Source organism: Lissotriton helveticus, chromosome 12 (assembly GCF_964261635.1).
Source record: "Lissotriton helveticus chromosome 12, aLisHel1.1, whole genome shotgun sequence".
Taxonomy (NCBI): domain Eukaryota; kingdom Metazoa; phylum Chordata; class Amphibia; order Caudata; family Salamandridae; genus Lissotriton; species Lissotriton helveticus.
In genome coordinates, this window is record NC_136073.1 from 407,863,717 (window position 1) to 407,935,805 (window position 72,089).

Consider the following 72,089-nt stretch of genomic DNA (forward strand, 5'->3'; position numbering starts at 1 on the left):
ATTTGTGAGAGGGTGTGGATGTGTCAGTCTCTGATTAGGTCTGTGAGTGGGTGTCTGAGTTTCTAAATGGGGCTGCCAGTGTTGGAGTGGGTGCATGAGTCTCTGAGAGAGTCTATGAGTGGATGTGTGAACCTCTGTGTGGGCCTGTGAGTGGGAGTGTTAGTGTCAGAATGGGCACATGAGTGGGTGCATGAGTCTCTGACTAGGTCTGTGAGTGGGTGTTTGAGTCTCTGAGTGGGCCAATAAGTAGGTGTGTGTCAAAGTCAGTGTTTTTTAAATGTTTTGATCAATATTCACAATGATATCACAACATTCGCAAAATCCCCACAACAATGCACAGCAGTCGGGGTGTATTCATGTAAAAAAAGAGAAGGGCTGTGAAGCACTCCCCAATTCAAATTGTGAGAAATCTTGACAATCACAAGAATATGAAATTAACAGGATCTATGTTACACATATGCAAACTATTGTCAATTACATGAACCAAATTTCATCAGGACAAATGAGCAAATCACGATGTTTAGATGTGTAATTTTCTTTATTCTTTGTTCATATTAGACATGTTTTGTCCGTACACAATTAGTACTCGGACTTTCTCAAGGCTGTAGAAACAGACAATATAAAAATAGGTCAAAACATATAATAACACGTTAGTCAACAATAGAACCTTAACTAATCAGAAATCAGTAAGATCCCAAGTTGAGTAGGAACACGAGAAATCGTGCTAGTGAAAAAGAATTAGTGGTAAAAGAATAGACAAAAAGATACAGTAATAAGTGCGTATAGAAACAATGGTGCCTATAAGACAAAGAAGTAGAGAGCATTCGCAAATTTGCCACGAAACTCGCAAAATAGTCACAAAGCACCCACGGCCATAGATATCACTAACTAACTAACTGTATTATCTTTAATTTCTCATGAACTACTGAGCGGATTTACACCATATTACAAAAGGCACAATCTGCGTACCCAAATCTACATTTCTGGCAAATTTGGTGAAATTCTGTCCAGCAGTTCAGGCTGCAAGCTTCTCCAAAGGTTCTATGGGAATTAAAATGGGAAAACACACTTTTTGTGACACCCCTTTTTCTTGGCTCCACTTGAAGGATAACCCGGAACCTTCCATGCACAACTAGACCAGACTTGACACTTAAAAAAAAAACTTTTGTGAAGGTTCGTCAACCGGCATCAAAGTTATAGGTATGTAAAAAAATACTTTTCCTATGGAAACATAGTTCTTACTATAACTACCTACTGGCGGCCCTCGACATAAACAAAATACTCCTCAAAGTAGTAAGGACTTGCTGAAATGCTCCTTATGAAGTCAGAATCCGTATTTATTCAAGATTGCCTTCTCCTGGCGTGTTTTGGCCGTAGCCTTGCTTATGGGTGCCGTGTGTGTTGATAGATAGATAGATAGATAGATAGATAGATAGATAGATAGATAGATAGATAGATAGATAGATAGATAGATAGATAGATAGACAGGCAGATAGACAGACAGACAGACAGACAGACAGACAGACAGACAGATAGACAGATAGATAGATAGATAGATAGATAGATAGATAGATAGATAGATAGATAGATAGATAGATAGATAGATAGATAGATAGATAGATAGATAGATAGATAGATAGATAGATAGATAGATAGATAGATAGATAGATAGATAGATAGATAGATAGATAGATAGATAGATAGATAGATAGATAGATAGATAGATAGATAGATAGATAGATAGATTTCATGGGGAACCCCCATACATTTATGACTATGTGTGTGTGTGTGTTTTAACCATTTTTCTTAAAATGTAAAGCCTTCCTTCCACCCCATAAACCCCTAAATACCCATTAACTTTACTCACCCTGAATACTAAACACCCTTACCACACTGTACTACTGCTCGTGTCTGAGTCATAAAAAAAACACTACTCCAATCCATATCCATCCACTTACCACTACCCTTGGTTAAACCCTTAATGACCCGTACTACCTTTTAAAGCTGCCTATCCCTGAACCCTTAAAACCTCTTACTACACTTTTACTCTAACCATCCCTAAAACCTCTTTGCCTACCTGCGATACAGGATATTGCAATGTAAAGGTACTGAACATGACCCTTGATGTACTTAACTGGCATTTAAAAAGTTAGATGTACTTATCCTGCGATGTACTGATTGACTCCAATGGTAGCATACCATCTTTGGTAATGTTCACATTTCCGGTTTAAGCAATACCATTTCTCCTGCCATTAGCTAATACCATGTGCAATATGGCCTTGTGCTGATTCAAAGAGTAACGTTCCTCATTACCATCCACAATAACTACGTTTTCGTATCATAGGATTAAAGTGGCTGTTCAATAAGACGCACTTCATTTATGTATAGCTGACTTACTGTGATCTCCTTGACAATCGTCCAGGTCGGGACTGGATGTCTAGTTTTTTAGGCTTTGGCACAGAAGCCTCTACCATTTCTCAAGTCTGAGGGGATTAAAAGACGGTTGTTTAAAAATTCCATCAAGGCCCTCATTGCAAGTGGTCCATTCTTTTCCGATTCCTGTGCAAACTTGTCTGCACAGGAATTGGAATTGGAAGGTTGGTGGTAGTTACCACATGCCTCACAATATTTCCCAGGTAAGTTTTGGCAGGTGAAACTTGCCAATTTTTCCTTAAAAATATGTATCTTTATATATGTTAATGTACCAGAATAAACACGATCAGGTAAGCACATTTTCAAGTGGAATACTTTTGCTTTTAAAATGTGGACACAGTGCATTTTTTCAGATGCGGCAATGTTCAGCGATATCTTCCTGGAGCACCTGGCAAAGGGCTCCCGCAGTCTTTTTACTTAATCCTTTATTCACCACGCCGATAACCACTGAGATACACTGCTAAGTCACTGCTTTTAATTTGCTTGTAAACTTGCTTGCTCTCACCTTAATCACCCTCTTCCCCGGTCCACTGCTGATTATTCAGATTTTTGTGGAGGGAAGCTGGATTCTAATCGCGCACTGGAAGTGATTACTACTTCCTCTGCCAGCAGCACACAGGTCAGCAGGCTAGTTGTTCTGCCCCTTTACAACCTAAAAAAAGTGATGCCTTTCCTTTCGCACAGAGGACGCGTGCAGCAAGAGCGCCATTAGCGTGCTGAATACTCCCTTGGACTGACCATAATGCAGTCCTTTTTGATATCCAATCCAACACTAATTCCCCTCCTCACCTAAATCCCTCACTCCCTAGACTGTTCAAAGCTTGGAGCAACATCGACCCCCTCGAGTTCCAATCTTCTTTACTCGCATCTCAGCCTGACCTTCCCACCAATGACCCCGACTTAGCTGCTAATCACTACACACTTTGGATCAACAACGCGGTCAACTTGGTGGTACCTACCAAAAAAAGGTCCAATAACAGAATCACTGTTTCTGCGCCTTGGTTCAGTGAGCCCCTTAGGCGGGAAAAACAAAAATGCAGACATCAAGAACGTCGCTGGAGTGTAAACTATGACCCCACCCAAAAAGCCCTCTATAAACAATTCCAAGGTAATTACAAACGCCTCCTGATTACAGCTAAAAGCTATTTTTACTGTAATCAAATTAAATCTGCAAAAATTCTGTCAAGCAACTGTTCCAAGTCATCTCTAAGCTCTCAGGGTAAGGGTCAACGCTTCCCATCACCACATACCAGACACTCTGTACCTCACTAGCCACATACTTCCAGGAGAAAGTCAGCACCAACTACAATAACTCCCACTAGCACACACCACCCCCCATCCTTTGAGGAATTTAATCAAATCTCCCCTGATCTCATCACCCATCTCCTCTCCTCAATGAAATCAGGATCTCCAGATTATCCATGTCCTCCGGCCACCCTTAAACTTAACCCTGTCATCATAGGATCCAACTTAGCTAACATATTTAACTCTATGTTCAAAACCGGTAAATACCCTTCCATCTGGAAAAAGACGGTCATTAAGCCCCTTATCAAAAAGACCAACCTTGACCCAGCTGACAAAACTAGTTAGAGGCCTATCGCATGCTTACCCTTACCAGCAAAAATTGCAGAGAAAGTTATGAATACCCAACTGACGCCCAATTTGACTTCAGAAAGGGACACGGCACGGAAACCGCCCTCATTAAAGAGTCTGATGAAATTTTAAAAATTCTTGATGCAGGAGGAGCTGCGGTTCTCGTCCTGCTTGATCTTTTGACAGCATTCAACACGGTCGACCACACCACCTTGATCGACTGTGTCATTGCTTTGGGTGTCTCTCAGATGGCCAGGGCCCTCCGTGCATCAATCTTGGCCAACCGTTCACAATGGATGTATGACATTATAATGCATACTTTTACAACGCATGCCTTTACAATGCATTTTTAACAACGCAACATCCTTTACAACGCATTCCATTACAACGCATGCCATTACAACGAATTGTCTAAAAATGACCTTTACAACGTATTCCATTACAACGCATACTACCTTTACAACGCATACCAATACATCGCTTACCAATACATTGCATGTATGGTAAGTATTCGATAGTATAGGAGTAAAAATTACTATTCTAACTCCAGGGGGTGCAACAGTAGGGTAAGTGTTGGACAGTGTAAGAGTAAAAATTACTATACTAACTCCAGAAAGTGCAACAGTAGGGTAAGTGTTGGATAGTGTAGGGGGTAACAATTACTATTCTAACTCCAGGGGGTGCAACAGTAGGGTAAGTTTTGGATAGTGTAAGGGTACTATGCGTTGTGATGGTATGCATTGTAATGGTATGCGTTGTAATGACTGCGTTGTAATGACATGCGTTGTAATGGTATGGGTTGTAGTGTCATGCAATGTAATGGTTGCTTTGTAATGGCATGCGATGTAATGGATCTTGCATTGTAAAAGTTTAGTTTTAATGGTAGTGGGTTGTAAAAGTTGCATTGTAAAGGTTGTTTCCCGTTCACAATCAGTCACGCTTGGCAATTTCACCTACCCTCCATTCATCTTTCCTTGTGGTGTGCCTCAGGGATCCTCGCTAAGCCCAACATTGTTTAATATCTACGTGTCGGACCTGGGGACGGTCATTAAAACCTACAACCTGGGTCTGACATCCTACGCCGATAATACCCAACTTTTGTTGGCAATACACAATGATGGTGCTAAGGTTGCAGCCAACTTCCAGCAGGGAATGCTTGCTATTAGCACTTGGATGGCAAACAACTCCCTCAGACTGAACTCCAGCAAGATGGAAGTGATGATCTTCGGTAATCTTACAACCTCCTGGTCCTCTCTTTGGTGGCCAGCTGACTTAGGAACACCTCCCTCACCAGTTACAAAGTTAGAAATCTTGGAGTCATTTTCGACACTAAGTTGTCGTACATGCACCATGCTAATTCAGTAGTCTCCTCAGCCTTTTACAGCATTAAAATCATAAAGAAACTTCTCCCATACCTCCCATTCACAGCAGCTAAAACATTAATCAGCACACTTGTCATGTCCAAAGTAGATTACTGCAACAGCCTATTCATTAATGCGCAAGAAAGAGTCCTTAACAAACTCCAACTAGTACAAAACGCAGCGGCTAGGCTTCTGACAGGCACTCCCAAATTTAAACCTATCTCTAAAGTGGTTCGCCAACTCCAATGGCTTCCTGTCAGAAGCAGATTTAAGTTTAAGGCTCTTTGCATTGCATACAATGTCATTCATTCTTTCGGACCTGACTTTCTCAAGCAATCCCTTCGCCCTTACAACCCTCCAGACGATTACGCTCCTTCACTGCCAATCTTCTTGTTGTTCCTCGCACAAAAAAAGCATCCTGGGGTGACAGATCTTTTCTGTGAGCCACCACCAAGCTTTGGAACAAGCTTCCCCCCACATCAAGAACAGTTCTACCCTGCTCACATTTAGGAGGCAGATAAAGACATGGCTTTTCAATCACTAACTCCTCGTATCTACCTTCCTTGGCTCCAGTCCTCAGCGCTGAGACACCCATGGGTAGTTGCGAGCTTTACAAATTGTATAAATAAATAAATAAACAGGCGGAGTTGGGAAGTCTACAGTGGGCAAGTCTAGGGTGGGCTTTGTCTCATGAAGGCTAGGGACCACTCTGGCACTGTTGGCCCAAATGAGCTCGGGCTAGGCGACATGGGTGAAGTGGCGCTTTCAGGTGCCGGGTTTTCGCAGTCCAGAGTGCTCTTAGGTCTCTTTGGGTGCCTCCAGGATGCAGAAAATCAGCTCCGCTACTCCACAGGAGTTCCTGAGTCTTGGCAGAAGTGATGGCAGTTCTCCCAGGCTTTCGGAGGCACAACAGCTTGCAGGATCAGTTGATTTTGGCGCAATCGTCAGGGACAGCAGACAAGTCAGTTGCTACTTCCACTTACTTTTCACCGCTATTCACTCCTTCTTCTTTTGGTTGGCAGGATCTGATTTCCTGGTGCCAGGGTTCGCCTAAATACTGAATTTCGGGGCTTTAGGAGAGTGTAGGGTAGTAGATAATGGACTACCTACCCTTGCGGTCACTATGCCCCATATATGACCCTATCCCAGAGGAGCTGGTCATAAACCTGTCCCAGAATTCCAAAATTTGCCTTCACCAATATGGCTAACTTTAAAAGGTTGCCTCCACTTCATGTAGTCAACTTTAGGGGTGGCATTAGCCTGAGGATGGACGCGCCTATCTGACTCAATCATTTTCCTGTCTGTCCAGGTGCCAAATGATTATGTAGAAAGGAGGTCTGCTTCTTCCCCTTTGAGAGAAACCAGATTCACGCCCGTTAGGCGGCGGGAACTTTGAAGTTCCGCTGCCTTGGAATGTTAATCTGCAGGTCATCCTGTGGGAGGAGGTGAAAACACCCCCTGCCCAAGAAGGCCTGGTTTTTGGTCTCCAGAGAGCAAAGCCCCTCACCCTTGGGGACCTGACACTTGGTACTGACGGCAGGCTGACGAAAGCTAGTTAGGAAGCACCGGGGACTGATAGGTTTTCATGGTCACCTCTGGGTACATTTATCACTAACTCTGACACTGGCATCCATGTGGGTTTATCAATACGAGATGTTTGATACTAAATACCCCTCTTTTCAGTGAAGTCATCATGTAGCTGGTGTACTCATTTTCACCAGTGTCCAGCACATGTTTTAAAATGGTTTCCTTGATCCCTTGTTGTACTGGTTGCACTGGAACTGATCAGCACAAGGGCATATCTGCTCAGACAGCTATGTCCTCACATGTAATTTAAGGCACCCTGCCTTTGGGCTGTAAGGCCTGCTGTAGGGGTAACTTGGAAATATTACATGCAGGGTTAGGGGGCATGGCACACAGGGATCAGTGTCATATCATGTTTTTACTTTTGGGTCTGCACCAAAACATACAGCTTACAATAGCAGTCTTGCCTGGGTTTGGTGAGGGCTTCCTTTGGGTGGCACAATTTGTGCTGCAGCCTTTAAGGACCCTCTTTAGTACTTCAGGCCCTAGGTATCAGAGGAACCATTTACTTGGGACTCACTAAAGGTACGACAAGAATTCCCAATGGGATAAACAATAGTGCAGTTTTAGGAAAGAGATATGGCAATGGGGACCTGGTTAGTAGGAACCCAGGTCCCCAGTGCAATTTACAGTCGAAATCACATCAAATACCAGGCAAAATGTGGGGGTGACCATGTCGAAAAGGGCATTTTCCTACAGTGATATTTATGGCATCTTATAAATTTTTATCCCTGTGGGATTGGATTTCAAAAGGTGCCATAATAATTGATTTCTAGACGGGCCACTCATAATGTGGGCCCCTAGGCTCTTTTTTGTACACTCTAAGACCCTAATTACAAGTTCCAGTGGATCAGAATTATGAGTTGTATGATAATGATTACACCTTTGCAAATGTCCTCTGATAGATGCCGGTATGTCAAATCTACTGAATTTTATTGAGCGAAAATGCCTATAAAAAAGGCAAAACATGCAAAATTCGGTCTGTTGAATATATAAATTATGCACGTTCTCCCCATTTACAAGTTAAAAATTTGAAATAGGAGGTATTTACCATATGTGATAAATACCTCACCGTGGGTAATGGAATTTACCACATGTGGTAAATACATCACTATATTCTGCCTAACTTGCAATGGAGCTGTAGAGGTTTAGTTGTTCACAGACAGTAAAAAGGTAGGTGAAAACATGTTGAACGTGCAACATTGGAGAACTAATCTATTAGGGGCCTATTTATGAGGCAGTTTGTGTCGCTCTTGCACCCTGCAACGTGGTGCAAGAGCGACACAAACCTTCAGACAGATTTTTAAAGCCACACAAAGCCATTTTGCATGTCTCTGAGTGGCTCTAAATACCTAGAGTTATGCAATACAAATCGCTGCGCTGCGTTACCCTGCAGTGGAAAGGCATTTCATGGGCACTGCGTGGGTGTTCCCACGCGACTCCCATTGATTTTGACGCATCCCCAGATTTACTAAAAGTTGTGAACCTGGGGATGCGCCAAAATCTTACACCTTCCCAGCGGAGGGGTAACAAGTTTCTTCCTCTTTCTATGTATGCTGCATTCTGGTGCACACATAGAGTTATGCCTCGTAGTATTATTTTTGTGCAGGCATGCGCCCCTTCCTGCACCACAAAAACAATCCTGCATGCAACATAGGTATCCTTGCACCATGGTGCATGGGGGCATGCGTTGGAGCTAGGCTGCCAAAAGGGTGGCAGCGCAAGGACAGGAATGCACCATATTGCGTTAATTACAACAGATGTATTACATTACAACGCATGCTTTCACAACGCATGCCTTTACAACGCGGTTTTCACAACGCATGCCTTTACAACGCATAGTGCTTTGGGGCGCTGGATAGTGAATTGTTTAATTTACTATTCCAACTCCAGTCCTCGTGGATAGTAGGGAAGGTGTTGGCTAGTAAATTTAACCTATTCCCTATCCTAGAGCGCCCCCCAGCGCAATGCGCTGTAATGGTTTGCGTTGTAAAAGTTGCGTCTTAAAGGCACTGCGTAGTAAAAGTTGCGTTGGAAAGGATGTCTCCCATTACAACACATTCCTGCCATTTCTCTGTCATGCAGTGCAGCGCACGAGGTGACTTCATGCGCTGTACTGCAAGCACTATTTATAAATGTGGCCCTGAGTGTATATTTCTGTGGTCTTGTAGGTAAGCATATGCTACTACGAAATGCTGGAATGGACTTGAATTGTTATTTAAAAATAAGCCAATTTTAATGTAATATGTACTATCATGTTAGCAATTGGAATATATTGGTGGCATTGGCGGTGTTATGCAAATAGATTTATGGAAGTTATATGTCAATCTGTCAGTGATAAAAGCAGAGGCGATATTGTAATTTGCTCTGTGAAATATTTATTGAACTATCGCAGGCAACAAAGTAAGCTCGTTTTGCGGTACAATATGGTGCTAACTTCAAGCACTGTGCAATTTATTGCTGAGAAACTAAAATACGATGACAGATTTTAACCTGACAAGACCAAGTCCCTTTGGCAGAAATCTGTTAGCGATACGGCCAATACCCACAACAAATTACAATGCTGCCAACACAAAACTGTCAGCGACCGAACATCTTCCTACATACATGGACGTAAATATCAGTAAATGTTTCTCCTAGTGGTGAAGTAACCCGATTTAACTGGAAAACAAACAGAAATTGCTTGTACGCTCGACTAAAGAAGCACCGTTTAATTGCACAACTTGGAGACAGTTTAAAGAAGTAATCTTCAATTTTTATGGTTTATGGTTTCTTCATCTTCATATACATAATTAAATTTCGAAACTGTCTCTTTGTTTGTCTTACCATCTTTTGCTTAGCATTTATTCTGAAACAAACAATTACTGCACAGTTCAAAGGATTTTTGGTACATTTGTTTCTGATTTTTTAATTGTCCTTTTTTCGTAGAAAACAAGACCTATCTGTTCTTTTTCAATTTACACGGCACTGCCTACAATCGACTTTTGAAATCCATAACTAATTCACATGGACTCAATAAAATGCTTAGGCTAATAAACATAGCAGGCCCGTCAAATCAGACATACACTAAAGGCCTTCAGGTTTGACCTTATAATTTGCCTTCTACCACCCCTTTGTATAAATGCTCTTCAATGCAAATCTAATTAAGCCAGTCCAGTGGTCGAAGTGGGCGGGATCGGCAGGGCACGGCGTGCCCCTACTTCTTCAATTTAATAGATTCCGTTCCCCTACCTTTTTATTTTTTTATTTTAAACACGTCCCAGGACGGCAGAAATTGCCACGGTGCACAGATTAGGCCGTGCATTCGTGGCGGTTCGGGGATGGACGGGCAGAGAAGGAAAAGGACTTTGTCTTTTCCTTCTTGCCCAGAGAAGACAAGGACTGTGTCCACTTCTCCTGTTCTGCGCTGGCAGCTGCCCCCCCCCTCTTTCTTCATCTTATTCCCTCTCTGTCTAACTCTTACACACTTACCAAAAACCGTGACATTTATTTGTTCCTTCAAAATGGATTAAAAAAAAAACACTATTGCTGGAAATGTCTTTTTCTGACATTTTTCTATTCCAAAGTGCAGCCTTGGGACACAGAGAGATCAAAGGTTAAAATGTGAAAAATAACTAAATAAAGCAAGACTGAGTGGATACAAAGTGACCAGATTTATTTTATTCACACCCAGAGCACATCAGCACCACTTTACAGAGTTTGCCAGTGTGGCGCTACTTTTGTTTTCTCGTCCTTTAAAAAAACATGTTTTCCCAGGGTGGGGAAATGCACTAATCCTGGAGGTACTGTAATACCTGCTTGATGGGTGGATTGGAAAACAAATTGTGTACTGTGGGTCTGTGTTTAGGGATGTGTTCTTTTTAAAGCCTACGGCTTGCGATTTGTAAGGATGTAAGCAATGGATATTGAAACGGGTCCCATCCGGGCCCTGTAGTCATGTCTTTAACTTTTCAGGCAAAACACTCACTGCTTTCTGAATATTAAGAGCAAAATCATTAAGGTAACGTTGTTGTACCTGATTACATTTCACATGCTTTACTTTAATCTTTCATTGCCTTGAGTGTTTGCTTTTTCAAGGATGTTGTTAGGTTTTTTTTAGGCAGCATATTAATCTTGTCTAATGCATTCACATCTAGGTGTTTATAGTGGGGAACAATTGGGTTGTAGCTGAAGGCAGTGCGAGTTTTGTCTCAGTAGGGAGAATGCACTGCAATAAACCCCCTCCCCCAGCGCCATAAGATCCTCACGGGTGAGTAGTGCACTTCACAATTCCCTGATTGATTGATTTAGTGGGGCAGTATGGTATTCAGTGGGGGAGAGGATGTGGCACTATGGTCAAGGCTGCCAAATTTGAAACTGTGGAGCTAGGTTCTGCCTTCATGACCAGTCCCCCAGATCACTCTCCTGAGGGAGCACATTCCCATGCAAGACCTAGAAGGCCCCGCAAGAATTTAGAATCCCTGGTGTCTTAGCACCAGCAGGTGGACCCTAGCAGTGGCAGAGGTGGGTTAGCCTTGAAGGCCTGTCCACCACAATCCATACTGAAGTTCACCTCCAGTCTTGTGGGCAGGTCAATGAAGCAGCACACCCTAGAGCGACAGTGACTCTGTCACTGAGGTCACAGGACCCTTGAGCAGGGCAGCTCTAGGGCGATGCAACCGCAACGGGCACTGACTTTGGGTGGGGGCATGTGTTTGCAAGTATATTATAGTTTTAAAAGCACTGTATGCCTCCATCCTGGCCTCCAGCAATTTTCGGCAACATTAAAAATATCAAGATAACTCCAGTGATTAATGTTCTTCCTAGAGAGAGATGGAGTTTTGTGAATTGGAAGTTTTGGCTCGTGGAAAGGCAGTGCAGAAGGTTAATGTGCCTGCTGCAAAGAACATGTACCATGCAGATCACAAAGTGCACATAATGTAAATAGGTCAGTGGGTTACTGCTTCTGTCATAGAAATCCTTTTGTTACTTGCAGTTTATAAGCAAAAACCATAACATAGAACAGTGAGCTATGAACTGTCATCTAAGAACTGCAGGCAAACTGCAAGGTATAAATTAGACCGTAATGTTTTTTTCCTGAGTCTTTTGATTATCCTAATGTTGCAAAAAGGGGTTCATTTGGATAGATATAAAATCTGGTTATTAAAGAGAACCGCCAACCATGATATTACATTTTAAATTGAGAGTTTGTGTTTCTCCAGACCAATCACTATTAAACTATACTGCCTACTAGTGTGGTTGTCATGTGACTCCTATACCTGTGTAGTCCTTTGCCTTATGTAACATTTCCTATGCAGTGATTTACACATGTATGATTGATTGTCTCTGTGCAATGTGTGTGTTGTAAAGTGCCCTCACACCCTACACAGGTAGCGGTGGTGCTGTAAATCAAATTAAATGCATGTGAGTGGGAATGTGGTCATGGAGACTTGAAGGGCACTGTTAAAGGGTGGTAGTGAGGGAATCTTTGGCTGTGGGTGGTCATGGGGAGGCACCAACAAACATTGTTGTACATAGCTCCAACAGCGCTCAAGCCGGCCCTGCCTTTGAGGCCAGTCCGCCTCACCCATTGGAACCTCCATTGGCCTTGTTTCAGCAGGAGTAGCTGCAACTCACCAGGGATTGTCTATGCAGGATTTGCACACACAGCAAACTAATTTCATAAACTTCATGGTCTCTCTGCTTCAGGCTCAAGCACTTTTAACATGTGCTGTCTGCTTGGGGCCACTGGAATTATGCAGCAAAGGAGGACAAAATTCTGCTGCACTGTTGACTAAATTATGTAGCAAAAAAAAGGCTGCAGCTTAATGCAGTATATTTTCTGATACTTTATTATATTGACATTTTTACACACTTTAGCAGTCTCTGCAAATATGTTCGCCTATTATTTCCAGTGAAACATACACATGCAGCAGTGAGAAAGATGATCAGTCAACCTTTGCAAAGGGCCCTCCACTTCGCAGAAACACAAGTCACATTTTTAGTAGCTTTTGATCCATTTGAGCTACGAACAATTTATTAGTTAAAATCATCAATTTATGCAGCAGATGATGCATTATGTGGTAAATATTGCAGAGCCATAATTATATAGAAAACATTTGCAAATTGAGATATTGTGCCTTTCATGTTTTAACTGCTCTTGTGGAAAAAAGGGTGGAGAAGTGCTGATGACAGAAGCTGCATGGCTCGGAGACAAATGGCTTGTGCTTCCACATTATCTTTTATTGTCAATTTTATTGATTTTGCAAAGAGATAATAACAAAAATGTAAGTATGTGCTTCCTCTTTTAAGCGTATTATGGACATTATGTGATTGGAAACGAATCCCACTTTGTAAATGAATTATCATGTCAATAACTCATATTAAACCTTAAAATAAACATGTATCCATTGTTTGAATTGAATAACGTAATAAGCTGTAACTGGGAAGTGAAATGCCAAACAAATACCAAAACTTGGTATGATTTGCTCTTTCTGGCCACAACTCTGATCCCGCCCACTGACCCAATTCTCTAGTTATTCCCGCTCTCTGATTCTCCGCCCACAGTTCCCCGACTTTTTTCCCCCCACTTCAACCACTGAATTAAGCATTATAGCCCGCTGTTTGCTGGCTATGGTGATTGTAAAGGCTCCTAAACCTAGTTATAGTCCCGGATAGGGTGAGGGCCTTTATCAACCAGTATAGCCCGAGGCAGAAGGGCTATGATGCTGTTAGAACATTCTACCCACTGGTCAAAGCACATGCTATGTTATGTTATGTTACCCACTGGGGAAAGCATGTTGTCAATTAAAAAGGGAGAAACAGAAGACAAATAATGTTTTTTTGGAGCAGAAAACCAATATTATCCTTTTTTGCCCCTGAGCCCCTCTGTTGTTTTAAATGGAGCTCTCAGAATTCCAATGTTCTGAATGTATATATTGGCCCTTAAGGTAGATCAGACTGTTTTACACTGATAATATAAATCTGTGTGCCTTCCAGTCATCATTTCACTGTTAGACTACACAATACGTCTCAAAACCCTAGTTTCACTTAAATGAATTGAAAGCAATGGTCAATATTTGATGGGCTACAACAACATAATAAAAATTGGTTTTCCTTGGAAGTTGGAACATCAAAGCTCATTAAAGCTGAAACTGTTTTTGATCAGTGTTATTGTTGTTTTGAGCCGGCGGCCATGCTGTTATGATTTGGGTTGCGTGTTTCTAAATGACAACAAACTGAAAGGAAATCGTATCCTCTAAGATAAGGCCAGCAGCATCGCTGTAGACAGGACAGTTCTGTGTGACTTCATGAGTAATAATACGCTGCATTGTTTCGAGGAGCGGTGCTGCCATATCAGTATCGTGACTCACATGAAAACAGCTAATGATCTACCCACAAATTGAGAATACAAGTGCGTAATGAGCAATCTGATGCAGGCTTTCCTCGGACTTCCTGTCATGGGAACATGCAAAGTCACAAAGAGAGAATAGCTACAGGCCACGCCTCAAGGGCAAAGAAAAGGCACTCGGAGAATGTCACAAGGTTGGCTTAGTGAAAACAGAATGTAAACACTCCATAACTTAAATATTTTAGTGCTGAAATAAGAAACAAAAATCAAAGTAGAGGAAACAAATATTAATTTTCGAGTTAGGAATTATTTTTCCACTTAAGGCTAAAAGAATAGTTAATGTTCATGGACAATTAAATTGGCCAGTTAGAAACGGAAGAAATAGCTATCCAGCTGGTTAGCTTCTGTCAGGTCAAGGATCAAAATATGCAAGTCACAGGATCTCGAATCTGCTGCTCATACTGATCCAGAATGGGCCTGACCATACTATCAGCACTCCACTAGGAACAAAGATGGCACCAGCCGCGGTCGGTGCAGGTAACAGCGGTGGGGCAGTGGGGCGGTGTTAGGGGGATTTCGAGGGATGATGCAGAGGGAAAATTAAATAAATAAATAATTTTCCCTCAGCATCGTCCCTCGAAATCCCCCCTTACACAGCCCCACCACCCCACCGCCAGCCGCGGGCCGTGGAGGGAGTTACGGTGGGGCAGGGAGGCGGGGAGGGGAAGGGGCAGGGTGGAGGGTGCTAAAAACAGGCATATGGATCATTGCAGGTAAGTACACAATTTAATTAATAAAACGCAATTCGTAGCGCGCACTGCATGGCAAAAAGCAATGCTGTGCGCGCTACGAATTTCGTTTTATTAATTAAAATGTGTACTTACCTGCAATGATCCATATGCCTGTTTTTAGCACCCTCCACCCTGCCCCTCCCCCTCCCCGCCTCCCTGCCCCACCGTAACTCCCTCCACGGCCCGCGGCTGCCCACCGCTGTTACCTGCACCGACTGCGGCTGTATGACACATAGGCTTTGGATAGGAGGAACGGGCATTCCAATGCAACCTACACACTTCAAGCACCAACAAAGTGATTACTCCTGAGGAGACTATATGCGAACCCCCATACAGGAGAGCAACAACAAATTGAATTGTATCAGATTGTCGACTTTTAAATATCATGCTACAAAAATAATGTAGAAAACTACCAACAAGATTAGCCTATATAACTATAGGTTTACTATAATTAACTAAGCATATATGTACGTTGGAGATATATATTTTATCTAGGTGTGTAGATGTGAAGATGCGAATTGTAAATCTATACTCATTATTATAAACTTACCTTCACAATCAGTCAGTCAGGCAAATATCTTTTTTGGGTCGATATTGACCATAAAAGCACATATAAAAATGACAATTAGCGTGAAAAAGAAGAAACTCATCAATAAAATATATGTTAAAATATAAAGTACAGACAGAGGGAATTTACAAATATGAATCAGGCAATGGTGACAGTGTGCAAACAAAGCTGTCCTCTCAACATATGCCAGATAACAAAAACCTCAGGAGGGTCCGCTACGCTAACAGGTAAAAATCGGCGCGATCATAAACACTGTAAATCCGCCTGGAACATAATTTGATTGTAGCATAATCATAATAATCTTTTTTGGCCATTTTTAGAGCCATTAAAATATAGAATAAAACAGTTTAATATTCAGTTTAAAACAAATACACTCTTCAACATATTAAAAAAAATTATCATCACTTTATTGCCTCCGAAAGAGTTAAAAAGCATATTTTTTCCCTAACTTAATAGCAGCAACAGGATCACTGACATAATATCGAGGGACATAATATCGACTATCAAAAATATCGGCGACAAAATATCGACAGACAGAATATCGACTTTGTATCTACAAACAGGTAAGTACAAAAATATCGACTAAAAAATATCGTTTTCAAAAATATAGTTTATAAAAATATCGACTTTATTAAAAACAATGTTAAATTAAATTAATATTAAAAATTAATTACTAAAATATACTTAAAAATACTTAAATTACCTTATAATAATTAAATAATTAATGAAAGTTATAAAAAAAATGTACAATCATATTTGTTAAAACATATATATATAGTAACATAATATAATTAAATAATATCCAATATTATTACCGTAGGATACCGTAGGGCTAAAAATTACTATTCCCACTCCAGAGAGTGCAACAGTAGGGAAAGCGTTGGATAGCGTAGGGGTAAAAATTACTATTCCCACTCCAGTGGGTGCAACAGTAGGGAAAGCGTTTGATAGCGTAGGGGTAAAAATTACTATTCCAACTCCAAAGAGTGCAACAGTAGGGAGAGCGTTGGATAGCGTAGGGGTAAAAATTACTATTCCCACTCCAAAGAGTGCAACAGTAGGGAAAGTGTTGGATAGCGTAGGGGTAAAAATTACTATTTCCACTCCAGTGGGTGCAACAGTAGGGAAAGCGTTGGATAGCGTAGGGGTAAAAATTACTATTCCAACTTCAAATAGTGCAACAGTAGGGAAAGCGTTGGATAGCGTAGGGGTAAAAAATATTATTCCCACTCCAAAGAGTGCAACAGTAGGGAAAACGTTGGATAGCGTAGGGGTAAAAATTACTATTTCCACTCCAGTGGGTGCAACAGTAGGGAAAGCGTTGGATAGCGTAGGGGTAAAAATTACTATTCCCACTCCAAAGAGTGCAACAGTAGGGAAAGCGTTGGATAGCGTAGAGGTAAAAATTACTATTCCCACTCCAGTGGGTGCAACAGTAGGGAAAGCGTTGGATAGCGTAGGGGTTAAAATTACTATTCCCACTCCAGTGAGTGCAACAGTAGGGAAAGCGTTGGATAGCGTAGAGGTAAAAATTACTCTTCCCACTCCAAAGAGTGCAACAGTAGGGAAAACGTTGGATAGCGTAGTGGTAAAAATTACCATTCCCACTCCAGTGAGTGCAACAGTAGGGAAAGCGTTGGATAGCGTAGGGGTAAAAATTACTATTCCCACTCCAGTGGGTGCAATAGTAGGGAAAGCGTTGGATAGCGTAGGGATAAAAATTACTATTCCCACTCCAAAGAGTGCAACAGTAGGGAAAGCGTTAGATAGCGTAGAGGTAAAAATTACTATACCCACTCCAGTGGGTGCAACAGTAGGGAAAGCGTTGGATAGCAAAGGGGTAACAATTACTATTCCCACTTGAGTGAGTGCAACAGTAGGGAAAGCGTTGGATAGCGTAGAGGTTAAAATTACTATTCCCACTCCAGTGAGTGCAACAGTAGGGAAAGCGTTGGATAGCGTAGGGGTAAAAATTACTATTCCCACTCCAGAGAGTGCAACAGTAGGGAAAGTAAATACTTGTTATATTATGTAAAAAAATACAAATTAATATCTATCAAAAATTAATTAAAAGTAATTACCAATGTATTATAATATAATATTTAATCAATTAAAATTACAAATTACAATTAATTGTTACTATTAGTTACCTATTCAAAATAATTACAAATTAACAATTAATGAATTACCAATTAAAAAATAATTAACAATTAATTCCAATTAAATAACTTGAATTATTTAATTATGAATAAATTACTTCCCACCCTATTCCCCTATAACCTCAAAACCCGCTACAGAAAATAAATTAGTAACATTAACATAATTAGCAATTAATCAACTAAATAAAATTAATTGGCAATTAACATTTAATTAATTACCCATAAAAAATTAATTACCAAATTAATCCTAAAAAAAACAATAAATATTTTTACGTATTTAATTAATTATAAATAAATTACTTCCCACCCAATTCCCCTATAAACCCACAACCTGCTACAGAAAATAAATTAGTAAAATTAACATAATTAGCAATTAATCAATTAATAACATTAATTGCCAATTAAAATGTAATTAATTAACAAATATAAATTAATTAACAATTAGTTAAAAATGAATACCAATATATAAATTTACATATTTAATTAATTATAATTGAATTACTTCCCACCCTATTCCCCTATAAACCCACAACCCGCTACAGAATTAAATTACGCAAAAATTAAAAAAGCAAAATTCATTAATTAAAATTATTTATAACATAAATACACACTTTTCACACATATAATAACATAACAAAGACTATAAAAAATTCGATATTATTAAAAATTCGATAATTTTAATAACCTATATTATATACTTCGATATTTTAACTTTCTATATTTTTAACATTCGATATTACATTACTTACCTTCAAAACGATATTTTTGATGTCTATATTCTGTCCATTCGATATTTTGTCCAGCCTATATTTTGGACGCGATAGTATGTCCATTCGATATTTTGTAGTCGATATTATGTCTGTTTACCGCAGCAACAATATAGTTCAAAACAGCAGTGCAATTTTTAAATGAAGATAGGCATTGCAAATATACTAATCACTCTGTATATGAAGTAAAGTGCTTGTGCATTACAATAGGCCATAAAAACGCTGTTTACAAGTATCAACAAGGAGCAGGAAAATAAGAAGGGTGTAGTTGATTGTGCTGATGTACCATCGCAGGGACAACACAGGAGAAATTAAAACAATGTGTCAACTAAAGGAAAAGCTACTAAAAAATGAATCGTATTCAGTCTTTACCTTGTCAAGTATAATCTATGCTCTGGGTTAACAACCCAGAACAAATAAGGTTCCACCCCTATAGTTGTAACAATTTCCAGGTACCTAGTGACTGAGCTCATTTCAAGTGTTCTTCTTAGTCTCTTGTCCTCTTTATGTGAATCAAAACTCAGTTTAACTATTTCTTTAGACTTAGTAGTAATACTTTCAGGTGTATCAAACAAATGGCTAAGACCCAAGGTATAAAAAGTATCCTTGACATAAGTTAGCCATGGAATGGCAAGCATATTTTCTAAACTAGGGCAATCCATTAGCACCTGTCCAGAAAATTCCGCCCTAGGGTTTTGCCTTAGCTTTAACCACAATAATAGTGGTGCAATTTTGATTTGGTTCTCCCCATAGCCTATGCCCAGTTCCAAATGTGAAATAAGAATTGTGGTAGATTTTGGAATTGCTAAAAGCCTGCAAAAACAACTATTTCCGGCTACCTATAGCTTCCCGGAGTGGGGGGGGGGGGGCGGCAGCATAGCCTCAAACTCTAGCTCCATCTATGGCGACTGATAAGCATTTGCTTTTATACAGTTGGACCATCTCCTTAATATGCTTATGGCTCAATCTTTTAGCAAATCTTAAAACTGAGTCACATGTTGCCCCCATTTACTGCACTCTCTGAGTTAATAATCTATCCCGTGATCCGTTTGCTTCTACCAAAATCCCAAGATAATTAGAAAAGAGTACCTTTTCGATTGGGGACCCCCTTATACAAATAAGTTTAGATTTAGTGTTTTTCAGCCCACGTGTCATAACAAACAATTTTTGTTGGTTCACTTTTAGCTTCAGATTGGTCATAAAATCCATTTAGTACATTTTGAAGACCGTTTGCGGGTAAAGCTAAAAGAACCATGTCATCCACGTAAAGCAGAGCAGGAACAGGTTGCGACCCAGTTCTGTGGATATCCTTGCTGTGTGCGGTTAAAACTTCACACAAAGAATTAACATAAAGTAAAAATGAGAAAGGGGCTAAAATACAGCCTTGCCTTACCCCTCTAGTAACTTTAATAGGAGCCATGCAATCCTCATTCTTCGTAAAATGAACTGTTGTATTAGAGTCCCAGAGTAAACGTTTTACGAGATGTAAAAGGGGGTCTCAATACCCGCTTTGGCCATCAAGTCCCTCAAAATTTCCCACTTGCAGCACTCTTAATTGCCTCAGTGACAGAATTAAGATCTATAAGATTTGTTAACCAACTCTCTTGAGGGACGAGGAAGTCAGCCAATTGCCCCCCTCCTGCCACATTATTTCGATTAAATATAAAAGAGAAGAGGCTAACCCATTCTTGTTCTGTAATAAGATACTCAATGCAGGCATGCAAACTTCCTTAAAAAGGGCCAATTTATTATGTCCCAGAAACTTTTGGCGTCTTTCTGTAAAGCAGCTTCGTTCAGATCCTCCCATGCCCTCCGTCAAATCTCCTGTTTCCTATTCTCAGTAGGCCACTTGTAGATGTTTCCTGCTTCCCTGACTTCGTGTATGTCACGGGGTGTTGAATTAGTGGCCAACGTTAGGGCTTTCAGGGCTGTGGTGCATTCAGGGCCATTCATGGGGTTTTCCTCTTTTGATAATCTGGTTGAAAATTGGCCCCTAGAAATAACCCCCAGAAAACTGTTAAGGATTTCAAAATGCTGTGTTTTTAAAGAGAAGCAGCAAAAATATAACTGGAGGCTTTCTTAACCAGTTCAATGAAAATGTTTGACGGGTCAATAGAGGCCCAATTTATAAGTAACCCCTTGTTTACTGAGTAACTGATCTTAGACTGAATCCAACAGGAAAATCCTTGAAAACTGGGAACAGAAATACTCAATGTAATAAGGTTATGGTTAATGTGATGAAGTGGGTGCACTTCATAACTCATCAGGTTCCGAGCAAGATCCCTTAATAAAAAAATAACATCTATTATACTAACCTTGCCTCTTCCTTCACAATGTTTCTGGTGTTATTTTTGCTATAATGTTATTGTAGCAGCACATTTCTGTAGCTGATATTCTGACCAACAACCCACCCAACAGGAACAGGCTGACACAAAATGCATCCAGAAAGAAGACAATAAACAATTGTATTTGTCACTTCTTCTCAAAATTTTCATACACAGTACTGTGCCTTTACATGCATGCAAACCCACATGAACATACACACACGCATACATATTTGACCTTCCTCTGAACACTCACACTCTGCCTTTCTCCCCAAATATCCGGATTGAAATAAGTATGGAATACATGCCATTGATTGAGAGGCAAGCAGCTCAAGACATCAGACTTTGTTCTGAAAAACGGATCTCACTGCATGGTGCAAATATCAGCATGAGGTACCTGGCTGCATATCCCAACGCATTCATAATAATACACACACAACAACCATAACAAGGCTGAACAACACATGCCAAGCGTTTAACTGAATCCAAAAATACTATTAATCTGACACCAGCACTGAAATCAACAACATTTCCAGGTCATGATAACCAGATATTTCCCCCAGATGCCACAACCAGAAGAACTGGTGAAGAGCACAGCAATCAACGGCATCTAAAAGGAAGGTGCACTACACTACATGAAGATGCCATGCATTACCAGGACTGGCTCAACTAAAACTATCTCAAAAAGCACTAAAAGTGATGGAAGCTCAGAGCCAGGGCCAACTGCTGAGGAAGATGGCTGCTTGTTGAAGCGACTCCTACATCTAACAACCTGCATCTCCTACCATCTACACACTAATCCAAGCTCCAGCACCACAGCTAGTGCCTTAAACATGTAATGGAGTGGGGAGACCGACAAGCCACCGAAGAACATCAGAACAGAAGCTGGGTCCTGCCAGTAGGCTGCGGCCTACATTCACATCTGAGTCCCGAGGCTAAATTATGAGATCAACAGATCCAAGAGAGAGAGGGAATCTGACCTCGTAGCCCTACCAGCTCCCAAGAGAACAGAACGCCGCAGTATCACAGGTGGCTGAGAGTAAGTCCAGGAGCCCCAACACTGAGGAGGTGACCGTAGCAAGCGATGTGCCCTCAAAAAATATCCGGCCGCCAGGACTCGATTGCCAGAGATGGAGCACAGAGGGGAAGGAGTGTGGAGCCGACAGTTTAGCCCTCCAGGCTCCCGAGTGACGAGGGCTCTATAGTTTGACTGAGGACCTAGGGGGTGGCCAGGGAGCCACAAAACTTAAGGAGGCAGTTGGAGCTGTCACCGGAAGAGTCCAGAAAAAGCAGCAAGCTACCGATATACTAGACAGTGAAAAATTGCGACACATGAGGTCCGCTGAGTCAGGGTGTCCTTAGCCCAAAGGAGCAAGCAAAAGAAACACCCAGGATAATTCTTAGCTCACCCTGAAAGACATAATGGAGGCAATTCAGTGTGTCTGAGACTCATTGGGATCTAAAATTGACTCTGTTACAAATTAAGTCCTACTTCTACACGCAGATGTGTGTAAACTGTGTGACAGGTCTCAGAAAACAAAGCCCTGCTGGCCATGCTCTATGCAGAGATGCAAGCCCTCAGACATCAGGCAGCCATCTCACTGTTAACCCGGAATGAGCGGAGCATTCTAGTGTGGATCTATTTCTGAAGGACATGATTATAAATACACTGAAAGTGAGAGGACTCACTAAGTTTTTTTTCATTAGCAGCATGCACACAGGGCAACTGTCCCGCCACCCGACCGGGTGCCCCGTCTCAAACCAATATAGCCTGTTTCTTCAATCACCGGAATCGGTAAGCAATCCTTCAAGCTGCCCAACAAAGTTTCCCCCATTAAATGTGGCACCACCACCACCAGCATCTTTCTGGATATCGCACTTCATGTGCAGAGGCTCTGGTGCAGCTTTGATGAGGTCATAAAAGTGCTGAAGCAGACAGACCTCAAATACTCAAAGATGTTCCTAGCAAAGTTGACAATAGTGCCTAAGTGAAAGACATGGTACTTTGCATCACCTGGTGAGTGCTGGGGCTGGCTTGATGGATCTAGGTCAGGCTGGGGCAGGTAGGTTCATCAACAACGCTCCACAATGCCGCACAGCACTGCATGGGATACTGGTTGACTCGATTGGGAGTCCAGGGAGAACTTCAGTCTGCATACGGTGCCCAAGGAAGTAGGTGGGGTGTCCGGATGTGGAGGTCGGAATGGACAAGAATGAAGCTGCCCACTGGTGTACAAACAGCTTTCTTCTGACAGAGTCCGCCAAAGTGGTTGGAAATATGGACTGAATGACCAACGTTAACCTGTGCTGAACTCTAAGATCACAGAGACCATGTATTTCTTTTAATATAGACTACCACATGGAAATGAATGGTGATCCGTAATGTAGAGGAGCTATGTTTAATCACTAAAGATGGTCAAGAGACCTCCTTGATGCACACTGGCTTTGGGGTGACAGTTCTAGACCTCTTCTGTAGGGATGGAGGGATGGTGGAGTTCTGTGGAGGAGTTGCCTATCTCAAGTACTTTCTTTCTGTTGTTGGATTTCAGTGTTGAACTACACAAAAGAGGGAAACGTTTAGACCCTGAACAGGCTAGCTGCTGAGTCTCAGACTGTGAGAACAAGACTGGGTGACCCTCTGGCAAAGGACAGTATTGCCTATTCATGGCCAACGTAATGTCGCTGAAAAAACGTTCTTGGAAAGTTAGTGGCCTGGAGACAAATAGGGGAATAATCCTGCAATACTTTAGAAGACAAGCACCTAACATGCGGATGGTTCAAGAGATGGGTAATACCGGGAAAGCTTTTGATAGATTGGCCTTCAAAATGTTAGCCCTTGCTGGGTACATCTTGGTTTCCAGGGAGGTGGACATACTAGTTAAAAAAATGGTTCATATAATCCTCCAGCAGACATGGACAGGCCTACAGGGCAAGTATGTGACTGTCCCCGGAAACTTTAAAGCCTTGACAGTAAATATATGCTCTACCCACACACACCCAAACTACATGCACTAGCACTGCCAGACGTGAGCTCCTTACACTTGCAACTACCGGAAGGCACATTGGTAATGGGGGGGGCAGGGTTAACATAGTTTTAAGTGTGGCTGGGATGGATTGAAAAGTAGGATGACACAGGGAAAACCAATCCCACTCCACAACTTTTTAGCCACCATGTTGGATTTATGGAGAGTCCACATCCCTCACAAGAGACAGTATACATACTTCTTGGCCACACATGGCAGCTTATCTCGTATTGACTATCTTCTTGCCTGCCAAACACAAGCACACTTGTACTCGGAGGTGTGCAATTGACTAGAGACATTTCTGACCATTCACCAGTATGGGCAGTGGTTCATAAACAGCGTGACACTTGAGGGAGAATATGGCAAATCAGTCCATGGCACCCTAAACACCGGAAGGTCATGGAGAGACTTTGTAGTTGTACAGACCACTACTTCACTGAAAACAAGGGAACATTAGACTCAGGCCTTACACTATAGGAAGCATTCAAAATGTTATGTTATGTTATGTTATGTTATGTTATTTGTTTTTTGTACCGCGCACAGCTGCCCCAGCAAAGGGGCGTCCTGGCGCCTTGAGACGGTAAACACAACACAACATCTAAAAGGAGCGAGCTCCGTCAAGTGGATTTAGAGAAACAGAAAAGTTTGTATTGCTCGCCTAAACTGCAGAAGGTTATCCATCGCCCGAAGCTCAGCAGGAAGGGAGTTCCATAGCTTTGCGGCCACCACTCGAAAAGAGCGTCCGCCCAGTCTGCTTAGTTTAAAGCGAGGGACCGTAGACAGGTGCATACCCAGGGATCTCAGGGGTCGCAGAGGTACGTACGGACTTAGGAGGTTAATCAGAATTTGTGGGGCCATGCCTTTAAGGATTTTAAAAGCCAGGCAGAGTACCTTAAATTTAATCCTCTGGCTCATAGGTAGCCAGTGTAAGGAGCGCAGAGTCTTAGAGACAGAGCATCGTTTAGGCAGTCCCACCACCACTCTAGCGGCGGTGGTCTGTACTCGCTGTAATCGGGTGAGTTCTGCCTAGTTGATCCCGGCCAAGAGTGCGCTGGCATAGTCCAACCTAGACAGGACCGACGCCTGAACCACCAGCTGTCTGGTGGAAGCATCAAAGAACTTAAGTATTGGTCTGAGTCCTCTGATGACGCCATAACAAGAGCCTGCCACTCTCTTGGTATGGCACGTAAAACTAAGCGCCGGGTCCAACCAGACCCCAAGATTTCTTATCTCAATTACAGGAGAGGGAGTCGTCCCCAATTCCTGCGGCCACCAGTTATCGTTCCACAGCCCAGCCTGTTTTCCCAGCACCATGACCTCCGTTTTTTTAGTGTTTAATTGGAGACAGTTCTGATTCATCCAATTTGCCACGGCACTTATGCCCTCGCGAAACATAAGGGCCTCCACATTAGAGTCCCCACTCAACGTGACCGCCAGCTGCGTATCATCCGCATAGGAAACCATTGTCAGGCCCCAGCGTTTGACCACAGCAGCCAGCGGTCTGACGTAAAGATTAAATAGAGTGGGGCTCAAAGATGACCCTTGTGGGACCCCTAGTGTCAGTGGGTATGATTTAGATTTGCCGGGTGGGATAGCGACCTGGAACGATCTGTTCGACAGAAAGGAACGAAACCAACACAGCGCGGAGCCACTAACCCCCACTTCCTCAAGTCGCTGCAAAAGGATACCGTGTGAAACCGTGTCGAACGCGGCACTCAGATCTAATAACAGGAGTGCCGCAGTTCGACCGGAATCCAGCAGGGAGCGCAAGTGCTCGACCATAAACAGTAGAGCAGTCTCCGTGCTGTGACCTGCACGGAATCCATTTTGCGTGGGATCCAAGATGTTAGCTCTGGCAAGATGGTCTGCCAGGACCCCATTCACATGGGCCTCAGCCACTTTGGTAACCCATGGCAGCAACGAGATGGGGCGGTAGTTCTCGGGCTTAAGAGGGTCCAGAGTAGTCTTTTTTAAGATAGGCGTGACTACCGCCTGTTTCCACCTAGTGGGCACAGTTCCGGAGGCCAGCGACAGATTAATAAGATCCAATACCGGAGCACGACACACCGCCGGCATATCCCTCAACAAAGCCGGTTTAAGTGGGTCCATAGGGGAACCCGACTTAATTTTCCTGCTCAGAGAGTTAAATGTTTCCATGGATAGGGGGGGTAGCGTATCCAGCTCCACACCACTATCCTTGGGCCCACTACATGCTTCTGGAGTCGGCAGGACGGTGGGGAAAGTGCGGTAAATTGCTTGCACTTTGCTAATGAAAAAAGATGCCAAGTTTTCGCAGTGGGAGTCTGAACATATTTCTGTAGCAGTGCTTCTCTTAGCCAGAAGGTCTTTTAACACCTTAAATATCACTTTAGAGGGGTTGGAGCTATTCAAAAATTCCTGTGCATAGTGGGCTGCACGCGCTCTACATACCGCTCTGTGATATGCTTTGGTTTTCCCCGCGTAGCAGATTTTAAGCGCGGGGTCGAAAGATTTTCTCCAGCGCCTTTCGGCTTGCCTGCACTCTCTCTTGAGAGATGCAAGCGTGCTGTCATACCAAGGGCTATGATCTTTGACCCGGCGTTTCGACCAGACCAATGGGACAAGAGAGTCAAGCGCATGAGAAATCCATTCACAGAACGAATCATAGCCCCATCCACATTCGTGAAAGGAGCTAGCGGAGCCTTTTCCAATAGAAGATAAAAATCCTCTAGCTTCAATTTATGCCACTGTCGAGCGAGAGTGGTTATATTCTGAGGAGTAAAAAGGGGCTCTGACATGGGGATGATCGCTTTCACCAACAAGTGATCGGTCCACACCAGCCGAGTGGGGCTAAATAACTGGACTCCCTCTAAATTGGTGAAGAATGGATCAAGCACATGCCCATCTCGATGTGTAGGGAGAATCACCAATTGGGAGAGCAGCAGAGCTTCTAAGTCCGACACAAAACTCCGAATGGAGGGTAGGGATAGACAATCAAAGTGCAAATTAAGATCACCGAGCACATTGAAGTTTGCACATCCCAACGCCTCGGAGCTAATATAGTCCGGGAGAGCGGCCCTAAAGGCAGCATCGCAGCCCGGAGGACGATAAATTAAAAGACCAGAGAAGGTATATGGTTGACTAAAAGAAATTTTAAAGCGGGCACATTCACAACCAGAAAGCTTCACGTCCTTCCAATCACAGGGGAAGCACAGCTTAACCGCCATCGCGATTCCACCCCCTCTCGTGCCACGATTAAGAGTGAACACCGCATATTCCGGGGGGAAGGCCAGGTTTAAAACAGAAGTGTCCGCATCCTGCAGCCAGGTCTCTGTCATAAAAAGAGCGTCAGGAGACTCATTAGTCAAAAATTCATGAATCTCCGCATAATGCTTAACCAGGGACCTGACATTCAGGTTGCAGATAGTGATATCGCGCACCCCAGGCGATCCTTTGGTCAAAGCTGGTAGCTCAAAAGATCGTATACAGGACGAAGATGGTAACATCCAGCTGCAACACGTGCAGTGATATGGGCCACATAACGGGCCCACTGGGGGTGGGCAACACTCAGAAGACCGGCCTCGAATTGCCAGCAGGTCATCCCTGAAGTACCTGATCGCCGTTGTGGTCATCCTAAACGGTGAGAGTCATAGAGTCCTGCCACGCCCCGCGCTTCCTTTGCGCTGACGGGCGCAGACGGGCAGGACTCTGGCAAGACTCCGGCACAGCGCAGGCACACCAGCTGCGCAGACCAGCTGCGCGGTAAGGGGAGCTTTAAGTAGGCGTCCCTCGCCTCAGCCTGAGCGCTAGAGCGCTCGCCGATGTAGCCCAGCCGGGTCCACACCACTCCAATATGGCGCCCAGATCCCAACCCACCCGAGGGTCCTGGTGGGGGATGCCGATTAAAGTGCAGGTAAGGGGGCGCTAAGATGTCCCAAATGAGCGCGCTAATTAAAACAACAAAGATAAGCTCCAGAAATGATTTTAAAATCGTAGCGCTGCACAGGTAGCGCTTAGCGCGATGCTGCACGCAAATACCTTCTCGAGGGAACAGCCACTGTGGTCGCCTTAAGTAGGCGTCCCTCGCCTCAGCCTGAGCGCTAAAGCGCTCGCCGATGTAGCTCAGCCGGGTCCACACCACTCCAATATGGCGCCCAGATCCCAACCCACCCGAGGGTCCTGACCCGCCAAGCGGCGGTGGGGGTGCCGATTAAAGTGCAGGTAAGGGGGCGCTAAGATGTCCCAAATGAGCGCGCTAATTAAAACAACAAAGATAAGCTCCAGAAATGATTTTAAAATCGTAGCGCTGCACAGGTAGCGCTTAGCGCGATGCTGCACGCAAATACCTTGGTGGTCAGGGGGCAGGCACTCTTCCTGATATTGGGAATAAAGCTGGACAGGAACAGAAACTAGATGACTTGGAGAGGGAAATTAGAGAATTGGAGCTCCTCCTCGTGAACGAGGCAGGTTTTGACGTGTGCCATAGACAAACCCTCAAGCACCAACGGTGCTGTGTTCACAGCACCTAGAGGAACAGAAACAGATGTTGGGAACAAAGCGGGGATGCACCTGGCCTGGCTGGACAAGAAGGACCAGTCCCAGAACTGGGTGCTAGGTGTTAAGAATGAGGTGGATAAACTGGTCAGAGGGGGAGACACATATTGCTGAAGCATTTCCCACCTAATACACCCAGCTATGTTCACTGGTGGTAACCAAGACTGTCGACCAGGCGGCTGATTTTCTGAAGGATGTCCAACTCCCATCATTGGCACAGGATGCTAGGGACTATCTATAGACTAATATGGGGAGGAAGAGAATGAGGCAGCGATACAAGAGCTGCAATCAGGAAAAGCCATGGGCCCTAATAGGGTCCCAGTGGAGGTATATAAGGTTACGGCCTCAAAACTCACCCCACAACAATAAACTATTTACAAAGAGGTTTCTGAGATTTCTTCACAAGAAGGGGAGGCTCCGGAGCACTGCACCTCATACAGGACTATATCATTGTTAAATAAAGAGGTCAAAATATTGACCAAAATAGAAGCAACATGACTGAGAAAGGTGATCCCCTCTTTGATTCATCTGGATCAATTGGGCTTTATTCCAAACCAAAGCACAATTCTTAACCTTCAGTGACTATATAATGTGCTGGTGCAGAGGGAGAACCTGTGTGAAAGTACAATGGTGAAGTTCCTGGACACCAAGATGGTGCTTGTTATACTCGAACGGGACTACAACTTTGCTGTACTGTAGAGTTAAGGTTTTGGCCTGCAATATATGCAATGGGTCTTGCTCTACAGTGGCCCATTAGCCAGGGTCAAGGTCAATGGGGTATTCTCATAAATACTCAGATGGCAACGAGGCACCAGGCAGGTGTGCCCACTGTCTCCAAAGATCTTTGTTCTGGCACTGGAGACAATGTCCACCTCGGTGCGACAAGACCTGCTATTCTGAGAACTTGACTGGGGTGGTTCCTGGGAGGACAAAATATCTCTAAACCTAGATGGTGTGCTATTATACATTACTGAGGTGACGGTGTCCAGAATAATGCAACTGCTCACAAATTTTGGTTAATACTTGGCATATGTCATCTGCTGGCATAGGTCCTTACTGCACTTGTCAGTGGATGAGATACTGAGACTACCACCATATTGTGGGGTATCAACTGTACTGAGTGGATTTCGTTACATAGACATATATGTAACAACTGATGCCGAGCTCGTGTATGCAGGGAATCTATCCTCACTGCCAGAAAGACTGAGGGGCGATGTGTGGCATTGGTAGACTCTATCTCTTTCCTTGTTGTTCATGCCCCATTACTTCAAATGATGTCACTAACACATTTTGTATGCACTGAAAACACCTCCTACAAGGTCCCAAATGCATATTTTGTAGTGATAAAGGTGGAAATCTGACTATTTGTATGGGATAGCGGCCCAGAAAGGATCGCCTTGTCCAAACGGACAAGGGGCTGGCATGATGGGGGAATTTCCCTCCCAGATGCTAAAAAGTACTACTGGGCATCATGTTCAATAACAGGGCCTTCATGGAAGAGACTGAGCCAGCATTACAAATGGATTGGTATGTGATGGGTGACAGAGGATACCTAGCGGCACTATATTAGGGGTGGCTGCTGAGCAAGCTACCCACTCTCATCAAAACAATGGTCAAGAGGCAACAACATACCTAGGATAGGGGAACAAGTTTGCACAAGCTACCCCACCCTGAGATGTAGAGGTTCTGGCGGTCCTAGGGAGCCTGAAGGGATTCACCAGATGGGATCTAACTGGCATCAAATGTAGTATACTGAAGTGAATAGTGACCTGCCTGTGGACTACTTTAATAAGCGAGAAGCAGACTCTCCTTCTAATTGTGCTCAACAAAAGTCACACATGAGCCCAACAAAAACTATGCTCACTATACACATTATTATTAGGAATGGAAATATTCAGTCTCATGCGATGCAATAAAGTAATTAAACAGAGAACAAATACATTCTATTTTTTATTGTGAATATCAAAACCATCTGCACTGAACGCTATATTTTCTTCAGTATACCTGAGAGATGGTTCTCCCAGATTCGCTTATTCCTCGTTTTAGTGTGTGTAAACTGTTTGGAGTATGAATGTGGTGTGTATGGATATGTGAGATCACATATATTTATACATTTATTTTTGTGTCTTGGTGTTGTTTTCATTAATTGTCCTTATTTATAGTGCTGTGATAATATAGTGTTCAGTGCAGATTGTGGCAAGAAATCTTGTCATTATGAACTATGAGGCAGCAAATTGGAGAGGTCAACAGCTGATGTAGGTAAACAATGTGACCACAAAGCTGGTGCAGGTCTTAATGGACTCTCCAGCAAATACAGGGGTCCAGAATATAAGAAGGGGGTCAAGTCCAATTGTAATGTGTCACAGTGTACACCCATACAGCACAGCTCCAAATTAATGTGGCAAAAGCCAATTCAGCACACTAAGCTTAACAGGGGGAATTTGCCTATTACTAAAACATATAGAGGGATTCATGTGCAGGTGTAGCTGTAGTGAAAAATACATCCTGAGATTCCTTGGTTTTGTGCCTATCAGACAAGTTTGCTACATGAATTTGGGCTTGTGAGATCCAAGTATTAAGCAGTAGGGATTTGTGGCGCATTTTAAAATTCTGTTATCATCTGCTTGCTGAGGCATACTCTAACAACAGGAAAACAGACCATGGATCACCATTTAAGGTCATGATAGAGCTAGAGAAACACAAATTATGTTCAAGTGATTACAAGAGGACTTGCATCAACATACCAATATTTGTGCCTTTTGCACACAATGGAATCACCCATGATGGCTTCAAAGTGTGCTGAGAATAAATACATCACCACCTCCATCATGGCCAGTTCATTGATGGCACAGTGAAGTGCAACAGCATGATGCCAATTCTCACTGACTCAGTGGTGTATGCATGAGCAAAGCCCTCATAATGGAGAACCCTTAACATGTCTCACAAACCAGGAAGCCCCTATGATCCAGGGAATAATATTTCATATTAACCAATGCATCTTGGTGTTTGATACAGGATGTGATATTTTCTACTTGCCTCCCATTGAGATAAGTGGTTGGAGGTGCCTATGTTCATGATCCATAGAATAGAAGTGTTGTGACAACATTTACAATCAATTTCCTGAAGTTGAGAGACTAGCCAGGGCAGTGGTATGGCCAGGTGGATAGGTTTATTAAGATTTCAAATGTGTTGTGAAAAGACCTAGATACATTCTTTGACATGATGGTTCCTGCAGATTTATAGTCAGATTGTAAAATATCTGTACAGTGGCCAAAGACTGAACCTCAGAAAGACAAAAGAACGGGTGCTCCATCACCACTAGTGATGAAAAAGTATGAAGCAGTAATCCATTTTCTGAAGGGATGCATTTCCCATAAACCCATTGATTCGCTGAAAATGAAAAGAATGTCCCAGGAACCGAAGGAAGCAGTTCATGAGCAATATGAAAGGTTGATGCAGGCTTTTACACAGCACAATGGAAGTAAGTATCCTTAAGAGAAGGATATCAGAATTTTTCTGTCACAATTCGCTTTGGGATTGAACCCTGAGATTAGTTTACAGAGTACGCAAAGTGTTACCTGCTGGCAGACAAAATCACTTGATGAAATTCTGTGTTATGTGAAGTATTGCAGCAATGAATCGGACATGATGAAACAGAGGGAAAAGAGGAAAAGTTTATGGTGGGTCAGACAAGTATGGCACAGAAGGGGTTTCAAAGTCCATCATCGGTTGGAAATCGGGGCATTATGCAGGGAGTAGTTGCTCGACAAGCTGGGTAAGCAGGAAATGTGAACGGGAAATGAATGCCTGACGGAAGAGGTAGTAGTGTTCCCGTAGGAGTGGGATCCGGGACAAACGTTGCTGCCATGAAGAAAGTTAATGCTTGTCACAACTGTACTAGGGTGGGGCATTGGAAATGAGAATCTAAGCTTAATCCGGAAAATATTGCAGAGAAAGCTCAAAATGCTCAGGGAAGGACAGGTCACAGAATGCACATACGACTAATACAGAATCCAATGCAGAATCAAAACCAAATGATTCCCATTGTATCGGGGCTAATGGGGAATCCCAGAATGAATGTAGATCAATTGCCAAAAAGTAATATAAATCAAAGTCAAACTGCAATGTTACAATTTTAAAAAGATGTTTTAGGACAGTGTCCCTTATTTGAAATTGATTAGTTCAATTCTGATAATTTGCAATGACAGTGCCTTAGAGAGGAAGAGGGTTGTGTACTACACTCAGTCCTAGAGGTGGACCAAGGTGGCCATATGTAAATGCCAATGTCTATGGTCACAATGTGTCATTGTTGATTGACACTAAGGCTACCCAATCCACAGTTAGAACCATGGAAGTTCCAAACGTGCCTCTCTTGGGGAAAAAAATCCAAGTAGTTGGGGTTACAAATAGACAAATGTCAAATCCAGTTTCGGAAGAAGCTCCAGTACAAATAGGGACATTTGAGGAAAAACATCAATTTGTAATTTGCAATTAAAGTCCAGTGAACCTGTTAGGGAGAGATTTGTTATGAAAATTAAATTGAACAATTTTCTTTACACTGGATAGTGTTGCATTTCAGACACATGATGAGTATGCCGATTTTAAATTGATTAAACAAAATGCTGAGACAGAAATGTTCACCTTACTGACAGTTGCTGAATTGCCAGACATCTCAGAGCTACTGTAGATAGCGAAGTTAGGGATTTCACAGAAAAAGTTATCAGACTCATGAAAGGTGTAGAACCTGTCTGAGTCCAGATTAAGCCTGGGTGGTGAACTCCGCCCCATTCGCGGAGTTTGCAGAGTTTTCTGTGTTCCCAAAAACTCTGCTCCGCGGGGCGGAGTTTTTTCCCCTTCTCGCATTCGTCAACATCAAGTTGGCGAGTGCAAATGAGGAAAATCCCCTTCCCGGCAAGATTTTTCCTCGTTCGTGATCGTCAATACCAAGTTGGCGAGCGCGAGCATGGAAAATCACTGTCCTAGCAAGATTTCTCAGCACGGGCGGTCGGATTTCTCATTGCAAGTGGTCGCATATGCTCGCGACCGATAGCATTGAGAAACTGTCCGTTTACGTTGAGAAAGCTGCCACTCGAGTAAAAAATATACTCGAGTGGCAGAAAGGAAACAGCGCCTGCATGCGCTGTGCATGGTGCCGTTCGCGATGATTGCACAGTGCAGACAAACACTCGACGCTGAAAATAACCACAAACATCACTTATCTAACGCACTCCGCCACTTGCAGAGCTCTGCGGAGCGCAGCCGAGTTTTTCTGCACTTCGCGTGGTTCAGCGAAAGAAACTCCACGAACTCCGCCCAGGCTTAGTCTAGATCAAGCCAAATGCAATTTTTTCAAGAATGCCACCTTACCCATTGTCGGCTGAGACAATTGCAGCAATACAACCTGTAATTGAAAACATGCTTCAGAAAGACATACTAAGATATTTCATTGGCAGTCTGTGTAATTCACCTATAATGGGTATGCAAAAGGTAAATGGAAAATATAGGATAGTGCAAGATTTGAGATGAATCAACAACACAGTGGTGCCTTGTCGTCCCATTGTGGTGAATCCTGCTACTGTGCTTTTCCAAATTCCCTGTACTTCAGAATGGTTTACAGTCATTGATTTTTGTCAGGCGTTTTTCTCAGTACCCCTCATTGAAGAAAGCCAGTTTCTGTTTTCATTTGCGTTCCAACAGAGGAAAATTACGTGGTGCAATCTCCCTCAAGGGCATACAGAGAGCCCTCCTTTTTTCAATCTGATCCTAAAGAAAAACCTCAAGTCTCTGCAAATGCATGTAACTCTGCTTTAATCCAGTATATTGATGATTTGCTGGTAGCTTCAGATACACAATAAGCTTGCTAAAATTACACCATTGCATTATTGAATCACCTGGTAGATTACCTGGTGGACACAAAGTGCCTCCAGGTAAACTGCAGTACTGTCAAAAGGAAGTTCATTATCTGAGGCACATTATCATGAAAGGAGTCGAGAAGGTGTCACCTGAAAGCGTGGAAGAAATTTTGCAAATGAATCCACCACGAACATAAAGAGAGCTCTGTATGGTTTTGGGAATGGCTAGCTACTGTAGACAGTGGACACCAAATCTTTCATCGACTGCAAAGCTCCTACTGAGGCTGATACATTGAGATGAGTCTGATCCAATTTCTTGAAACAGTTAAACCTTGCTAGAGCTGAAGGACAAATTATGTCGTGCCCCGGCTCTAGGAATGCCAGATAGTACTAAATAAGGTAATTTCTTTTGCAATGAAAGAGATGGGTGTCCACTCTCAGTGTTAACACAAATACATGGAGGAGCCCGAAGACCTTGTGAAATCCACCAAAAGAAGATACGGACTCCAGGTGGTGATGACAGGAAAGTCTTTATTAACAAGACAGGATCACTGCGACCTCAGCCACAGCCTCGCTTCAGTCAGCCGCTCTACACAGTCCCCGGCGCTCGCCTTGGAATGCTGGTCGCGGTGACATTCTAAGTGATGTCACCGCGAGCAGCTCCATTACATGCGAGGCGCCGGGGGGAGTTGAGGTGTGGAAGATACCACACATCCCCCTTCCCTGCGGAAAGGAAAACATAACATCACAAGGACCGTAGAACGCACCAGGTGACACAGGGACACCCAACAGGGGTGTGTAACATAATCAATATTAATGGCCTGGTGTGGAGCTACGGTCCTGCCTGGTACTAGTACAACATTACATATTGTTCAACGCGGAATGGCAATAGTTACCCCATTACATATTGGTCGAAACGCCTGGGAGGTCTGATCACTCTCCTGTTGGGCCTGTGGCCCGGGTGAGAGACACCTGACGGCCTCCTAATGGTGAAACCACTATCCAGACTAGGACCACACTCTCCCTCTCTTTCACTTTCAGGGACTTCTACTGGAGGGTGGTACTTTACAACTCTCCCTAGGTTCCATATTTTCCCTTCTTGAGTTTTAACAGCATTCTTGAAAAGTTTTGTGATTTTAGTGGGACTGCTGTACTCTGACCAGCTTGCCTTCCCTGTGGGTGCTTTGATCTTGATGTCGTCACCTACTTTGAACTCAACTTCCCGTGTGGCCTTGCGTAGGTCGTAACCTTCTTTCCTCACCTTCATGGCCTGTACATGTTTCCTCAGACTATCCTTTTCTTTGGTTCGGTCCGACCACCCCTTGTGCCATTCCATCCACCCCGGGGTTAGCTTAGTGTTGGGTGTCCTTGCGCGGAGCAATTCGAACGGGGTGACGCCCGTCGTCTGATGCGGCGTGAACCTGTACGCTTCCAGACGCCTCCACACCTCTTCTTTCCAATTTATGCCACTGGCTTTGGCCAGCTGGATGCTCTCTTTGATGGTTTTGTTAAAGCGTTCGACCATGCCATTGGTTTCTGGGTGGTATAATGCGCATCGCTTGTGTCTGATGCCTCTTTCTTCTAGGAAGTCTCCCATCTCTTTCGAGCATAGTTGCACTCCGTTGTCAGTGAGGATGTTGCTGGGGAGCCCCTCTCGGATAAATACCTCCTGTAGGAATCCGATGACAGTCTTGGTTGTGACTTCACTGACGAGTTTTATCTCTGGCCACCGAGAATACAAGTCCATGAGCACCAAAATGTAAGGTGTCCGCAGATCCCCAGTCATCGGGCCAACGATGTCCAAAGCCAACTCGTCCCATGGTCCTGACGGGGGTGGCCTACACACCATGGGTGGTGTCTGTTGCTTCAAGACCTTGTCACTATTGCAGCACGGGATGCACTCCCTGATTCTCCTTTCGGTGGCCAGGTCCATGTTCGGCCACCAATAGCTCTCCCTGAGTCTTTGCTTGGTTTTTGTGATACCCATATGCCCTTCGTGAGCTATCTCGATCAGGTTGTCCCTCACGGTTGCTGGTGGCACAAGCCTTGTTCCCCTGAACAGGCATCCGTCAACAATAGTTAACTCGTCCTTGACGGCCTGGAAAGGTCGTAGGTCTTCGTCTCGTTTGTCACCGTGCTTCCATCCATCCCTCACTCTTCTGCAAATTTCCTCCATAGTCTTGTCCTCTTCCTGTGCCTTCCTCCACGTTTCTTCACCCAACGCCTTCTGAATGGTGCAGACATTCTCAACCATGTATCCCTCTTCTTCTTCATCAGTTTTGTCTCGCATTTCACTTGCTCCTACACCGCTGACGAGTCTGGACAGGCAGTCAGCTGCAAGGTTTTGCGTTCCTGGGACGTACTCGACATGGAATGTGTACTCTTGGAGACTGACCACCCAACGCCTTATCCTGCTGGAGATGGCATCCAAACCCTTTTTGCTGAACACTTCTACCAACGGTTTGTGGTCGGTTCGGAGGGTGAACTGCGTACCCCACAGGAAGTCTCTGAATTTTCCAACAGCCCATGATACTGCCAATGCTTCCTTTTCGATGACTGAGTAGTTATTCTCAGACTTCTGGAGTGACCTTGAGGCAAAGGCTATAGTCTCTTCTCCTTCCACGCCTTTCTGGGTGAGAACAGCTCCCAACCCTTTAGCACTTGCATCGGTGGTGAGGATCGTTGCCCGGCCGGGCAGGTATGACTTCAAACTAGGTGCTTCTGCAAGAGCTCTTCTTACATCCTCAAACTCGCTCTGGCATTCCTGGCTCCATTCGAATTCGTTTTCCTTTTTTAGCAATAGCCTGATGGCGTAAGTCCTGCTTGCCAAGTTCCTTATGAACTTTCCATAGAACTCCAACATCCCCATGAACGATTTGATCTCGTCTTTGCTTTTGGGAGGCGACAGGTTCACGATGGTGTCTTGCAGTTCGGCCTTGGGACGTATGCCTTCTGTCGTTATCTTGTGGCCCAGGAAATCCAACTCGGCACAACTGAATACACATTTGTCCTTTTTTACGGTTAGGCCTTGGGACAAAAACCTCCTCAGCACACATCTCAGTCTCTCATCATGCTCAACTTGGTTCTTAGCGAAGACAAGCACGTCATCCTGGTAACACATGACGCCTGGGATACCTTTCAGGATGTTGCCCATGATTCTTTGGAACACGGCGGCCGCCGAGACCAAACCGAACGGCATCCTTTTAAACTTGTAAGCGCCCATGGGTGTCACAAAAGCAGTGAGTTCCTGAGATTCCTCGTGAAGTTTTATCTGGAAATAGGCCGAGGTGAGATCAAGAGTGGAGAACACCTTGGCACCCTCTAGCATGCTCATCATCTGGGTGATGTTCGGCAAAGGGTATCGGTCAACGACGACCTCTTTATTGAGGGCCCTCAAATCAATGCAGAGCCGGACTGACCCATCCTTCTTCTTCGCTGCCACGATGGGCGCCAACCATTCGGTCGCTTCCACAGGTTCGATGACTCCAGCCTTACACAGTTTCTCTAATTCGGACCTGACCTCTTCTTGAATGGCTATGGGAAGTCTTCTAACTTTTGCTACCACAGGCTTGGCATTTATCTTCAATTTTATTTTGTGACAGTAGTTCTTCAAACATCCAAGCCCTTCCCTAAACACCTCTGCAAACTCCTTAGTGATGTCAGATTCACACTCTCGTATCTCCTGTATCAAAATCTGGGGATTGCTGTTTGGATTGAGATACACGCCCAAACCCTTCTGAGCTCGCCACCCCAAAATGTTGTCTCCTACTGTGGATACATATACTTTAGACACAGTAGTCCTGTTTCTGTACTCAATTCTGCTCAGAAAGTACCCCTTCATGGAGATGGGGCGCCCCGCATACCCTCCTGGCCTCAGGTCTAACCTCTTCAAGATTATCTTTCCTTTAGACACACGTGAGAACTCCTTGGCATTGATAATTGTTATTCTAGAACAGGAGTCAAACAATGCTTCTAGGTCAGTCTCTCCTACTCTGATGGTGTCTTTAGGACTATCGACTTGATCTTCATCTACCTGTGCTGTAACTTCTGCACACAAGGGGTTTCCGGGACCAGGCGCCTTCAACTCTTTGACTTGCACAACAAACTCGTCGCACACCACATTCGTTCTGTCTCTACTCTGTCTACTGGCCCCCTGCCCACTCTTGCAATATTGCCTGAAATGGCCTTTCTTACCACACTTGTTGCATGTGAATCTGAGAGCGGGACACTCCTTATCGTTAGCTAAGTGCCCTTGTTTGCCACACCTGTAGCAGGTACCTTTGAATGATCCTCCTGGCCTGCCTTCCTTCTGTTCCTTGCCCACTGCCTTCTGACCTTTAACTACAGAGACAGTCTCGCATTCGGACACCACCTCACTGACATTAATCTTGTCATCATTCTTCTTCTCCCCTGCATCTTGCTTAATCTCCTTTACACACTGCAACATGTGCTCTACCTGCTTGGCTATGATGAGAACTTCTCTCAACGGCGGGTCATCTTTGAGCCATAGCTCTTCACGCACTCGCTCCATCCTGCAGGTCAAAACAAACTGGTCCCTAATTCTCTCCTCACTCGCTCCACCAAACTTGCACGTGGCGGCTAATTTCCTCAACTCAGACACAAAGTCTTCTATAGACTCTCCTTCCTTCTGTGCTCTCTTCCCAAAGTGGTACCTCTCCATGATTGTGCTTGTCTTAGGGAGGTAGTGCAGATCTAACTTCTTAAGGCTAATTTCAAACTCATTCAGACCTCTTGCCTCCTGTGCCCCTAAATCTGGGAGATGGTCTAGAACTTCCTCCCCTTCTGCGCCTAGGTAATAGGCCAACAAAGCAACTTTCCTTTCTAACCCTAAGTTAGGCCCACACACAGTTGCGTAATTTAAAAAAACTTTCTTCCATTTTTTCCATAGGATGGTGGGGTCACCTGGGTTGGTTAAGAAAAAAGGTGGAGGGGTTACACTTTGCATGTTATAACCACAACGGTCTAAGAGTGGTCTTTAGAACCTGGAAGCCTGCACCAACCCCCTCCTTAGACTTAAGGAGAGATTGGTGAACACAATAAGCCTGTACTGAGAGAGTATGTCAGGGAATACTATCAAAAGGCCACCTGCTTGCTATGGCAATGAAACCCTCTGGATCTAATGATACTGAACTCACAATTGGCTAATAAACAAGTTACAGAGGTACTTGTGAGTCTACATCCACATGAATAGGTGAAAGGGACATTGAACTGGCATGGGAAATATAAAAACAGCAATATAATAACACAAAATGTATATATTCTCTTGCACGGCCCTTGCACCATAGGACTGGGAGTATTCAGCACATGACCAACTGTAGGCAGAGAAGTGAAAAGTCACCAGTAGTTCAGGGTGTGAAGACACGAGGTTATCTCCTTACTGCCAGCACAGTTCTAAAAGAGGTGGCAAAAACTCCTTCATTCACATCCACTGCCTACTGCTGAAACCGTCCACAGTTCTTGATGATATCTTCTATTGTCTCTGTCAAGGCATGCAGTGCATAAATCACGTGTGGAAATTGTTTGCCTGGCCTGCCGTGCTGGTTTATACGCACTGTCGGAAGTGATAAAGGAGCTGCCAAACGTGCGCTCGCCTGCCTGCTGCGTGGGCTTCCGATGCAGAAGAGACTTCCCAGACGGAGCACACAAGTTCAGTCACACCTCGCAGCAGCCTGGTCAGCCTAACTCTGGCATCTAATACAGTTGGAGGTCGTCCCTTCACAATTCATTTAAAACATCTCCCTCGCTGCCTTGTGCGCACACCCTGGACACTGGGCGTGGAAACTGACACGCAATACCACCGAAGAAATAAAAAGACTGTGAGGGGGCGGTGACATGAGATTTCACACGCTGATTCCAATTAAAATAGCTGCCCCGTTACGCGCTGAGGAGACACGCATTAGATGTAGTACGGTCTGGAAAGTGGCAGTGATTGAGCTCGGGCGGAGCTCGCGCCCACGTTACACTTTTCCTCTTTTCAAAGTTCCCCTGCTTGCCGGGCTGATGCGCAAATACAAGTCTTAGATGCCAGAGTTCTTTATATTTCTAATTTTGCTTTGTGTACTCCGCATGGCCAGAATAATAAAGCGCGCAGGCAGAGGTCACCTTACTTCAGGTCAGGAGCAGCAGGGCAGTTTCCTTTCGACTCGCCCGGTTTCCTCAGGACTTCCAGCAATTCTTCATGCGGGGAAAACGAAGGCTGTCAGCTGGCGCCCGCTTTCTCGATGTTCATTCAGCTGTGACCTCACCTCGTTCCGGGGGCGTGTTGAGGTCGCAGGAAGGTTTACCCTCGTCGCCAGTGTGAAATCCACCAAAAGAAGATACGGACTCCAGGTGGTGATGACAGGAAAGTCTTTATTAACAAGACAGGATCACTGCGACCTCAGCCACAGCCTCGCTTCAGTCAGCCGCTCTACACAGTCCCCGGCGCTCGCCTTGGAATGCTGGTCGCGGTGACATTCTAAGTGATGTCACCGCGAGCAGCTCCATTACATGCGAGGCGCCGGGGGGAGTTGAGGTGTGGAAGATACCACAGACCTGTAGCATATTTCTCAACAACCCTAAACCCTGCAGCGTCAGGACTCTCTGGCTGATGGAAGGCAGTGGCCGCTGTGAGCGTAAGTCTGAAAAAGAGCAAAAACATAGTGATAGGACATCCCTTGATTGTCATGGTGCCGCATTCAGTTGAACTGTTGCTTACCAGAAAAAAAATGCAGTATCTGATACAGAGTAGACTCACCAAATATGAAACGAGTCTACTTGAGCTATATAATGATACAATCAGGCACTGTAATATATTGAATGTATCTACACTGCCTCCTATAACTGAACCAGAAGACAGAATCATTTTGATCATGATTGCCTAAGTGTCACTGAACTATGCACAAAGCCAAGGACGGATATCAAGGATGAATCTTTAATTAAGCTACTATGTCCTGTTTGTTGATGGTTCATGCTTGCGAAGTAATGGAGGCGCACTTAGAGCAGCATATGCCGTGTGCACCATAAATGATGCCATCAAAGCCTCTTGGCTCCAATCTGCTTTTCCTCCTAAGTTGCTGAGTTAATTGTTCTTACTAGAGCTTGCAGTTTGACTGCTCAATTGAAAGTCACTATCTTTACAGACAGGCAATATGGTTTCGGTGTAGTGCATGATTTGGTGCAAATATTGATGCAGAGAGGCTTTTTGGCTTCTACAGGAAAACAATCTGAAATGGACAGAATGGGAAGGGTTTGCTTTGGGTATTGCAGCTGCCCAAAGAAATTGCTGTGGTAAAATGCCCCGGACATCAAACAGGCAGCTGATACATTGCCATTGGCAATGAATACGCTGACTCTTTAGTTAGATACTGTGCTTTGCTTTCATGTACAATTAATGGAGGATTCACAGTAAATGATGGTTTCACCTGCAGAGCTGAATAAGAGAGTGTTTTCCCAATGATGACTGAAATAACTGATACCTGGGAAGAAATAAAGAAAGTACAGGAGACTGTGGCAGAGGCTGAACAGAGTGGGTGGGTCAGAGCAGACTACAAAAAATGCAAATGACATTTGGATGTCAGAAGACAGATGACCAGTGTTGCCAGAAAGTTTGTAGCTTCTAAAGGCTAGGCCCTACCTTGGATACAAACATTTAGGGAGAGATGCAATATGAGGCTTTTCAGACAAATTTGGATTAATCCTAGATTTTGGGTGATCGGTGATGAAAACTGCAAGAGATGTGTCACGTATCAACAACTAAATGTAGAGAAAAAGACACCAGTTAGAAGCACACACCTAGGAAGATCAAGTGGCCCTTTTAACAGACTACAGATGGATTTTATTGAGATGTCTGTTCATAATGGACTGAGATATATCTGTGTGATTATCTGTATATTCTCTAGGTGGTTGGAAGCCTACCTCACGAGGAGAAATGACAGTTTCTCTGTAGCCAAACGGTTATTACGTGAAGTCATATCGAGATTCGGAATGCTGGTCCTTCTTGAGTCAGATAGAGGAACAAACTTCAATAACAAAGTGAAAGACATGTCCACTACATAACAGATTGAACAGAAGTTACACTGCAGTTTCAGACCAGAAGTGCCAGGCATAGTTGAATAGAGGAATGGAACAATAAAGTCCAGATTAGCAAAAGTATGTCCTTCAACATAACTGACATGGTCAGATGCATTACCATTGTTACTTATGAGTGACCGATGCATTCCAAGTAGGAAGACAAGACTATCCTCACATGATATACTCACTGGAAGAGCCATGAGGCTCCCTGCTGTCCCTGCCGACACCGTGTTGAATATCACAGATGATATGATTATGGACTACTGCAAAGTACTCGCTGATGTGGTTCATTCTGTCTCTCATCAGGTGTCAACTGCCACACCAGATCCTCATCAGGAATAGTGCCACATCCCAATCCCAGAGATTGGGTCGTAATCAAGAAACACGTTCGGAAGACTTGTCTCGAACACAGATGGAAAGGCCTCTACCAAATTCTGCTGACAATAAACATTGCTGTTAAATGTGCCGGAGTTCCAAACTGGATTCATGCCAGACATGCCAGAAGAGTGAACAATCTGGGAGAAGACTCACTGGTCTATGATCCTGAGCAAAGAGCAATAGTAGTTGCACCACCGGTGGAGAGACCAGTAACACTTGCAGGAGTGCAAGCAGGAGCACAAGCATAAGTGCAAGCGGGAGTTCAAACAGGAGTTCGAGCAGAAGTGCGAGACGAAGAAAGGGGTGAAGACAAAAGACAAGTACAAGTGCCTGCAATAATGCAAAGTGGGATTGAAGTTTCCTGTGGTGAAGAAGAAAAGACTGAATCTACAGAACCTGTAGAAGAACACGACCCTTTCAAAAGAACAAGCTTTGGAACACAGAGACGGTGGCAACAAGCTGTCGCCAAAAAGTTTCAACAAGGAAAACCCACAGACAAGTCTAATTTTAGCATGAATCCCATAAGGAAGTTGAAACAAAGGAAGATAACTCACTTAATCCAAATCGTCAAAGGACTCAAGTGCCTGGCAGAGGGTATTCTGCACCTGAATGGTCCTACTAAGTGGACACAGCATTGAACGTGACTTTGGAAGATTTATGCAATGTGAATCCCTAATTGTTAAAACCTCTTTGAAAATGAAGAAGTACATTTTTGTGGGCATGTGCGTCGGACGGCCGGGGGGCGTGCGATTCGCGCACACATAGAATTCACCCGCACAGTGGGGAATGTGCACCTCAGCAAAGCGGTTAAGGAATGCTATGTGTGTGTACATTTGTTAGTTTCGGTTTCAGAAGAAGTTACATACTATCACTCTCTGTCCTGTGCGATTTCTTGTAGTATTTTGCTTTCAGAAGTATATAGGCGAGGAAATTTCGAATATTTTTGTTCAAAATATGATTTATTTGCTGTCACAAGTGCCATTGATAGAGCATGAATTTACACCTGCTAAGGGAAACAAGGGACACTGCTTGGTATTATTTCTTTCCACAGTTACCTATAGATAGTGTAGAAGCTCATAAAATGAAAGTTACCTGCTTAAAGCATCCCGAAGACAAAGCTTACATAATGGCCCTAGAGGAAAGCTACATGAACATGACAAAGACTGTAGACTGAAAGGAAGATGTGTTAGAGAATGCATGGAAAAAAAGAAGAATGAACTTTGAAAGAAAATGATTTATCCAAAACTCAGACTAGACAGTCAACACAAAGGAAATGTTTGTTTTTACAAAAGAAGGACACAGACTAGACTAAGACATATAGGGACAAGTAGCTGTGAACACTGTGAGAAGTTAGCCTGGCATATGATGTCCACTAGTTCTAGTGGGCACCTTGCACCAGTCTAATCGACCCTTATTTATAGTGGTTGTAAAGTCAACCTTATAGAAAGCTATCCTAGTGGTAGTATGGACCAACAGGCTAAGACTTCAGAGAGCATGTGAAGCCAGCTCTTTTACCAATTATAATCCCTTGAATACCAAATGAAAGGATACCACACAAGGTATATATCAAATATATATGTATTTATTCTAAACACAACCCCTCTGCACTCTTTATGAGGTCAGAGATAAAAGTAATATATGTAATACCACTCTACCAACAAACTTACAAAGAAGATACATCCTGAATCGCTATACCCCGATTCACCCTACAACAAAAGGATACAACCCGAGACGCTAAATAACACCTCATCTCACACACCACAGTCTGAGCAGAACGTCACAAAAGGTCCCTGAAATAAAGCACTATCCTTCCTCACACACCATCAACCCAAATGCCACAATTCATACCAGTTGGCCAGACCAGAACAACAAGCAGCACCCACAGGAACAAACCATAACACTAAGGGAGAGGTGTGGCGCCGCGGCCAGGGCGACTGACGCTGGAATCTGGGGACCACGGTTCGATCCCCGGCGGCAGGTTAGCCCAGCACCATGTGACTCTGGGCAATAGCTCGCTTAATCTTCCCGACGGCCCCCCAGCGCCTAGAGACCCTTACGGGTGATTGTGCGCTTTACAAATGTGGACTTTACTTTTACTTTAAATATATAAGGAACCAACGTGTACGCTACAGACAAACAAACCAACCCTTACATAACTCAATCATACACCAGAACGAGCACTAACACAACTCATTCCTACACCAGAACGAGCACCAACATAACCCATTCATACACCAGAACGAGCACTCACATAACTCATTCATACACCAGAACGAGCACTTACATAACTCATTCATGCACCATAAGAACGAGCACTTACATAACTCATTCACCCACCAGAACGAGCACTTACATAACTCATCCATACACATAACTCATTCATACACCAGAACGAGCACTTACATAACTCATTCATGCACCCAAACGAGCACTTACATAACTCATTTGTATAACACAACACACACACAACAATAATTGGAGCAGCTCTTCTTGAATTGAACAACCTCTCAAACCAAATCCTAAACCCTGTTGTAGTAAAGTTCTGCGACAAGTGTCCAAACGGAATGAAACCACATGAGCTCCACTATCTTCATAATGTCCGGGACATTCGTCCAGTTACAGCTTCCTCTGCCACACAGAACTTCCATGAGAGGAACTTTTCCCAGCGTCAAGAATACTCTGGTATCTTTGCTTTTGACTATTGACAACACAAAAAACTCTGTCCAGTTAGGTTTTCATCCAAACGATCTAATTACAGGAAGCAACTGCCGATAGTACCTGATACGCTGACTACTGCAGAAACATTCACGGCACACCTCACAACGACCACAAGCGTCTCCATAACGCGGCTTTTCCGATGTATACCTCACAACCTATTTCCCAAGATGGAGGCACGCACAACGACGTTGGCTCGGCTGGTTCACGGCAAGAACATGCGCCAAATAATAATGCTTGCATCAGAAGTACATGGAGTGCAGCTCCGTCACAGAGGCCACTAGTGAGGTAAATCATAAACAGTTTATACAGTCTTGTCTCGTGCCGATTTTAAATGAATACTTCAACCGTTGAATACATCAAACTAGCGAAAACTAAAAGAAAGCAAAAAAAAGTATTTTCTTTTTTTTTTGGGTCCTATTAGCCTCGCAAGCACCACGCTGCGGCCGATACAAATGTACCTGCCTCTCCGAGACTCGTTTTTCGCCTCCGAACACACCCAAACTACGCAGCTGCTGATGTCAATCATGTATTTCACCTTCCTCGGCGCAGCGCACAACAGCTGGTAAATCCTTCACAAACTGAGGCTCGATTTACCGCCCCCGAAATTCAAATAAACCACACCATTGCCGGTACCAGTGTATTTCACACTCCTTCACTCGATTTAACATCAGCAAAACAAAGCAGTTAGTGATCATCTTTCACAGAACACAGAGGCTCGATTTCACCTTGCCAACGTTGATAGTCAGGCAGACCTTGATCAAAAGACATCATACACTCAGCGAGGATCTGATGAGCAGGTCCTATTTAAAGGACATCAAACACCTTGCTTCGAGGCTCCGATGAGCAGACCTTGTTTAAATAACATCGCATACATTGCTGCGAGGCTCGATTTACTGCACCCGGACCATACACAAATTACACAGCAGCTGTTAATGTGCCATTACTTTGCACCGAGGCTCGATTTACTGCCCCCGAACACAAATAACTATACGCTGATGGATCTGGCAAACCTGGGTTTCAGGGCGACCGATGTTGGGTCACTGATGGGGTTTGATTGCCAGACAGCGTTCCACACACACTTTAGATGACTGTTAAGATTCATTTACCTTGAGATTTTCTTCCTTTCGATTTTCTGTACTATTCATATTTCCTTTCCCTTCAAGCTTGAGCTTCTTTTCTTGATTTGATAACAGTACTGCTTAGCTTTTCATTTTCTTTTATTCTGCACGCGTAGATTCTCCAAAAATGTCACCAAATGATGTAATCAATAAGAAGCTGGATCTTCCTTGTTGATTAAGCAAGTTACTTTATTGAATTAAGATAATAAGTAATACGTTTTAATGTTATACCCATCAGGAGCAGCTGTCCTGCTGCTCAGCCCTCACCCAACTGACATTCACAAAGCACTAGCATTCCACTCATCCAACATTCTACAACACATGCATTCTAGCTGAGCAGCTGGGAGACTCAAGATACAACATATCTCCCTTCGTTATAGGAACAATTACAATGTGGAATATAACAGATGAATTAATTAAGATAATGAAATACAACATACATCACAAGTTACTCAATTAGCATACGATACGTTGCACATATACGGTTTTGCCCTAGGGGCCTCACGTAATATATACTAAGAAAGTGTTATAAGAACCACGTCAGAAATAGAGAGTAGGCCTAGGGCCTAGGGAATCACTGGGGCTACACTAAACAATCAAAGGTTAGGAAGTAGGAGGCCCACGGGAGACGCGTGCAGTGTATAAACACAGTCGCAAGTTACCATTGACTTTATGGGAAACGAAGAAGTTACAAAGTTACTGTTTAAGGACACTTCCCGATGGACTAGGATGGAACCCTTTTGAACTAGAACACTTCGAGAGTCAAGACCTACGGGAGCACCGGAGTACTCGTGTTACCTCACCCAGGGAAGCCGGGTGCATAGGTGTCTTTTCGTGTCGGGTTTCGTTGTCGTTTCCTATGGAGATCTGCAAAGAAGTGCTGCAGGTGACCAGAGGAAAAGTGCCCGGGTGAATCCAAGGGTGGATCGGTGATGTGAAGATCCTGAAAGTAGAGGGGACAGAGTCTGGGTCACTAGCCAGTGACCAGGAAGAAACCAGGAAGGAACCAGGCGATGTTGCGTGCTTGAAGGTAAAGAAGGTGGGTTTGTCTTCAGCCACGAGGTCCAGGAGGCATTGACGATGACCAGGCGCTGGATTCGAGCTGTCCCATGATGGATCTAGATGACTGCAGTGTCGGTATCTGGATTGGACCCAACAAGCCTTGGCAACCGCAACCCACGCAGGATGTCAAGATTGGCTCTGTTGCAGACCAGCAAGGTCTGTGGGGCTTCTCCTTTTCAGGGAAACTGGAGCAATCCTGGAGCAACCTGGAAAGCAAAGCAAATTCAAGAAGGCATCTTTGGGGGCTCACTATCCAAGACGGGGCCCACCGGACACTCGCGGAGTATGGGGCCTGGGTTTCGTTGCAAATGGTGCTTGGGGCTGGGGCTTCTCGTACCCCAATGCACAACTTACTGAGGCTTCAGGAAAGGAGTGCAAGTAGCAAAATGCAGGATGTCCAAGTTGTCTGGTCCCATGTCTCTCATGTTCGTCACGGGTCTCAGCTTTGCTGTGGATGTGGATCGGGGTCAGAGAAGTCTGGAAGTCCAGTTCTTGAGTCGCAGAGTCTTCAGGTTCCAACGAGAACCTTGAAACTGCAGACCGGCGAAGTTGCTGTTGGTGCCTGTTTGCACAGGGTGGTCACTCCTTGACCACAAGGGAGATGTCTTCTGTCTTCCAGTCAGAATGGAATGTCGAAGGTCCAAGATATGTCTTTCAAAGATTCGTCCAGGATAATCTAAAGTCCTTGGGACACAGCTCCTATACTTATACTAAGGATGGGGGCTGGATTACCTGACTAGGTCCCTCCTATGGGTGACCTGAGAAGGGGGTGGTTACCACGAGGATTATAATGCACTTAAGAGAATATGGTATGGCTAAATCAGAGAACAGCTATAAGGAGATGGTTCCGAAAGCTGCAGAGGGGCTCAGCTTATGCTAGGGCACCCTCTCACATAGAACCAAGCACTCTGCCTCCAGGATTATCGAGGCCTACCATAGGAGTGACTTATAGGTGCATATGTGTTTATATATAAGGTAGATATAGTTATACTATATCTAAGTAAGGGGTGATTACACCACCTTACCCAGGCTGTGTGAACAGACCTGTGGTGTCAGTTTGGAGGGCCAGCCAGGGGTGGCATAATACGTGCTGCAGCCCCTGGTAGGCCTTGGATGCACGTATGCCCTGGGTACCTATAGTACACTATACAGGGACTCACAAAGGTGACCCAATAACCAATCTGGTATGTACCTAAAGTACATGGAGTCCAATTTATAGTGAAAGCAGATAGACTGGGGCCCTGAATAGCAGGGTCCCAGGCCAACTAAGTCGAAAACCAGCAAAATAATAGGCAAAAAGTTGGGGTAACCATATAGTCAGATATCCACCTTCCTTCAAACACACCTTTGAATTAGTAGGGGAACATTGAGCTGGAGCTGGAATTCTTCTTGACAAACTACATCAGAAGACAAATGGTGATAATGAGCTGAACACAGTGTGATGAGAGGCAATGCAGTAAGATCACCCCATATGTTTATGTAATGTACAGAATGAGAACAGCAAGGGTTGAAAGGTCTACAGAGACCACAGATCACACGAACATCTTTAGGGATAATTACAGTGCCATAGGCAGGAAACAGTCCTTCACCAATACACCACCATCACACCTCCTGCAATAATCCTTTGCTCATGTCCTTGCTCCAAGGTTTTGCCCTTGAAGTAAATATGGACTGGGATTTGAAAGAAGATTAAAGGGAAATACATTAATAAAGGAGTTAGATGAGCCATCTGAGATGAGAGGTGATAGGAGAGGGCCCTGTACAGTTCCGGGTCACAAAGTCCATGAACTCAGAACATTTTATAGCTATGAAATGCGATCTGGTCAATGTTTATAGTTAAAGTTCATAGCCTATTTAAAAAAAAAAACGATTGTCAAGCACTACATATCAAAAAAGTAAAATACATTATTAAACATATTGTTATAGGTATAGAGGCATTCTATTGACATGGGTAAAGCGTTCCTCTGCCATCGCTTTTTAGAGCTAATTAGAATGGAGTATATCTTTAAGAATTAAAAACCACCAGCTCTGAGGGTTCAGCCCTACCTAGACATCTCTGAGTCTGACAAAATGGTTTTGTTGCACGATAGAGAAAGAAGAGTTTCAAAATCAGTTAAAAAAACAATAAAATAATTGAATTTCTTGCTGGCTTGGCAAATCAGAGCTCACTTGTCTTTTGAGGATGTAAGAGGCAAAAAAGAGAGATCGGGGTGTATCATCTTAAATAATCCCAGACCTTGAATCGAAAAAAAAAAACCTCTGAAAACAGCAGATATTTTTAATTTGACGATCAGAATTGTGAAGGACATTCATGCATTGTTAAAAAATTTGTGGAAAACATCCAACATGAACAAAGTTGCAGGTTGAATTCAAACTGAGGAAGTGGTCAGCGGGGGTGCTTCTTACAAACAACCTATCCATATTACAAATAATGCAGTATGTCACATTCACCATGGATCCCAGATGCCTGTGAAGTCTTGGGCACTGGCATGCTGAGCAATTGCCTAGGGGGCCCATGAGCATAGAGGCCTCATGCTTATCTATGCAACATTTTGATACCTGTGAGTGGTTGTGTAGACAGGGCCCAGTGCACTGCTTTGACCTGGTGCCTCTAATGCTGTTAAGACGGCCCTGCCTGATGCCAGTGCTCCATTAAAAACATTACGTATATTCAGAAGATTTCTGCAATGGATCGCACTCCGCTAGCCCCTCCTCCGGGTCGCCCCTAAGCACTCTGGTGTCTGAAGTGCGTGTAGTTCGAAGAATAGAAGTCAAGTTCATAAGTGGTTCACCAAAGTTGGTGCGAGTAGGTACTCGTTGTTCCCAAAATCTCTAGACCCAAGACATGGCTTGGGTTTCGGGATAGTTTCCCTCATCAGTAGAGAACAAGTATGGGGTGGATGAGAAGGCCGCCAAGTAACCGTCACAGGCCTCGATGCCTCTCTGGCTCGCAGGGCGTCTCCAGAAGCTCGTCAGCTTGGCGCTCAAGGGAGCGATAAGTAGAATTCTGCAATGGATCGCACTCCGCTAGCCCCTCCTCCGGGTCGCCCCTAAGCACTCTGGTATCTGAAGTGCGTGTAGTTCGAAGAATAGAAGTCAAGTTCATAAGTGGTTCACCAAAGTTGGTGCGAGTAGGTACTCGTTGTTCCCAAAATCTCTAGACCCAAGACATGGCTCGGGTTTTGGGATAGTTTCCCTCATCAGTAGAGAACAAGTATGGGGTGGATGAGAAGGCCGCCAAGTAACCGTCACAGGCCTCGATGCCTCTCTGGCTCGCAGGGCGTCTCCAGAAGCTCGTCAGCTTGGCGCTCAAGGGAGCGATAAGTAGAATTCTGCAATGGATCGCACTCCGCTAGCCCCTCCTCCGGGTCGCCCCTAAGCACTCTGGTATCTGAAGTGCGTGTAGTTCGAAGAATAGAAGTCAAGTTCATAAGTGGTTCACCAAAGTTGGTGCGAGTAGGTACTCGTTGTTCCCAAAATCTCTAGACCCAAGACATGGCTCGGGTTTCGGGATAGTTTCCCTCATCAGTAGAGAACAAGTATGGGGTGGATGAGAAGGCCGCCAAGTAACCGTCACAGGCCTCGATGCCTCTCTGGCTCGCAGGGCGTCTCCAGAAGCTCGTCAGCTTGGCGCTCAAGGGAGAGATAAGTAGAATTCTGCAATGGATCGCACTCCGCTAGCCCCTCCTCCGGGTCGCCCCTAAGCACTCTGGTATCTGAAGTGCGTGTAGTTCGAAGAATAGAAGTCAAGTTCATAAGTGGTTCACCAAAGTTGGTGCGAGTAGGTACTCGTTGTTCCCAAAATCTCTAGACCCAAGACATGGCTTGGGTTTCGGGATAGTTTCCCTCATCAGTAGAGAACAAGTATGGGGTGGATGAGAAGGCCGCCAAGTAACCGTCACAGGCCTCGATGCCTCTCTGGCTCGCAGGGCGTCTCCAGAAGCTCGTCAGCTTGGCGCTCAAGGGAGCGATAAGTAGAATTCTGCAATGGATCGCACTCCGCTAGCCCCTCCTCCGGGTCGCCCCTAAGCACTCTGGTATCTGAAGTGCGTGTAGTTCGAAGAATAGAAGTCAAGTTCATAAGTGGTTCACCAAAGTTGGTGCGAGTAGGTACTCGTTGTTCCCAAAATCTCTAGACCCAAGACATGGCTCGGGTTTTGGGATAGTTTCCCTCATCAGTAGAGAACAAGTATGGGGTGGATGAGAAGGCCGCCAAGTAACCGTCACAGGCCTCGATGCCTCTCTGGCTCGCAGGGCGTCTCCAGAAGCTCGTCAGCTTGGCGCTCAAGGGAGCGATAAGTAGAATTCTGCAATGGATCGCACTCCGCTAGCCCCTCCTCCGGGTCGCCCCTAAGCACTCTGGTATCTGAAGTGCGTGTAGTTCGAAGAATAGAAGTCAAGTTCATAAGTGGTTCACCAAAGTTGGTGCGAGTAGGTACTCGTTGTTCCCAAAATCTCTAGACCCAAGACATGGCTCGGGTTTCGGGATAGTTTCCCTCATCAGTAGAGAACAAGTATGGGGTGGATGAGAAGGCCGCCAAGTAACCGTCACAGGCCTCGATGCCTCTCTGGCTCGCAGGGCGTCTCCAGAAGCTCGTCAGCTTGGCGCTCAAGGGAGAGATAAGTAGAATTCTGCAATGGATCGCACTCCGCTAGCCCCTCCTCCGGGTCGCCCCTAAGCACTCTGGTATCTGAAGTGCGTGTAGTTCGAAGAATAGAAGTCAAGTTCATAAGTGGTTCACCAAAGTTGGTGCGAGTAGGTACTCGTTGTTCCCAAAATCTCTAGACCCAAGACATGGCTTGGGTTTCGGGATAGTTTCCCTCATCAGTAGAGAACAAGTATGGGGTGGATGAGAAGGCCGCCAAGTAACCGTCACAGGCCTCGATGCCTCTCTGGCTCGCAGGGCGTCTCCAGAAGCTCGTCACTTGGCGCTCAAGGGAGCGATAAGTAGAATTCTGCAATGGATCGCACTCCGCTAGCCCCTCCTCCGGGTCGCCCCTAAGCACTCTGGTATCTGAAGTGCGTGTAGTTCGAAGAATAGAAGTCAAGTTCATAAGTGGTTCACCAAAGTTGGTGCGAGTAGGTACTCGTTGTTCCCAAAATCTCTAGACCCAAGACATGGCTCGGGTTTCGGGATAGTTTCCCTCATCAGTAGAGAACAAGTATGGGGTGGATGAGAAGGCCGCCAAGTAACCGTCACAGGCCTCGATGCCTCTCTGGCTCGCAGGGCGTCTCCAGAAGCTCGTCAGCTTGGCGCTCAAGGGAGCGATAAGTAGAATTCTGCAATGGATCGCACTCCGCTAGCCCCTCCTCCGGGTCGCCCCTAAGCACTCTGGTATTTGAAGTGCGTGTAGTTCGAAGAATAAAAGTCAAGTTCATAAGTGGTTCACCAAAGTTGGTGCGAGTAGGTACTCGTTGTTCCCAAAATCTCTAGACCCAAGACATGGCTTGGGTTTCGGGATAGTTTCCCTCATCAGTAGAGAACAAGTATGGGGTGGATGAGAAGGCCGCCAAGTAACCGTCACAGGCCTCGATGCCTCTCTGGCTCGCAGGGCGTCTCCAGAAGCTCGTCAGCTTGGCGCTCAAGGGAGCGATAAGTAGAATTCTGCAATGGATCGCACTCCGCTAGCCCCTCCTCCGGGTCGTCCCTAAGCACTCTGGTATTTGAAGTGCGTGTAGTTCGAAGAATAAAAGTCAAGTTCATAAGTGGTTCACCAAAGTTGGTGCGAGTAGGTACTCGTTGTTCCCAAAAACCCGGGACATGTATCGGGTCTAGAGATTCATCAGTCCAACAAGTACCGACTTGCACCCACCTGGGTGATCCACTACTGAACTACAAGTACCAGAATCCCGAGGGGCGATCCGGAGGAGGGGCTAGCGGTGTGCGCTCCATTGCGGTGGTTTTTACTAATTGGCTCCCTTGAGCTTTGAGCCGACGGGCTCCTGGATGCTGCCCTGCGTGCCGGTTCGGGCATCGAGGCCATTGACTGTTGTTTGGCGGCCTTCTCCTCCACCCCTAAACCATTTTCTCTACTGATGAGGGAAGTTATCCCGAAACCCGAGCCATGTCTCGGGCGATACACAAAAACCCGGGACATGTATCGGGTCTAGAGATTCATCAGTCCAACAAGTACCGACTTGCACCCACCTGGGTGATCCACTACTGAACTACAAGTACCAGAATCCCGAGGGGCGATCCGGAGGAGGGGCTAGCGGTGTGCGCTCCATTGCGGTGGTTTTTACTATATTCAGAAGATGATAATAACTCTGCATTTTGGTTATTACCAAACACACTAATTTTAACATGCGCATTGAAAGCACTATTTGCCTCATTGAGATATCAAAAAGCTGCCATAAACAGATTTTCACTATGTTAATAATGAAAGATATCTCTATTTCCTGGAAAATTAAGTCAATAATTCTGAAAAGGAAATAGAAATATATTAAGGAAATAGAAATATATTTTCTCAAATGGCACTTGCTGTTTCAGGTTTTACCAAATCGTAGTGCCGACAATGCCAAAAGGGCCCTGTTTACAAAACTTTTTCTGTGAATAGTCATGTCTTACTCCCTAAGTAGGCACAATTTACTCCTTAACTTTCCTGATTAAAGCATACTTAGGCCCTTATTAACAATGATAATAATAACAAAGCAATATCGAAAGCGTATAGCTACCTCATATGAAGTGTCCCAGCGCTAAGTACAGGTATCCAGAGGCCTAAATGCAGCTATTAAACCCCCATGAATCTCGAGCTAAAAAAACACGTTTTAAGATTTTTTCTAAAAATACCTTCCGACTGAGCCTGATGAACTGACAGGGCAAAGCATTCCACAATTTTGGTGCTTAATAGCTGAAAGAGCTACCGCTTATGCACACTTCCTTTACTTTGGGAACAATCGCCAACATCTCCCCTGCTGATCCTAAATTCCTCAATGGTACATATGGTCTAACACAGGATTGAAGGTAACATTGACCTTTGTTAGCAAATGCCTTGTGACAATAACACAATTCTTTGAAAGAGTATCTCTGCTTCACCTGAAGCCAATGAAGCTTCTAATACTCAAACGCAATCAAAGCACACATTGGAAAGTTCAATAAAAGATGAGCAGCAAAGTTCTGAAGTCTCTGGAGTCTCTTTATTCACTCCTGTGTGACTCCAAAGAAAGAAGCCCTCAACACCCACATCAAGGTGGGCATCAACCACACCAAGGAACTTTTCAGCATTGTGCGAGAATTCTCCTTCCCATCTGCCACCGAGAACATGAGTCACCCTTAATAAGTTTTCTGTGACACCCTAGAAGACTATTTTGACAGCAACTTTGACCCCAACTCATCGACCTCGACCACCTCTGATCCTGAACAACACCTTCCTCCCCCACCAAATCACCGAATGGAGGCAGCTCTCGACCAAAGACACTGCTTCCATCATCAACTCTCTTCACTTCTGATCTCCCATCGGAGCACTGTTCAATCACATCTGCAACGTAGGAAGAGAAGCAATAGGAGATCCCCTCACAGTTCTCCTCAACACATCCATCACCACAGCCACCGTACTGGATGCTTGGAGGCATGCCGAGGTCAAACCCCTCCTGAAGAAACCCTCAGCCAAACACAACAAACTGAAAAACTACCGACCCATCTCGCTCCAGGACTTCCTCACCAAAGTCCTGGAGAAAGCCACCAACTGCCAGCTCACCGACAACCTCGAAGAAAACCAAATACTCGACCCTTCCCAATTAGAATTCCAGCCCAACCACAGCACAGAGACAACCCTAACCGCAGCAATGGATGACATCAGACACATCCTCGACATAGGTGGATTAGCCAACTTCATCCTCCTTGACCGTTGGCAGACTTCGACACCGTCTCCCACCAGAATCCTCATCACCAGACTACACCACATAGGCATCCAGGGCAAGGCCCTCGATTGGATCTCTTCCTTCCACCCTGGCCAAACTCAGAGGATCCGCCTTCCTCCCTTCTCCTCCACACCAAAGGACATTATATGCGGCATCCCGCAGGGCTCCTCCCTCAGCCCCACTCTCTTCAACACAGTATGACCCATCTGGCAACCATCGCCCGCACCCACAAATTCAACATCATCACCCACGCTGATGAAACCCAGCTCGTCCTATCCCTCACCGACAACGCAGGCGCCACAAGAACCAACTTCCAAACCACCATGACCAAATTGGCACATCGATGATGACAAACTGCCTGAAACTAAACTCCAGCAAGACAGAGTTTATCATCTTCAGAAACAAACTCTCCCCCTGGGACGACACCTGGTGGACTTCCGTACTCTGCTAAGCACCCACCCCACCAGGCACGCACGCAACCTCGGAATCATCCTTGACTCCCATCTCACCGTGAAGTAACAGATCAATGCCATCTCCTCTGCCTGCTCCCACACCTGCTGCATGCTCCACAAGATCTTCAAATTGATCCGTATCTCAACCAGAAAGATAGTCACCCAGGCACTCATCTCCAGCCAACTTGACTACGGCAACACACTCTACGCTGGAACCCCCAACATCGCCTGAACTGCCTCCAAACCATCTAGAATTCTGCAACCAGACTTTTTACTCAACCTCCCCAGAAGATCCTGCATCACTCAGCACCACAGAGCCTTCCACTGGCTCCCAGTCCAGAAGAGATGTCTCTTCAAGCTCCCCACAAATGCTTACAAAGCACTCCACAGTACTGGACCTTCTTACCCCAACAACCGCCTGACTTTCCACCAACCGACCAGAGAGGTCTGCTCCACCACCCTCACCTTGGCCCACATTCCCCGCATTTGTTGCAGACGCTGCGGAGGTCGCTCCTTCTCCTACCTCACTGCTAAGTCCTGGAATGACCTCCCCCTCCAACTTTGCATCTCGCCATTCCTGTTGAACTTCAGAAAACAGCTCAAGACTTGGCTCTTCGCCACCACCTCTCTGAACGAGGCCTGCACTTCCCCCAGGTACCCTGAGACCCCCTGGGGTGAAAAGCCATGCTCTACAAGACTTTGTGATTGATTGATAGAGATGTACAACTATTCCATTTTGTGGGTCGCAAATTGCGATTTTTTTTGCGGCTGGCAAAACAGAAAGCACTAATGTGTCTCAGACACATTCAGCAATTTCCATTGGAGTTGCATATGACCTCCCTCATCAATGTTCATGAGGCAGGTCGCAATTTCTGACCCTTTAAGAATGGGCTGCAATCACAGGGATGGAGGCATGCTGGGGACAGAAGACCACCAGGTCTGTGTTTGCTTTTTAAATAAAGCAACTTTTTTTTTTAAATGCAGCCCATTTTCATTAAAGGAAAATGGGATCCGTTTTAAAAGAAAAAATGTAAAAGTTTTCTTTATCATTTTTTAAGGGCAGGCAGTGTCTGTGGGACTACTGCCTGCCCTTAAAAAATATTTTCACCGCCAAACACAAAGGGGAAGGAGTCCCCTGGGGACCTCTTCCTGTTTGTGACTGGTTTTAAACCAATTTGAAATTGGAGGTAACTGCAATCATTTTGCGCCCGTATTTGCGGTCGGAAAACAATATTACATCCAGCTGCGATTCGTTATTTGGAAGGGATTCCCCTTTCTAAAGCCGACTCACAAACCCTATTTTGCAAGTCAGTAATAGGTAAATGACTCGCAAAATAGGGTTTGTACTTGCGACAGCCCCTTTTGACAGTCATAAACTGCCCGATTTTCCATTTGCGACTGCTAAAAACGGTTGTACATCTGGCCCCTAATCCAGTTCTTTTCCAAAATAAAAAAGCCAAGTGGAGATGTGTAGGGTGAATAGTGTTGTCAAAAGCAACTGAATAATTCCAAAGAACCAATGCTTCCATTGCTGTTAATCTTCAATGTACTGATTTTCTCTATTGGTGCTGATCGTCACCTTAATGGCCTGCAGCATGAACTGGATGAGACTAGAAACATGAAAGATACCAACTATAGGACAGACCCGCCACAAACAAGACCAAGTAAGATGATTGCATTACATCCAGGAGCAGTAGGTGCTTCCCTCTGTACATAGTTTGGGTGATAAAACAGTTCAATTCTACAGCTTACCAAAAACACAACTGGATCAAATTCTGGATAACTGTTAAAGATTACATATTTTTGACGGCTACCTCTCACCATCACATACGTCCTTTTTCCAATATCTTTTACATATTTTTGATGGCTAGCTCCCACCAACACATACGTTCCTTTTCCAATAATTTTTACATATTTTTGACGGCTAGCTCCCACCATCACATACGTTCCTTTTCAAATAATTTTTACATATTTTTGACGGCTAGCTCCCACCATCACATACATTCCTTTTCCAATATTTTTTACATATTTTTGACTGCTAGCGCCCACCACCACATACGTTTCCTTTCCTATAATTTTAAAACCTTTGCAGTCCTGAAAATCGTGAGTAGTTATGACAGCTCCAACAGTAAATGCACCACCAGCTGTGCATTGGTGTAGTAAGTGGGGGTCCGCCCTTGGCGGCATGAGTTTTGGGGGCGGCGGCCTCCCAACACTTTTACTTGTAGTCTCTGGGCTGACATCTCTCCCCCTCAATCGGCCGCCGTGGGGAGGCAAACGAGACGGTGATCTCGCCTGGGCCCCCCCTCCCCCTCCTCCCCCCACACACACCTGCTCTGCACTGCAGCCACTGGGCGGCAAACGCAGGGACCACACCACTGTCGGCCACAGGGCTAGGTACGCCACTGCAGCTGTGATTTCCATTCTAATATGAATGCCGCAAATGTTAATGTGAATGGGGACCACATTCATTTTTACTCTTGTAATTCCAATAAAATGAATACAGTTGATTTTGGTAAAAAAGGGATTTTTTTTTTACAATATTTAAAGATTACAAAATTCGGAAGTAACAAATGACGCAGAACATCACAAGTTGCTGTCTTTTTTATTATAAACAAAAATATGAATTAAAGTAAAAAAGTATTACCATCCCAAGATGAATGTTGAAAGATAGTATTTTTTACGAGGCACTATGTTGTGCTCAGAAAACTCGCGTTTGATGCTATACCAGACTCTGCCTGCCCCTTTTTTCCCTGCACTCTTTTATATTCCTTTTAATTCCATTTGCAGCGGTTTTCTGTATTTCTCTTCATTCTTCTCCCACCCTTGTGTGTTTTCCCTTGAATGCTCAGATCATAAAATATCCAACCAATTTATCCATAAATGCAGCCAAAAAATTCGAACATAATAACTTGAGAAAAAACCCGGACACGTTGATCTCCGACCCCTACTTTAGCATAGATAAAGGCACTATAGTGAATGACCTGATATTCTTCACAAGTAAAATGGCTAAATGGCGCAATGCCATCAGAAGAATGCTTAACACAAAAGCTATAAAAAATATCCCACATGGCACAAAAATGATGATCACACCGTCAACAAGATGCAGAGGGGAACTATGCATTACCATTTATAAAAATGGAATAGTGCTGATACAAGCAGCCAACAGCGAATTAGATAAATTCGACAATGTATTTCCGACCTTAAAAGAATCAGTAGAGGGCTCAAGATGTCAACTACACCAGACCCCACAAGAAGACACTCCAGACAACAACAATACTACTACCCGAGACGTCAAACGAACTGGAGGCCATCAGGATCAATCTACAAAATCAGGAGACAAAATTGAAATAGTAAAAACCACCGCAATGGAGCGCACACCGCTAGCCCCTCCTCCGGATCGCCCCTCGGGATTCTGGTACTTGTAGTTCAGTAGTGGATCACCCAGGTGGGTGCAAGTCGGTACTTGTTGGACTGATGAATCTCTAGACCCGATACATGTCCCGGGTTTTTGGGTATCGCCCGAGACATGGCTCGAGTTTCGGGATAACTTCCCTCATCAGTAGAGAAAATGGTTTAGGGGTGGAGGAGAAGGCCGCCAAACAACAGTCAATGGCCTCGATGCCCGAACCGGCACGCAGGGCAGCATCCAGGAGCCCGTCGGCTCAAAGCTCAAGGGAGCCAATTAGTAAAAACCACCGCAATGGAGCGCACACCGCTAGCCCCTCCTCCGGATCGCCCCTCGGGATTCTGGTACTTGTAGTTCAGTAGTGGATCACCCAGGTGGGTGCAAGTCGGTACTTGTTGGACTGATGAATCTCTAGACCCGATACATGTCCCGGGTTTTTGGGTATCTCCCGAGACATGGCTCGGGTTTCGGGATAACTTCCCTCATCAGTAGAGAAAATGGTTTAGGGGTGGAGGAGAAGGCCGCCAAACAACAGTCAATGGCCTCGATGCCCGAACCGGCACGCAGGGCAGCATCCAGGAGCCCGTCGGCTCAAAGCTCAAGGGAGCCAATTAGTAAAAACCACCGCAATGGAGCGCACACCGCTAGCCCCTCCTCCGGATCGCCCCTCGGGATTCTGGTACTTGTAGTTCAGTAGTGGATCACCCAGGTGGGTGCAAGTCGGTACTTGTTGGACTGATGAATCTCTAGACCCGATACATGTCCCGGGTTTTTGGGTATCGCCCGAGACATGGCTCGAGTTTCGGGATAACTTCCCTCATCAGTAGAGAAAATGGTTTAGGGGTGGAGGAGAAGGCCGCCAAACAACAGTCAATGGCCTCGATGCCCGAACCGGCACGCAGGGCAGCATCCAGGAGCCCGTCGGCTCAAAGCTCAAGGGAGCCAATTAGTAAAAACCACCGCAATGGAGCGCACACCGCTAGCCCCTCCTCCGGATCGCCCCTCGGGATTCTGGTACTTGTAGTTCAGTAGTGGATCACCCAGGTGGGTGCAAGTCGGTACTTGTTGGACTGATGAATCTCTAGACCCGATACATGTCCCGGGTTTTTGGGAACAACGAGTACCTACTCGCACCAACTTTGGTGAACCACTTATGAACTTGACTTTTATTCTTCGAACTACACGCACTTCAAATACCAGAGTGCTTAGGGGCGACCCGGAGGAGGGGCTAGCGGAGTGCGATTCATTGCAGAATTCTACTTATCGCTCCCTTGAGCGCCAAGCTGACGAGCTTCTGGAGACGCCCTGCGAGCCAGAGAGGCATCGAGGCCTGTGACGGTTACTTGGCGGCCTTCTCATCCACCCCATACTTGTTCTCTACTGATGAGGGAAACTATCCCGAAACCCAAGCCATGTCTTGGGTCTAGAGATTTTGGGAACAACGAGTACCTACTCGCACCAACTTTGGTGAACCACTTATGAACTTGACTTTTATTCTTCAAACTACACGCACTTCAAATACCAGAGTGCTTAGGGGCGACCCGGAGGAGGGGCTAGCGGAGTGCGATCCATTGCAGAATTCTACTTATCGCTCCCTTGAGCGCCAAGCTGACGAGCTTCTGGAGACGCCCTGCGAGCCAGAGAGGCATCGAGGCCTGTGACGGTTACTTGGCGGCCTTCTCATCCACCCCATACTTGTTCTCTACTGATGAGGGAAACTATCCCGAAACCCGAGCCATGTCTTGGGTCTAGAGATTTTGGGAACAACGAGTACCTACTCGCACCAACTTTGGTGAACCACTTATGAACTTGACTTTTATTCTTCGAACTACACGCACTTCAAATACCAGAGTGCTTAGGGGCGACCCGGAGGAGGGGCTAGCGGAGTGCGATCCATTGCAGAATTCTACTTATCGCTCCCTTGAGCGCCAAGCTGACGAGCTTCTGGAGACGCCCTGCGAGCCAGAGAGGCATCGAGGCCTGTGACGGTTACTTGGCGGCCTTCTCATCCACCCCATACTTGTTCTCTACTGATGAGGGAAACTATCCCGAAACCCGAGCCATGTCTTGGGTCTAGAGATTTTGGGAACAACGAGTACCTACTCGCACCAACTTTGGTGAACCACTTATGAACTTGACTTTTATTCTTCGAACTACACGCACTTCAAATACCAGAGTGCTTAGGGGCGACCCGGAGGAGGGGCTAGCGGAGTGCGATTCATTGCAGAATTCTACTTATCGCTCCCTTGAGCGCCAAGCTGACGAGCTTCTGGAGACGCCCTGCGAGCCAGAGAGGCATCGAGGCCTGTGACGGTTACTTGGCGGCCTTCTCATCCACCCCATACTTGTTCTCTACTGATGAGGGAAACTATCCCGAAACCCAAGCCATGTCTTGGGTCTAGAGATTTTGGGAACAACGAGTACCTACTCGCACCAACTTTGGTGAACCACTTATGAACTTGACTTTTATTCTTCAAACTACACGCACTTCAAATACCAGAGTGCTTAGGGGCGACCCGGAGGAGGGGCTAGCGGAGTGCGATCCATTGCAGAATTCTACTTATCGCTCCCTTGAGCGCCAAGCTGACGAGCTTCTGGAGACGCCCTGCGAGCCAGAGAGGCATCGAGGCCTGTGACGGTTACTTGGCGGCCTTCTCATCCACCCCATACTTGTTCTCTACTGATGAGGGAAACTATCCCGAAACCCGAGCCATGTCTTGGGTCTAGAGATTTTGGGAACAACGAGTACCTACTCGCACCAACTTTGGTGAACCACTTATGAACTTGACTTTTATTCTTCGAACTACACGCACTTCAAATACCAGAGTGCTTAGGGGCGACCGGAGGAGGGGCTAGCGGAGTGCGATCCATTGCAGAATTCTACTTATCGCTCCCTTGAGCGCCAAGCTGACGAGCTTCTGGAGACGCCCTGCGAGCCAGAGAGGCATCGAGGCCTGTGACGGTTACTTGGCGGCCTTCTCATCCACCCCATACTTGTTCTCTACTGATGAGGGAAACTATCCCGAAACCCGAGCCATGTCTTGGGTCTAGAGATTTTGGGAACAACGAGTACCTACTCGCACCAACTTTGGTGAACCACTTATGAACTTGACTTTTATTCTTCGAACTACACGCACTTCAAATACCAGAGTGCTTAGGGGCGACCCGGAGGAGGGGCTAGCGGAGTGCGATCCATTGCAGAATTCTACTTATCGCTCCCTTGAGCGCCAAGCTGACGAGCTTCTGGAGACGCCCTGCGAGCCAGAGAGGCATCGAGGCCTGTGACGGTTACTTGGCGGCCTTCTCATCCACCCCATACTTGTTTTCTACTGATGAGGGAAACTATCCCGAAACCCGAGCCATGTCTTGGGTCTAGAGATTTTGGGAACAACGAGTACCTACTCGCACCAACTTTGGTGAACCACTTATGAACTTGACTTTTATTCTTCGAACTACACGCACTTCAAATACCAGAGTGCTTAGGGGCGACCCGGAGGAGGGGCTAGCGGAGTGCGATCCATTGCAGAATTCTACTTATCGCTCCCTTGAGCGCCAAGCTGACGAGCTTCTGGAGACGCCCTGCGAGCCAGAGAGGCATCGAGGCCTGTGACGGTTACTTGGCGGCCTTCTCATCCACCCCATACTTGTTCTCTACTGATGAGGGAAACTATCCCGAAACCCGAGCCATGTCTTGGGTCTAGAGATTTTGGGAACAACGAGTACCTACTCGCACCAACTTTGGTGAACCACTTATGAACTTGACTTTTATTCTTCGAACTACACGCACTTCAAATACCAGAGTGCTTAGGGGCGACCCGGAGGAGGGGCTAGCGGAGTGCGATCCATTGCAGAATTCAAAATTGAAATAGGAATGACAATATCTGAGAATGAGACGGAAAGTACAGAGATGTCTACACGACATGCGAACAATGAACAGGAGCAGCTCCAAAGGGAAGAGTCGACGCCGCTCCCAAATGAAGAGACATCTCACTCAGCGCAGACATCTCATTCGAGTGAGCCACTCAATGATAACCTGGAAATAAATAAGGTAGAAGATATCAACCATTCCTTACCTCTCTCTAGTACAACACAAGCGACATCTAGAACCTTACCCACAAATGCATTCCTAATATCACAAAACATAGATAACACATCCCACATCGCAAATAGAAACGGAACAGACAACCAAACTGATGACAAAAAGAAAAGGATCTCGGCAAAAAGAACAGATCAAAAACATAGAAAAGCAAAACGCAAATCCCGAACAGATAGGTTAATCATTCCTAAGAGGTCACTCCAAAATCAGAAAGATATCAAAGAGCTTCAGAAACTAATTGGCAACATGGCACAAGACACACTTAGTACTCTACAAGCGATGGAAAAGATACTTGAAATGACGGTAAGCACTCACTCCAAGGTCGCGCATGTCCAAAATCTTGTACACTCCTCTCAAAGAAAGAGCAACGAAACGGCCATGCCATTATCAAGTAGACACAACCGACCAGATAGGACGAATGATTACTTGTCGGAGGAGGAAACCCTTGCCTTACTCCGAACATATGAACCATCGGACCGCAAGAGAGGGGAGGAAATCAAAACAGTACTGATCGACCCTAATAGAACATCCAGACAGAATGAAAGAAAATCCAACCTTAACAATTTACAACAAGTCCAGCTAATAACCGAATCGAAAAATCCGAACCTTAGTAACTCAGGGAAACCTCTGATATGCCTTCTTCTCAACTGTCGATCTGCAACCAAACATGCATCAGACATAGCGGACCTCATCATCAACAAGGAAATTGATTTGACAATCCTTACAGAAACGTGGCTATCGGAGTCATCGTCTCCAATCATGGATCTCTTAGTATCACCTCAGTATAACATTGTGAGACTAGATAGACTAAAAAAGACAGGAGGAGGTATAGCCTACATTCACCGATCGGATATAGAGGTCAACCAAATACAATCCGACCCACTAGAATCCTGTGAATACCTAGGTCTCAATATAAGATCAGCAGACAATCAAAGATGCAACCTGCATGCGCTTTACCACCCACCAGGAGATAACGCCACGTTCATAGATCAGTTAATGGAGATCATAACGGCCAACTCTAACACCGATGCCAATAACATATTCCTAGGTGATTTTAATTTACACTGGGACGACTGCAATGACAAACAGGTCAACGCTCTCAAAGACTTCCTAGCGTAGCTAAACTTCACACAAGCATGCACGCAACCTACACACTCGAAAGGAGCTACGTTAGACTGTATAATATCAAGAAACGAAGATACATCAATCCTCTCAATAGCTCCGTGTGACTGGTCAGATCATCATGCCATAACATTCTTGATACCCACAATGAAAAAGAGCAAGACCACGCAACTCATCAAGCTCAAAAAATGGATTTGAGATATAAAAGAGTCGAATATTGAGCAGCTAGTAGAAAGCTGTGAGAGAGACCTAAAGCCACCTAACAACCTGCAGAATGTAAATGATTTGGCATATCACTACACAACATCAGTTGCGAATATTGTCAACAACACCATGCCACTAAAACTGAAAAGAGTCACAGAGAAGATAAAAAATCCATGGTTTAATGGGTCACTGAACGAAGACAGGCAAAAACTGAGAATGGCTGAAACAAAATGGAGACAACACCCATCATCCCCGAAACTGAATACCCTCAGAAAAATCAGAAGCAGATATAACAAAAAGATCCTCAACTCCAAAAAGGAATTTATAAGATCGGAACTGGATAATGCCAAAAACAGATCACGGAAACTATTTGAAATCTTAAAGCAGCAATCAAATAAACTAGCCAAATCTGCCCAAGAGACTACAAAAACACAACTAAGCTGCGAAGAATTCCCGACATTTTTCATGGAGAAGGCCAACACGCTTGAAAAAGAGCTCAAAAGCGCAGCGGATAACCTACCCAATCAACCATTGTCAACGATCGATACCAGTTCGAAAACGGACTATAATAATGCAAAAAACAAGGCACAATGGGATACCTTCAAATTATATGACCAGAATACCATCGCCAAAACGCTCTCGGATATCAAACCTAACAACCACTATAACGACCCTCTACCCGCGAAATGCCTAAAAGAAATCAGCCATATTGTGATTCCAACCTGGACCAAAATAATAAATGCCTCGCTATCACAAGGGATCCTCCAAGATTGCCTAAAATCAGGTCAAGTCGTCCCCATCATCAAAAAACCTACAGCGGACGCAGCAGATCCGATTTCGCCCGGTGACCAACACCCCTTTACTTGCCAAACTAATTGAGAAATGCGTGCAAGGCCAACTGAGCCAACACATCACCAACTTCTCCCTCCTAGACGATTGCCAATCAGGATTCAGAATAGGGCATAGCATGCAAACAGCTATCCTTCATATTGTTGATGACGCGCTAAAGGCCCTAGACCAAAATCGAGCATGCCTACTGATCCTCCTTGACCTGTCATCTGCATTTGACACAGTAAATCACGAAACATTATTGACCAGGCTGCAGGACAGGATGGGAATGTCTGGAAATGTGCTGAAATGGTTTGAATCATTCCTGCGGAACAGAACACAAAGATTCCTGGTCAACCAATCACTCTGTTATGTTATGTTAGTCTCTCTTTTATAGCACACGAATCACCTGTGGGCATCTCGGCGCTTAGCTCTAGAACAACCCGAAAGGCAGGAAGCACGGAAGGTAGGAGAGCGTTAGAACAGTAGGGCCTTAAGATGTTTCCTAAACATCAGGTAGGAGGGGGATTCCCGCAGGGACAACGGCAGACTGTTCCAGTATTTAGGCGCAAGGCCTGAAAAAGCCATGCCCCCAGATCTGCGAAGTCTGGAACGAGGAACCACCAATAACTGTTTAAGACTTGATCTCAAAGAGCGTGAGGGTATATATCTTCCCAGTTTCTTCTGAAGATATCCAGGACCTTGCCCCTGCAGCGCACAGTAAGTAAGGCAGCAGATCTTAAAAAAAGACCTCTGTTTTATAGGAAGCCAATGAAGCCTTCTCAGTAAAGGTTGCGAAGGGGTGCCAGGTGGCAGATTCATGACCAGTCTAGCTGCCGTATTTTGAATAACCTGTAGTTTTTTCAGGGAGGTGGTTCCCACCTCAGCCAGCAGCGCGTTCCCGTAGTCGATGCGACTCAAGACCAGGGCTTGCGTGACTGTTCTACGGTGTTCTAGGGGGATAAAAGGGAGGATTTTTCTAAGTAATCTGAGCCTATAATAGCATGTGCCAGATACCGCAGTCACATGGTCCTGCATAGTTAAGGACTGATTTAATTTAATGCCCACATTATTTACACAAGGTTTAGGCGTAGGGGGCAAGCCCAATTCTGCCGGCCACCAGTCACTATTCCACATTACTGAGGCTTTTCCTAGGAGCATCAGCTCCGTCTTGCTCGGGTTCAACTGGAGACAGTTGTTATTCATCCAGTTATAGATTGCCGATAACCCCATGGCAAAGCGAAGCCTATCCGCCTCAACATGTGGTCCGATGTTAAATAGTAGCTGGGTATCATCGGCGTACAATATTATTTCGAACCCCAGGGCCTCTGCCACTCTGGCCAAAGGGGCCATATAGATATTAAAAAGGGTGGGACTAAGGCAGGAGCCCTGGGGCACCCCCTTATCCAATGATGTTCTTTCAGATTGACCCATTTGGACTGATTGTGAACGGTCTGCCAAGAAATTCCGTAGCTAATTAAGGGCAAGGTCCTTGATACCACAGGAGCTTAACCTCTCCGCAAGCCTATGGTGAGAGATGGTATCAAAGGCCGCGGAGAGGTCCAACAGTATCAGAATAGCAGAGCATCCTGCGACCACTATTGTTCGGAGGGAGTCAGTCACCGCCAAGAGGGCCGTTTCCGTGCTGAACCCCCGCCGGAAGCTGGACTGCGAGGGGTCCAGGATGTTATTCGCCTCTAAATAGCTATTTAATTGCCTATTAATCAGGCTTTCTAATATTTTGCCCAGAAGAGGGAGCAGGGATATCGGACGATAATTGCTCAACTCTTTCGGGTCAGCCGTGGATTTTTTTAGAATAGGGCGAACATGACCCTCCTTCCAGGATACTGGGATTATTCCTTCCCTCATGGAGAGATTAAACATCTCCTGGACTGTGGGGGCCAGACTGTGAGATAGAAGCGACATCATTTTGGGTGGGCAGAGATCTGTCGGAGAGCCTGATTTAGCAGAGGTCAACGCCATGTGTGTCTCTGCAAGAGAGACTTGCTCAAAACCATCTAAGGAACAGTCAGATCTAATAACATCTTCGTCAGGGAGCCTGTCACCAGTTGTAGTCACCAGCTTATCGGTGGAGAAATTTGCATAGATTTTATCAATTTTCTCTGAGAAAAACTCTGCTAAAAAATTAAAAAGTTCCATTGACTCCATAGTAGGTTGTTTGCACACCGTCGGTTCCACAAAGTCCTTTACAACATCGAAAAGGGCTTTGGCTGAGTTCTTAGAAAGCTCAGTTTGGCTGGCAATAAACACACGGCGTGCAACCTTCAGGTTCCGGTGATAGGTCGCCAGAGCTGATTTATAGAGATGTTTGGATTTCACCGTTTTGTTATGTCGCCACACTCGTTCCAATTTTTTACAAACTGCCTTTTTCTGACTCAGTTCTGGGGTATACCATTTAGCAGAAGGTCTGCTAGGAATGGGCCTTAGATTGTAATTCCTAGGTATGGTGGCATCAAATGCTTTTTCCAACCCAGCGTTAAATTCAGCCAACATGTTAGCTGCCCCCAGGGCTTCTAGCTGAGCCGGAGGCCTATAGGCTTCCTCGAAAGCCTGTGGGGTGAGTTTATTCCATGGCCTATATGCGGTGGGACGCTTACCAGGCGTTTGCTCCCTTTGAGACTGCATAGGCAGCAGGTATGTTAACTTGATCATCGATTGATCAGTCCATACAAGAGGCAGTGGTATATCAAATTTAAGCTCCTCTACATTGGAGAAGACAAGGTCAAGAGTGTGACCACCACTATGCGTGGGCCCTTGTATTCTTTGATGGAGACCCAGCTGCTCCATATCAGTAAGGAGTTTCTTAACTTCAGGTACGGGACCAAGTTCTCCATGGTAGTTAAAGTCACCTAATACCAAAAATGTGTTAGCCGCCAGGGCGTGCGTGGCTATCAAGTCTACAAGTGAGTCCGTGAAATCGGTTTTTGGGCCGGGAGGCCGGTAAACTAGTGCTCCCGACCAGCACTCCGATGCTGAAAAGTTTATTTTAAAAATCCCGATTTCCAAACTCTCCTCCAATTTGGAACTAATCCAGGAAATGTTAATATGCAGTCTATATGCTATTGCAATACCCCCCCCCCCCCCGATTTAGCTGTCCTATCAAGATGAATAAATGTATAGTCTTCAGGGATAGCCATATTAATAGCTGGATGATTTGTGGCATTCAGCCAGGTTTCCGTCATAAAGCATATTTCCGGGGAATAGGTGTTAAGCAGATCCCAAATTTCAAACTGATGTCTGGGAAGGGACCTGACATTGCATAGCATAAAAGTAGGGGCTTCCTCCCTATTGGACTCCAGGGTGTGTTTAACCTCCCTATGGAGAATAAGTTTTTCGCCCTGGAAAGTGCATCTGCTACAGGCTACCGGGCCTTGGAACTGGGCCGGGAATTTTGATGGACAGGTTATCATACCTTCCACGGAACCGGATGCAGACCTCCGAAGATTATGGAGATCTGCCAAGGAATAGCTTATGTTTATTTGCTTAGTTGTACGAGCCAAAAATAAAAGGGGGGTCCCAAGCCCTAGCCCCAGCCTGCTGCGGACGGGCGCAGAAGGGCATACATTTAGCTCACCTTTGGCGCGCCAAAGGCGCGCCCGCTGCCCGCGTCCGCTGCGCGGAGGTAACGGCACGTTCTTTTGTAATTACGCCGCTCGCGTCAGCTGCCTCAGCCGCGCCCCCACCGCCCCGCCTGCAAGGAGGGAGTGGGATGTCACCGCAGCGTTTACAGGGAGGTGTGTACTCCGCGCCTAAATCGGCGGAGCCCGTGTGATCAGCGCTTCACTAGGGGAATGAATTAAAAAGTAAAGAGCACGCTCTACTAGTGCATTGAACCATAAACAAATTACAAGTTAAAAACACGACACAGCCTAACCCCCGGCTTTCCGCCTCAGGGGTGAAAGAGTAGGGCGAGCCTCGAGCTAGGCGGTCCTTTTGTAATTACGCCGCTCGCGTCAGCTGCCTCAGCCGCGCCCCCACCGCCCCGCCTGCAAGGAGGGCGTGGGATGTCACCGCAGCGTTTACAGGGAGGTGTGTACTCCGCGCCTAAATCGGCAGGGCCGTGTGATCAGCGCTTCACTATGGGAATGAATTAAAAAGTAAAGAGCACGCTCTACTAGTGCATTGAACCATAAACAAATTACAGGTTAAAAACACGACACAGCCTAACCCCCGGCTTTCCGCCTCAGGGGTGAAAGAGTAGGGCGAGCCTCGAGCTAGGCGGTCCTTTTATAATTACGCCGCTCGCGTCAGCTGCCTCAGCCGCGCCCCCACCGCCCCGCCTGCAAGGAGGGCGTGGGATGTCACCGCAGCGTTTACAGGGAGGTGTGTACTCCGCGCCTAAATCGGCGGAGCCTGTGTGATCAGCGCTTCACTAGGGGAATGAATTAAAAAGTAAAGAGCACGCTCTACTAGTGCATTGAACCATAAACAAATTACAAGTTAAAAACACGACACAGCCTAACCCCCGGCTTTCCGCCTCAGGGGTGAAAGAGTAGGACGAGCCTCGAGCTAGGCGGTCCTTTTGTAATTACGCTGCTCGCGTCAGCTGGCTCAGCCGCGCCCCCACCGCCCCGCCTGCAAGGAGGGCGTGGGATGTCACCGCAGCATTTACAGGGAGGTGTGTACTCCGCGCCTAAATCGGCGGAGCCCGTGTGATCAGCGCTTCACCAGGGGAATGAATTAAAAAGTAAAGAGCACGCTCTACTAGTGCATTGAACCATAAACAAATTACAAGTTAAAAACACGACACAGCCTAACCCCCGGCTTTCCGCCTCAGGGGTGAAAGAGTAGGGCGAGCCTCGAGCTAGGCGGTCTTTTTGTAATTACGCCGCTCGCGTCAGCTGCCTCAGCCGCGCCCCCACCACCCCGCCTGCAAGGAGGTCGTAGGATGTCACCGCAGCGTTTACAGGGAGGTGTGTACTCCGCGCCTAAATCGGCGGAGCCCGTGTGATCAGCGCTTCACTAAGGGAATTAATTAAAAAGTAAAGAGCACACTCTACTAGTGCATTGAACCATAAACAAATTACAAGTTAAAAACACGACACAGCCTAACTCCCGGCTTTCCGCCTCAGGGGTGAAAGAGTAGGGCGACCCTCGAGCTAGGCGGTCCTTTTGTAATTACGCCGCTCGCGTCAGCTGCCTCAGCCGCGCCCCCACCGCCCCGCCTGCAAGGAGGGCGTGGGATGTCACCGCAGCGTTTGCAGGGAGGTGTGCACTCTGCGCCTAAATCGGCGGAGCCCGTGTGATCAGCGCTTCACTAGGGGAATGAATTAAAAAGTAAAGAGCACGCTCTACTAGTGCATTGAACCATAAACAAATTACAAGTTAAAAACACGACACAGCCTAACCCCCGGCTTTCCGCCTCAGGGGTGAAAGAGTACCATCCTGCCCTAACTCAATTGTAGTCCCTCAAGGATCTACATTATCCCCATCTCTGTTTAACTTGTATGTCGAACCTCTTACAGAAATTCTCCGGAACTCAAAGATATCCTATCACATGTACGCGTATGACACGCAAATATATATAAAGATCGCGTCCCTGGAAGACATTAAGCTAATAAATGAGACATCAAAAATGACATTGCAATGGCTAACAATCAATCATCTGAAGCTAAATGCTCACAAAACAGAGTTCCTACTAATTTCACCACCAAGGAGCCATACGGAAGTGAAGGGATGGACCAAGCTCGTGACAGCACTAAAATGCACCCCCACCCTAGTCAACTCAGCGAAATCGCTAGGAATCACATTAGATGAGAACCTAGACATGAAAGCCCACATTAAATCAATGGCAAAAAGTGCCCGCTTCCATTGAAACTACATAAGAAAAATGAAACCATTCATCTCAAAGGCGGATCTCAAACTGGCAGTCCAATCCTTAGTTATCTCGAGGATTGAATATGGTTGCACCACCTTAGCCGGTCTACCAAAAATGTCCACAGCACCACTAAAAGCATGCCTCAACGCAGCGGCAAGACTCATCACTGGATCGAGGAAATTCGACCATATCTCTCCTCACCTGAAAGCATTAAACTGGCTACCCTATGAAGCCAGAATTCAGCTAAAAATAGCTTGTATCACCCATAAAGCGTTCCACTACAACACACCAAGATACCTAGTCTGGAAAATTGAATTATCAGAAGGAAGCAGACCAGCTAGGAGTGCCAAGGAGCTGCTATTGAGACCATCCATTTTCCGGAAGAAAAAAACTTATGACCGAGCGTTCTCAGGAGCAGCCCCCAGAATGTGGAATTCACTCCCTCCAAACATTAGAAAAATTCAAAATACAGCAACATTTAAGAGGGAAGTGAAGAACCTCCTGATGAGTAAGTTCCTTACATAGGGAAGACTACTGATCACCGATATGATCTATAGATGCCCTAATACAGAACATCAACGTCAGTAGAAGGGAAAGTCACCGACGTGAAT